This window comes from Dendrobates tinctorius, unplaced genomic scaffold (genome assembly GCF_039654945.1).
Source record: "Dendrobates tinctorius isolate UK_male_01 unplaced genomic scaffold, ASM3965494v1 ptg000126l, whole genome shotgun sequence".
NCBI classification, from domain to species: Eukaryota; Metazoa; Chordata; class Amphibia; order Anura; family Dendrobatidae; genus Dendrobates; species Dendrobates tinctorius.
This window is the reverse complement of record NW_027361794.1, coordinates 28,250,833-28,322,921: the sequence shown is the minus strand read 5'-3', so window position 1 is coordinate 28,322,921 and position 72,089 is coordinate 28,250,833. Positions and strand designations below refer to the sequence as shown.

The window sequence follows — 72,089 nt, the reverse complement described above, 5'->3', positions numbered from 1 at the left end:
TATAAGGGAACTCTGCACACTATGCCTTGCTTGTGTATCTTGTACCTTGCTGCCAAGCTGGAAGGACCTGCAACCTGCTTGCTTCTTCTAATCTTCGGGATACCCCACCCGCTTTGATCTATGTACCACGAAAGGACTCTGTTGCTTTACTCCGGCTCTGCACCCACCTCGGCTACGGTCTGCCCTCCATTAGGAGCCTTCCAGGCCCAGGGCCCTGGAGCCTGCATTGCTGGACTCATACTCACACCCTCGGTCTGTACTACTATATCTGCCTACTCTAAAGACTGTCTTATTGCCTGCTTATCTGTAACATTGCAGTTTGCATCTGTTATCCGGAAGTTCATATCTCTATCAATAGATATTTACATCTTGAACTGTGATATACCGTGTTTGTCTTCATTTCTGACCCACATCATCGGGCTTCATAGAACTTTAGTATAAAATTATAACAATGGGCGTTTTGTAGAATAAATTCAAGGTGAGAATATTATATGGGAGATTTATAGGATAAATTCAAGGTGAGAATATTATATGGGAGTTTTATAGGATAAATTCAAGGTGAGAATATTATATGGGAGTTTTATAGGATAAATTCAAGGTGAGAATATTATATGGGAGTTTTATAGGATAAATTCTAGGTGAGAATATTATATGGGAGTTTTATAGAATAAACCAAATACAAACAGAAAATAAATGACCCAAAACAAATATTTATCAGTAAAAATAACTCATCTTAATTAGGTAAAGTATGAAAGAATTGCACCATTTTCCGATACCCGTCGCATCCCCATTTTTCATGATCTTGGGTTGGGTGAAGGCTTATTTTTTGTGTGCCGAGCTGACGTTTTTAATACCATTTTGGTGCAGATACGATCTTTTGATCATCCGTTCTTGCATTTTAATGCAATGTTGCAGTGACCAAAAAAACCTATGTGGCGTTTTGTTTTAGTTTCAATGGGGCGAAAAGGGGGTAATTTGAACTTATATATTTATTTTTTTATTTTTTACCACATTGTATCTTAATTAACCAGATGACTATTTTTAGCAGACGAAGAATAATAGAAAATAGGCTTAGGGGTGATCTTATTACAATGTATAAATATATGCAGGGACAATACAAAGACCTTTCTACTGATCTTTTTACTCTTAGACCTGTGACGGGGACTAGGGGGCATGCTCTACGTCTGGAGGAAAGAAGGTTTAAGCATACTCACTGTCATGATTTGTAGTTTTGTCCTGTCCTGTATTTTGTATAATATGTCATTTTAATTTTCTCTGGTTGTATTCGCTGTAAATTAACCATGTCTCCTTCCCCCAATACTTTGCAATGTCTTGTGATGTACCTGGACCATAATTTAATTTAGGCTTATGTCAACAGCTAGTGGGATTTTGGCTATTGTTTTCCTAAGCAGAAGATGCAGGAAAACGATGAAGAAATACATCAGGATAAGAATTTGCCAACAAACAGCAACCTTGTACGCCTTCAGAGTCCTCCTGGATGGAGAAAGAAAAATGTTGTGAAGAAGAAACGGAGAGTGGTGGTCATGGGGGATTCCCTGTTGAGAGGAACAGAGGCCGCTATCTGCAGACCGGATATAACTTCAAGAGAAATGTGCTGTCTTCCAGGTGCAAGAATTAAAGATGTGTCTGACAGGATATCAGGACTCTTCAGACCTACAGATGACTACCCATTCCTGCTACTACATGTGGGGACAAATGACACCGCAAGAAACGACCTGGAAACCATCTGCAGAGACTTTGAAGACTTAGGCAAGAAAGTGAAAGAACTGGGAGCGCAGGTGGTCTTCTCTTCCATCCTCCCAGTGGATGGCCATGGAACAAGGAGGTGGAATAAGATTCTGCAGGTGAACAACTGGCTACGTCGATGGTGCCGTCAGCAATGATTTGGATTTCTGGATCACGGATTGAACTACTTATACGATGGACTACTTGCTAGAGATGGGGTGCACCTTACGAAGACTGGAAAGCATGTATTTGGAAGTCGCCTTGCTACACTTGTAAGGAGAGCTTTAAACTAGAACAACATGGGAAGGGAAGCAAAAGACCAGAAAAAGCCATACACCTGACAAATGCTATTGAGAACTCTGCTATTAGAAGTGGAAAGGAAGAACAAAGACAAAAGAATCTAATTAATAAAAATATTGGAGAAAGAGAAACCAATTACAAACTAAAATGTTTCTATACTAATGCACAAAGCATGGGCAACAAACAAGGAGAATTGGAACTACTAACACCGGAAAAGAAATATGATGTCATTGGAATCACTGAAACTTGGTGGGATAATACACATGATTGGAATACAAGACTAGAAGGATACAACTTATTTGCAAGAAACAGACTTGATAAACGAGGAGGGGGTGTCGCATTGTATGTTAGAAACGCGTATATCTGCACAGAGATTGAAGCTTCAGAGACTGGGAGTTCTGTAGAAACTGTTTGGGTAAGAATACAAGGACAGAACAATGGAAAGGACACCATTGTAGGCATTTACTACAGGCCGCCTGTGCAAGCTGAAGATATGGATGAACTCTTTATGCATCAAATGGCCAAGTTCTCCAAAAAATATGACATAGTTGTCATGGGAGATTTCAACTATCCAGACATTTGTTGGGAATCTCTCTCAGGCAAAACTATCAGGTCAAGGAAATTCTTATCCTCTCTTGCTGACAACTTTATCTTCCAAAAGGTAAGGGAGAAAACAAGGGGAACTGCTACATTGGATCTAATCATTATAAACAGGGAGGAAATGGTTGAGGAGGTAAAAGTGGCTGGGACCCTAGGAGGTAGCGACCATGCTATTTTAGAATTTTGGATAACTAGAGGAGGAAGACCTGTGAAGACTCAGACGTCAAGGTTAGATTTCAGAAAGGCAGATTTTAAGGGATTCAGAAAGAGAATTGGAGGGATCCAATGGCTGGATATCCTTAAAGACAAAAATGTCCAGGAAGGATGGGAAATCTTGAAAAATGAAATTCTCAAAGCACAGTTGTTAACAATTCCGAAAAGAGGGAAGAATAGGAAGCATTTAAGGAAACCAGGATGGATGAACACAGAACTTAAGCACATGCTAAAAAGGAAGAAAAAAATGTTTATAAAATGGAAAGAGGGAGGCATATCTAAAGAAGAATATAATGCTGTCTGCAGAACCTGCAGGGCACAAATCAGATTATCTAAAGCTGAAAATGAATTGAGGCTTGCAAGAGATGTCAAAAGCAATAATAAAGGATTTTGGGGATATGTCAAAAGTAAAAGAAAAGTCAAAGATGCTATAGAATTTTTACAGGATGAAAATGATGAAATGGTAAGACAGGATGTTGAGAAGGCTGAACTTCTATTTTGCATCTGTTTTCTCTCAGAAAGGAAATGTAACATCAACTGTTCTTCACTGTCCTATTAAGGGAATAGAAGAATCCAGGATATCTATAAACAGAAAGATAGTGAGGAAACACTTAGCTAACCTAAATGAATTCAAGTCTCCAGGTCCAGATGAATTACACCCCAGAGTACTGAAGGAGATAGCAGAAGAAATTTTTGAACTCCTCTCCATAATCTTTGAAAATTCTTGGAGAACAGGAGAAGTGCCAGAAGACTGGAGAAGAGCAAATGTTGTTCCTATTTTCAAAAAGGGAAGAAGGTGGACCCAGGCAACTATAGGCCGGTGAGTCTGACTTATATACCAGGAAAGATCTTTGAACAAATTATTAAACAACATGTATGTCAATACCTGGATAAGAATGAAGTGATTAAACAGAGTCAGCATGGGTTTGTAACTAATAAGTCATGTCAGACTAACTTAATTTCCTTCTATGACGGTATCACTGATTGGGTGGATCAAGGAAATGCTGTAGATATAGTATATCTTGACTTCAGCAAAGCATTTGACAAAGTCTCTCATACAATCCTTATTGAAAAAATGACTAAGTATGGAATGGACAAGGCAACTGTTAGGTGGATTCATAACTGGCTTAGTGATCGGACCCAAAGAGTGGTCGTAAATGGCTGCACATCCAGTTGGAAGAATGTCTCAAGTGGGGGACCACAGGGCTCTGTCCTGGGCCCTGTATTGTTCAACATCTTTATCAACGATTTAGATGAAGGAATTGAGGGTAAACTGATTAAATTTGCTGATGACACAAAGCTAGGAGGGATAGCTAATACTAGAGAAGAGAGAGAGGATTCAAAAAGATTTAAATAAACTGGAGAAGTGGGCAGCAACTAACAGAATGGTTTTTAACAGGGAGAAATGCAAAGTACTACATCTGGGCAATAAAAATGAAAAAAGCATATATAGAATGGGAGGAATAGGGCTAAGTGACAGCACATGTGAAAAAGACTTGGGTATACTAATAGATCACAGACTGAATATGAGTCAACAGTGTGATGCAGCAGCAAAAAAGGCAAATGCAATTCTAGGATGTATTAACAGAAGCATACAGTCTAGATCACATGAAGTCATTATTTCCCTCTACTCCTCTTTGGTCAGACCTCATCTGGAATATTGTGTCCAGTTTTGGGCACCACATTTTAAAAAAGACATCAGCAAACTGGAGCAAGTTCAGAAAAGAGCGACCAGAATGGTGACCGGTCTGCAAACCCTGTCTTATGAGGAAAGGTTGCAGGATTTGGGAATGTTTAGTTTTCAAAAGAGAAGACTGAGAGGAGACTTAATAGCTGTCTACAAATATCTAAAGGGCTGTCACATTGTAGAAGGATCAACTTTATTCTCATTTGCACAAGGAAAGACTAGAAGCAATGGGATGAAACTGAATGGGAGGAGACACAGATTAGATATTAGAAAAAACTTTTTGACAGAGTGATCAATGAGTGGAACAGGCTGCCACGAGAAGTGGTGAGTTCTCCTTCAATGGAAGTCTTCAAACAGAGGCTGGACAGACATCTGACTGGGATGATTTAGCGAATCCTGCTTTGAGCAGGGGGTTGGACCAGATGGCACAGGAGGTCCCTTCCAACTCTACGATTCTATGATGATTCTATGATTCTATGATAACCTACAATACACATCCTATAGACTAAGTGGAGCCTTTACATTTCTAGAATCTTCTGATGGACCAAACCATTGAATAGTAGGTGTGACCCCTACCCCCCCTTCAGATGGGCTGATCCCAGGAGCCCTGACAATACATTCTTGTTTTTAGATCAGTGTGATTTGAGTGCGGACGAGGAAGGAGTCATGAACTGAGTTGAGGCCAGCGCGTGACGTCCGTGGGATTGTGTGGAATCCTGTGGACTATTGCAAGGATTATTGTTATCGTATCTGGCACATGGACTATCGTGAGGTGCCCGGATTTGTTTTTCTTGTGCGGACTTATTGTGGACTTCTCATGGACTCTAAGAACATTACGGATATTTGGATGTTGTATGCTTCCTGTCTTAATAAATCTCGTTGGATCGTCCCTCGGCCTGTTGTCCCTTCTCGCTCTGTCGTATACCCCGTCACAAACTGGTTGGCAGCGCTGTGATCAGAGCAGAAGGAATGGAGGACAACGGCCCATCAAAATCTGGAAACAGCACCGCAGAGTGCAAGAACTGGACTGCGGTGAACCTACAAACAAAGGCCTGTGAACTGGGAGTCAGCTACAAGGGACTCTCCAAGGAGCAGCTGATTGAGGCTTTGGAAGGAGTTCGCCTGCAAGATGACACTGAGAAAGGATCCCCACAGCAAACGGAGGAAAGACTGCAGCCGGAGGTAAATACCCAAAAAAGTCAGTGGGTTGTGTGGTACGAGGAGGAGTTGGCATTGCTGGGAGAAGAGGCTACCATAGAAGATAAGAGGGAGGCCATTCATAGAGCTCAAGAGAGGGCATTGCTGGAGAGGCAGCTCGCTGTGGAAGCAGCTAGAAGCTCCAGTCAGACTGTAACCCCAGCACCCACCATGAGGGAACTCCCCAGTGTGTCCCACAAAGACTTCAAGCTGTTTAATGAGGCTTCAGGTGACATTGAGGGCTTCTTCCAAGACTTTGAGCATCAGTGACGATTAATGGAAGTCCCGGAAAGGGAGCGAGTCCGACATCTGGTGGGGCTCTTAGGGGGTGGAGCTGCCGCAGCCTATAGAGCTATGGACCCTCGGTGGAACTGTGAGTATGCGGAGATTAAACAGACCATTCTGGAACATTATGCTGTGACCCCAGACACTTACAGGACCCAGTTCCGTACTTTAGCCTGTGATGAGGAAGTGTCCTTCAAGATGTATGCCCACAGACTCAAACAAGTATGTCATCGCTGGCTGGAGGGAGAGGAGGCCTTAACTTGGGAGACCTTCCTCCAAGTCATCCTAAAAGAGCAGTTTTACTTCAAGTGCCCCGCTGAGATCCGGGAATGGGTGCGTGAAAGGAGACCAGCCACTGTGGAGGAAGCTGCAGCTCTAGCTGATGAGGCTCTCACCATCAAGCCTCAGTAGAAAAAGCAACTACTCAGTGAGAAAAAAACTACCAGCCCCCCAACGTTGGCGGCCCCTGGTCCTTCGGCCTCCAATATTCACCACCCCACTAGACCATCAACTCATGGTGACCTTCGCGTGACTATGCCTCGCATTACTCCCGCTCCACCTTCGGGACTACGACGTGGAGGAAGAATCCCAGAGCGCAGATGTTATAGATGTGGGCAGCCTGGGCATCTGCAATTTCAATGTCCCGGTGTTCGGAGGCAGGACAGCTACAGGCGCCTTTGCCTGTTCATTATCTACAGACACCCTCACCAGGAGAAGGGCTGAATTCAGTCCCTGCAGATGTTCTTCTAGGAAATGATGTGGGAAATCTTCATTGCCACTTTGTCGGTGCTTTAACCAGAAGTCAAGCCGAGAGAGCAGCAAATGTGGACATGTACAACCCAACCATGGAAATGAGGCCAACAGAACTGCCGTCACAGCCGGTGAGTGATTCTTCGTGTGAGGACAATGTGAGTGTTACTTGGGATAAAGTTCAGTTTAGACAAGAGGTAGATACTGACCCCACCCTAGCTAGTTTCAGAACTCGAGCTGAGATAGGGCAGTTGGGGGAGAACGGGGGAGAACGGGGAAAGAATTATCAGAGAAAATGGACTTCTGTATTGAGTTACCAATGCTGACTCCCTAGATAAGCCCTGGACTTATAACCAACAGCTGATTGTTCTTCAGAAATACATAATTCCCCTATTACACCTTGCTCATGACATTCCTACTGCTGGCCATCAAGGCAAAACCCGCACTGAGAGACGATTGACTGAATCTTTCTGTTGGCCTGGGATTTCCCAAGCCGTAGCGCATTTCTGCCGAACTTGCGACATATGTCAGCATAGAGGGCGACCCGGAGATCACCCAAAGGCACCCCTGCAACCGCTCCCTATAATAGAAGAACCCTTTCAAAGAGTGGCTGTCAATATCATTGGACCTCTGGTTAAACCAAGTAAATCAGGAAAGCAGTACATTCTCACTGTTGTGGACTATGCCACTCGATAATCAGAAGCTGTGGCCTTGTCAAGTATTTCTGCAGCCAAGGTGGCCGAGGCCCTGGTTACCATTTTCACCAGAGTAGGATTCCCCAGTGAGATCTTGTCAGACCAAGGCTCCCAGTTTATGTCAGAGCTGGTCCAGTGTCTGTGGCGCACCTGTGGAGTACGAGCGATCCGAACGACCCCGTATCATCCCCAAACAAATGGACTTTTGTGAACGATTCAGTGGCACTCTGAAGAATATGCTGAGGGCCTTCACTGACAGAAATTCAGACTGGGAGGGGTACCTACCCCATCTCTTGTTTGCCTATCGGGAAGTTCCCCAGGAGTCCACCGGGTTTTCCCCCTTTGAACTACTCTATGGAAGAAAGGTCCGAGGACCCTTAACCCTGCTAAAAGAATATTTGGAGGGACAAGTTGAAGATACAGGAGCCCCTGTTGTCCCTTATGTCCTAAAGCTGCGAGAAACCCTGGCTCAACTCGCTAGTTTAGCCCAGAGTCATGTGCGTATGGCTCAAACCAGACAGAAGACCTGGTATGACTGTAAAGCACGCTATCGGGAGTTTGTAGAAGGACAACAGGTCTTAATGATTGTTCCTCACCGGCAGAATAATCTGCAGACAACATGGGAGGGTCCCTTCCGGGTTCTCAGAAAACTAAATGATACCAATTATCTTCTTGCTTTAGATGATCAGGGGCTAAGGCAAAGAACTGTCCATGTGAATATGATTAAGGAGTACCATGACCGGAACCTTCCAATGATAGCAAGCTGTCGGCTAGCTTCAGAGGACGGTCAAGAGGATGAGGACTCCCTAACTGATCTCGTGGAAGCAGCGAGAGCCTCATCCACTGTGGAACAGGTTCCTCTGGGAGATCACCTGGATTCCTTGCAGAAAAGCCAGATGCTGGGAGTGCTTCAACAGAGATGGGCTGCTTTCTCATCCCAACCAGGTCGAACCACCATCACCCAACATCATGTGGACACTCAGGGTATCGTCCCATACAACAGGCTCCTTACCGGGTACCTGAATCTGTTCGAAACACCATACAGCACGAACTGGAGGAGATGTTACAGCTTGGGGTCATCCAGGCCTCCCATAGCCCTTGGGCCTCTGCTGTGGTGTTAGTACCCAAGAAGGATGGGAGTACTCGATTTTGTGTGGACTATCGACGACTAAACGACCATACCGTCAGCGATCCTTACCCAATGCCTCGTATTGACAAACTTCTAGACCGACAGGCTGGGTCCCGATATGTCACTACCTTTGATCTCAGTAAGGGATACTGGCAAATCCCTCTCACGGAGGAAGGGAGAGAACGGTCCGCTTTTATAACCCTCTTTGGTCTGTATGAATTTCTAAGCATGCCTTTTGGAATGAAGAATGCCCCGGCAACCTTCCAGAGAATGGTGGACCAGATCCTCCGGGGATGTGGTGACTTTGCTTGTGCCTACTTGGATGATATCGCCATCTTCAACCAGACATGGGAGGAACATCTGAATCAAGTAGCTATTATTCTTGACCTGATTCTTGCAGCCGGCCTAACCATTCGACACGATAAATGCCAGTTGGGGATGGGTGAAGTCCAGTACCTAGAGCATAGAGTAGGAGGAGGGAAGCTCTGTTCTGAACCTGCCAAAATCCAGGCTATTAGAGACTGGCCTGTACCCCAAACTAAGAAACAAGTTATGGCTTTTTTCGGCACTGCCAGTTATTACCGAAAATTTGTTGCTCATTTCAGCACTGTGGCCAAGCCTCTTACGGACCTGACCAAGAAAATGATGCCCCGGCTGGTGATCTGGGCTCCAGCCTGTGATGAGCCTTTTAACTGGCTAAAAGACGCCCTGGTCTGCGACCCTGTTCTGGCTGCTCCAGATTACAAGAGGAGATTCATCGTGCAGACGGATGCCTCTGCTTATGGACTGGGAGCTGTCCTCAGCCAGGTGAATGCAGCTGGGGACTAACACCCCATCGCCTACATTAGCCAGAAACTGCTGGACCGAGAAGTGGCCTATGCAACTGTTGAAAAAGAATGTCTGGCTGTAGTGTGGGCCCTTAGGAAACTAAGGCCGTATCTGTATGGACGAGAATTCACTGTCATTACTGATCACAATCCCCTCACCTGGCTGAACCGAGTCTCTGGGGACAATGGACGCATACTACGATGGAGCCTGGCTCTGCAGCCCTATAACTTTACCATACAGTATAGAAGAGGCAGCCAACACCAGAATGCCGATGGACTGTCCAGGCAGGAGGAGCCCTGAGTCTGGTCAGCCATGCCTGTGTGTACTTAACAAGCGACCTGTAGAGGTCCCTAGTACGTGCACAAATTGGGAGGGGAAGGGATTGTCATGATTTGTAGTTTTGCCTTGTCCTGTATTTTGTATAATATGTCATTTAAATTTTCTCTGGTTGTATTTGCTGTAAATTAACCATAGAATCATAGAATCGTAGAGTTGGAAGGGACCTCCTGGGCCATCTGGTCCAACCCCCTGCTCAAAGCAGGATTCCCTAAATCATCCCAGTCAGATGTCTGTCCAGCCTCTGTTTGAAGACTTCCATTGAAGGAGAACTCACAACTTCTCGTGGCAGCCTGTTCCACTCATTGATCACTCTAACTGTGAAAAAGTAAACCATGTCTCCTTCCCCCAATACTTTGCAATGTCTTGGATTGTACCTGGACCATAATCTAATTTAGGCTTATGTCAACAGGTAGTGGGATTTTGGCTATTGTTTTCCTAAGCAGAAGATAACCTACAATACACATCCTGTAGACTAAGTGGAGCCTTTACATTTCTAGAATCTTCTGATGGACCAAACCATTGAATAGTAGGTGTGACCTCTACCCCCCTTCAGATGGGCTGATCCCAGTAGCCCTGACAATACATTCTTGTTTTAAGATCAGTGTGATTTGAGTGCGGACAAGGAAGGAGTCATGAACGGAGTTGAGGCCAGCGCGTGACATCCGTGGGATTGTGTGGAATCCTGTGGACTATTGCAAGGATTATTGTTATCGCATCCGGCACAAGGACTATCGTGAGGTGCCCGGATTTGTTTTTCTTGTGCGGACTTATTGTGGACTTCTCATGGACTCTAAGAACATTACGGATATTTGGATGTTGTATGCTTCCTGTCTTAATAAATCTCGTTGGATCGTCCTTCGGCATGTTGTCCCTTGTCGTTCTGTCGAATACCCCGTCACACTCACAGACGCGGATTCTTTACTGTAAGAGCAGTGAGACTATGGAACTCTGCCATATGATGTTGTAATGAGTGATTCCCTACTAAAATTTAAGAAGGGACTGGATGCCTTTCTTGAAAAGTATAATATTACAGGGTATATACACTAGTTTCCTTAATATTGCGTTGATCCAGGGAGCTAGTCTGATTGCCGTATGTGGAGTCGGGAAGGAATTTTTTTCCCCAATGTGAAGCTTACTGTTTGCCACATGGGTTTTTTTTTGTCTTCCTCTGGATCAACATGTTAGGGCAAGTTAGGATAGGATATGGGGTGAACTAGATGGACTTAAAGTCTTCCTTCAACTTTAATAACTATGTTACTATGTAATCTGTATGTTGACTTTCAAAGTTAAGTGTTGATTTCTAGTTGGTCAAGAAAACAGACTTTTGTTTGTGTCAGCTAGTAATATTGACTTTTATTGTGCGCTTATTCTTGATCACTGGTGATGTTTGCTGATATGCTAATTATACATTGTGTTATGGAGCCAGTTTGTTGACTTCTAAAGCAGAGAGGGAAAAACTATGCAAATAGTTTAAATAATCAAGTAATGCTATAATAATCTCATCTCCATTCTTACCCTTTATGTAAATACTGAATGAGGGACATTTGTTAAGTCTAAAAATAGGTTACATGCCTCTGTCTAAAGAGAGAGAGAAACAGCCCGAGAGATTCTGCCAAGACATCCATACATCCCAAAAGGACCCGAGACAGGACAGCAGCCATTTTACATCATGGCTCCATTACGAGGGACACGGATATATAATTGTATAGGAAACAACCTAGGGGTTTTCAGCCTCGGTTGGAAGAATACAGATCTGCTCAGCTGACCATCACTGAACCATGGATACGTTTGGAGAAGCCAGATTGTGATCATTGGATCAACTGGCCTTGTATGGACTGTCATCTTCCTACACTTGTCATTACCTCCTCTCTGTGTGTGCCACAGGTGAGGTAGTGACCCTGGAAGATCTGTAGTCACAGCTGCTATTATCCCGGTGAGTCAGTGGAGGGTGAGACTCTGTAATGTGCCCCATCTTGGGTCCTGTGCTGGGACTGTTCTATGTGTTATCTGCCTGTTTTGTGGTACAATAAAGCATTGCCCACACTGTTTTACGCTCACCCTGTGTTGTCTGAGTAGCATTTTGCCCATGTTAAAAGGAGAGCGGCAGTTCGGCGGGACGATCCCTGGTCCATGCATTTTCGGATAGTGGGCGGTGCTCATAGCAACCCGGCAGTGACAACCATAGACTTCTGCTGGAGACCTCTGGTTGTCATGCCAACCCATCGTTGACCCATGATCATGTGATGGGGTAACTGATGAGCGGGATTTCCGGCACGCTTACTGAAAGTGCCAGAAAAGATGTGGGCTCAGCGCTGGAGCCGACATCAAAGGGAGGGGTTAAAGGGGATTGTTTTTACAGAGACAGAAGCTGTAATCAATCATGTATACATACAGATAATTACAGAAATACACAGATTCTAATGGTAAATAGTATAGAGTTACCACAAGAAAATATAATTTGTGTAAACCATGTGTAGATATAAAAATTCAGGCAAATGTAGCGCCATCTAGTGGCTATGTGCAAAAGTGCTATCATAGAGTAACATGTATCCTGAGAGTGTCACTATCAAGGTTGAAATGAGATTAAAGGGAAGGTGCCGTGATTTTTGATTTATCGTAAAAATGAAGATTATCTAAAAAGATGTTTTCACCTAAGCTTGACTCTGTTCTGTTTATGTTTTTTTATACTGTTTTAGTGCAGCCACTGGGCGCTGCCATTTTACCTTGCAGGTCTGTAATGGCTGCTGAACGACACTTTCCATCCTCAAATACGGCAGTCCCTGGGCATAGGAGACAGCGATCGGATGCCGACCCTATCTCTAACATTGCAGCCGCATCAGCTGTGAACTGGGTACGCCTCTGTGGGCTGCTCAATTCACAGCTGTAGTTGTGGCCAGACGCCATTTTATTAGAGGCCAGTGCTATCCGCTGAGCTCCATTTACACTCTATCACAAGCCCTATTATTTCGGATGCTGTACTGTTCACTTCCAGCATAACAGGTCTTAGATGGTCACATTGCGCCTACCGAAGGAGCTGCAGGAGATCAGGACAGGATACCGGACGAGCTCCTGGAGGCTTGATGAGCTGCTGCCTGCTGTAGACCCGACGAGCTGCTGCCTGCTGTAGACCCGACAAGCTGCTGCCTGCTGGAGACCAGACGAGCTGCTGCCTGCTGTAGACCCGACGAGCTGCTGCCTGCTGGAGACCCGACGAGCTGCTGCCTGCTGGAGACCCGACGAGCTGCTGCCTGCTGGAGACCCGACGAGCTGCTGCCTGCTGGAGACCCGACGAGCTGATGCCTGCTGGAGACCCGATGAGCTGCTGGAGACAAGACAACCTGCTGTATACCAGGTGTGCTGCAGCAACGACAGGAGTGGGGTGGTGACATCATCCATTGGTAACTATCAGGGCTGCAGAGGTGAAGGGCCAGGAATACTGTTTTTTGTACAGAAGCAAAAATATGAGAAGTGGTTGATGATATGTGTCAGGGGGGAAGAAGCATATGGTGGTGGTGGATGGCATATACAGAGGTGAGCTGGCATATGGTGGTGGTGGATGGCATATACAGAGGTGAGCTGGCATATGGAGGTTGTGCGTGGCATATACAGGGGGAGCTGGCATATGGAGGTTGTGCATGGCATATACAGGGGGAGCTGGCATATGGAGGTTGTGCGTGGCATATGCCGGGTGAGCTGGCATATGGAGGTTGTGTGTGGCATATACAGGGGTGATCTGGCATATGGAGGTTGTGTGTGGCATATACAGGGGTGAGCTGGCATATGGAGGTTGTGTGTGGCATATACAGGGTGATCTGGCATATGGAGGTTGTGCATGGCATATACAGGGGGAGCTGGCATATGGAGGTTGTGCGTGGCATATGCCGGGTGAGCTGGCATATGGAGGTTGTGTGTGGCATATACAGGGGTGAGCTGGCATATGGAGGTTGTGCGTGGCATATACAGGGGGAGCTGGCATATGGAGGTTGTGCATGGCATATACAGGGGGAGCTGGCATAAGGAGGTTGTGCATGGCATATACAGGGGGAGCTGGCATATGGAGGTTGTGCGTGACATATACAGGGGTGAGCTGGCATATGGAGGTTGTGTGTGGCATATACAGGGGTGATCTGGCATATGGAGGTTGTGTGTGGCATATACAGGGGTGAGCTGGCATATGGAGGTTGTGTGTGGCATATACAGGGTGATCTGGCATATGGAGGTTGTGCATGGCATATACAGGGGGAGCTGGCATATGGAGGTTGTGCGTGGCATATGCCGGGTGAGCTGGCATATGGAGGTTGTGTGTGGCATATACAGGGGTGAGCTGGCATATGGAGGTTGTGCATGGCATATACAGGGGTGAGCTGGCATATGGAGGTTGTGCGTGGCATATACAGGGGGAGCTGGCATAAGGAGGTTGTGCATGGCATATACAGGGGGAGCTGGCATATGGAGGTTGTGCGTGGCATATACAGGGGGAGCTGGCATATGGAGGTTGTGTGTGGCATATACAGGGGTGATCTGGCATATGGAGGTTGTGCCTGGCATATACAGGGGTGAGCTGGCATATGGAGGTTGTGCATGGCATATACAGGGGTGATCTGGCATATGGAGGTTGTGCGTGGCATATACAGGGGTGAGCTGGCATATGGAGGTTATGCGTATCATATACAGGGGGAGCTGGCATATGGAGGTTGTGTGTGGCATATACAGGGGGAGCTGGCATATGGAGGTTGTGCGTGGCATATACAGGGGTGATCTGGCAAATGGAAGTTATGCGTATCATATACAGGGGGAGCTGGCATATGGAGGTTGTGTGTGGCATATACAGGGGGAGCTGGCATATGGAGGTTGTGCGTGGCATATACAGGGGTGAGCTGGCATATGGAGGTTATGCGTATCATATACAGGGGGAGCTGGCATATGGAGGTTGTGTGTGGCATATACAGGGGGAGCTGGCATATGGAGGTTGTGCGTGGCATATACAGGGGTGATCTGGCAAATGGAAGTTATGCGTATCATATACAGGGGGAGCTGGCATAAGGAGGTTGTGCATGGCATATACAGGGTGATCTGGCATATGGAGGTTATGCGTATCATATACAGGGGGAGCTGGCATATGGAGGTTGTGCGTGGCATATACGGGGGGAGCTGGCATATGGAGGTTGTGCGTGGCATATACAGGGTGAGCTGGCATATGGAGGTTGTGCATGGCATATACAGGGGAGCTGGCATATGGAGGTTATGCGTATCATATACAGGGGGAGCTGGCATATGGAGGTTGTGTGTGGCATATACAGGGGTGAGATGGCATATGGAGGTTGTGTATGGCATATACAGGGGGGAGCTGGCATATGGAGGTTATGCATGGCATATACAGGGGGAGCTGGCATATGGAGGTTGTGTGTGGCATATACAGAGGTGATCTGGCATATGGAGGTTGTGTGTGGCATATACAGGGGTGATCTGGCATATGGAGGTTGTGTGTGGCATATACAGGGGTGAGCTGGCATATGGAGGTTGTGCGTGGCATATACAGGGGTGAGCTGGCATATGGAGGTTGTGCGTGGCATATACAGGGGTGAGCTGGCATATGGAGGTTGTGCGTATCATATACAGGGGGAGCTGGCATAAGGAGGTTGTGCATGGCATATACAGGGGGAGCTGGCATATGGAGGTTGTGCGTGGCATATACAGGGGGAGCTGGCATATGGAGGTTGTGTGTGGCATATACAGGGGTGATCTGGCATATGGAGGTTGTGCGTGGCATATACAGGGGTGAGCTGGCATATGGAGGTTGTGTGTGGCATATACAGGGGTGATCTGGCATATGGAGGTTGTGCGTGGCATATACAGGGGTGAGCTGGCATATGGAGGTTGTGCATGGCATATACAGGGGTGAGCTGGCATATGGAGGTTGTGTGTGGCATATACAGGGGTGAGCTGGCATATGGAGGTTGTGTGTGGCATATACAGGGGTGATCTGGCATATGGAGGTTGTGCGTGGCATATACAGGGGTGAGCTGGCATATGGAGGTTATGCGTATCATATACAGGGGGAGCTGGCATATGGAGGTTGTGCGTGTCATATACAGGGGTGAGCTGGCATGTGTAGGTTGTGCGTGGCATATACAGGGGTGATCTGGCAAATGGAAGTTATGCGTATCATATACAGGGGGAGCTGGCATAAGGAGGTTGTGCATGGCATATACAGGGTGATCTGGCATATGGAGGTTATGCGTATCATATACAGGGGGAGCTGGCATATGGAGGTTGTGCGTGGCATATACGGGGGGAGCTGGCATATGGAGGTTGTGCGTGGCATATACAGGGTGAGCTGGCATATGGAGGTTGTGCATGGCATATACAGGGGAGCTGGCATATGGAGGTTATGCGTATCATATACAGGGGTGATCTGGCATATGGAGGTTGTGTGTGGCATATACAGGGGTGAGATGGCATATGGAGGTTGTGTATGGCATATACAGGGGGGAGCTGGCATATGGAGGTTATGCATGGCATATACAGGGGGAGCTGGCATATGGAGGTTGTGTGTGGCATATACAGAGGTGATCTGGCATATGGAGGTTGTGTGTGGCATATACAGGGGTGATCTGGCATATGGAGGTTGTGTGTGGCATATACAGGGGTGAGATGGCATATGGAGGTTGTGTGTGGCATATACAGGGGTGAGATGGCATATGGAGGTTGTGCGTGGCATATACAGGGGTGAGTTGGCATATGGAGGTTGTGCGTGGCATATACAGGGGGAGCTGGCATATGGAGGTTGTGCGTGGCATATACAGGGGTGATCTGGCATATGGAGGTTGTGTGTGGCATATACAGGGGTGAGATGGCATATGGAGGTTGTGCATGGCATATACAGGGGGAGCTGGCATATGCAGGTTGTGCATGGCATATACAGGGGTGAGCTGACATATGGAGGTTGTGCGTGGCATATGCAGGGGTGAGCTGGCATATGGTGGTTGTGTGTGGCATATACAGGGGTGATCTGGCATATGGAGGTTGTGTGTGGCATATACAGGGGTGAGCTGGCATATGGAGGCTGTGTATGGCATATACAGGGTGAGCTGGCATATGGTGGTTGTGTGTGGCATATACAGGGGTGAGCTGCATATGGAGGTTGTGTGTGGCATATACAGGGGGAGCTGGCATATGGAGGTTATGCGTATCATATACAGGGGTGAGCTGGCATATGGAGGTTGTGTATGGCATATACAGGGTGAGCTGGCATGTGGAGGTGGTATGTGGCATATACAGGGGGAGCTGGCATATGGAGGTTGTGCGTGGCATATACAGGGGTGAGCTGGCATATGGAGGCTGTGTATGGCATATACAGGGTGAGCTGGCATATGGAGGTTGTGCGTGGCATATGGAGGTTGTGTGTGGCATATACAGGGGGAGCTGGCATATGGAGGTTATGCGTATCATATACAGGGGGAGCTGGCATATGGTGGTTGTGTGTGGCATATACAGGGTGAGCTGGCATATGGAGGTTGTGTGTGGCATATACAGGGGTGAGCTGGCATGTGGAGGTGGTATGTGGCATATACAGGGGGAGCTGGCATATGGAGGTTGTGCGTGGCATATACAGGGGGAGCTGGCATATGGAGGTTGTGTGTGGCATATACAGGGGGAGCTGGCATATGGAGGTTATGCATGGCATATACAGGGGGAGCTGGCATATGGTGGTTGTGTGTGGTATATACAGGGTGAGCTGGCATATGGAGGTTGTGTGTGGCATATACAGGGGTGAGCTGGCATGTGGAGGTTGTGTATGGCATATACAGGGGTGAGCTTGCTTATGGAGGTTGTGTATGGCATATACAGGGGTGAGCTGGCATATGGAGGTTGTGCGTGGCATATACGGGGTGAGATGGCATATGGAGGTTGTGTATGGCATATACAGGGGTGAGCTTGCTTATGGAGGTTGTGTATGGCATATACAGGGGTGAGCTGGCATATGGAGGTTGTGCGTGGCATATACAGGGGTGATCTGGCATATGGAGGTTGTGTGTGGCATATACAGGGGTGAGCTGGCATATGGAGGTTGTGTATGGCATATACAGGGGTGAGATGGCATATGGAGGTTGTGTATGGCATATACAGGGGTGAGCTTGCTTATGGAGGTTGTGTATGGCATATACAGGGGTGAGCTGGCATATGGAGGTTGTGCGTGGCATATGCAGGGGTGAGCTGGCATATGGAGGTTGTGTGTGGCATATACAGGGGTGAGATGGCATATGGAGGTTGTGCGTGGCATATACAGGGGTGAGCTGGCATATGGAGGTTGTGTATGGCATATACAGGGGTGAGCTGGCATATGGAGGTTGTGTGTGGCATATACAGGGGGAGCTGGCATATGGAGGTTGTGTGTGGCATATACAGGGTGAGCTGGCATATGGAGGTTGTGTGTGGCATATACAGGGTGAGCTGGCATGTGGAGGTGGTATGTGGCATATACAGGGGTGAGCTGGCATGTGGAGGTGGTATGTGGCATATACAGGGGGAGCTGGCATATGGAGGTTGTGCGTGGCATATACAGGGGTGAGCTGGCATATGGAGGCTGTGTATGGCATATACAGGGTGAGCTGGCATATGGAGGTTGTGCGTGGCATATACAGGGGGAGCTGGCATATGGAGGTTGTGTGTGGCATATACAGGGGGAGCTGGCATATGGAGGTTATGCGTATCATATACAGGGGGAGCTGGCATATGGTGGTTGTGTGTGGCATATACAGGGTGAGCTGGCATATGGAGGTTGTGTGTGGCATATACAGGGGTGAGCTGGCATGTGGAGGTGGTATGTGGCATATACAGGGGGAGCTGGCATATGGAGGTTGTGCGTGGCATATACAGGGGGAGCTGGCATATGGAGGTTGTGTGTGGCATATACAGGGGGGAGCTGGCATATGGAGGTTGTGTGTGGCATATACAGGGGGAGCTGGCATATGGAGGTTATGCGTATCATATACAGGGGGAGCTGGCATATGGTGGTTGTGTGTGGCATATACAGGGTGAGCTGGCATATGGAGGTTATGCGTATCATATACAGGGGTGAGCTGGCATATGGAGGTTGTGTGTGGCATATACAGGGGTGAGATGGCATATGGAGGTTGTGTATGGCATATACAGGGGTGAGCTGGCATATGGAGGTTGTGCGTGGCATATACGGGGTGAGCTGGCATATGGAGGTTGTGCGTGGCATATACAGGGGTGATCTGGCATATGGAGGTTGTGTGTGGCATATACAGGGGTGAGATGGCATATGGAGGTTGTGTATGGCATATACAGGGGTGAGCTTGCTTATGGAGGTTGTGTATGGCATATACAGGGGGAGCTGGCATATGGAGGTTGTGCGTGGCATATACGGGGTGAGCTGGCATATGGAGGTTGTGTGTGGCATATACAGGGGTGAGATGGCATATGGAGGTTGTGTGGCATATACAGGGGTGAGCTTGCTTATGGAGGTTGTGTATGGCATATACAGGGGGAGCTGGCATATGGAGGTTGTGTGTGGCATATACAGGGGGAGCTGGCATATGGAGGTTATGCGTATCATATACAGGGGGAGCTGGCATATGGTGGTTGTGTGTGGCATATACAGGGTGAGCTGGCATATGGAGGTTATGCGTATCATATACAGGGGTGAGCTGGCATATGGAGGTTGTGCGTGGCATATACGGGGTGAGCTCGCATATGGAGGTTGTGCGTGGCATATACAGGGGTGAGCTGGCATATGGAGGTTGTGTATGGCATATACAGGGGGAGCTGGCATATGGAGGTTGTGCGTGGCATATACGGGGTGAGCTGGCATATGGAGGTTGTGCGTGGCATATACAGGGGTGAGCTGACATATGGAGGTTGTGTGTGGCATATACAGGGGTGAGCTGGCATATGGAGGTTGTGCATGGCATATACAGGGGTGAGCTGGCATATGGAGGTTGTGTGTGGCATATACAGGGGTGAGCTGGCATATGGAGGTTGTGCATGGCATATACAGGGGGAGCTGGCATATGGAGGTTGTGCGTGGCATATACAGGGGTGAGCTGGCATATGGAGGTTGTGCGTGGCATATACAGGGGTGAGCTGGCATATGGAGGTTGTGTGTGGCATATACAGGGGGAGCTGGCATATGGAGGTTGTGTGTGGCATATACAGGGGGAGCTGGCATATGGAGGTTATGCGTATCATATACAGGGGGAGCTGGCATATGGTGGTTGTGTGTGGCATATACAGGGTGAGCTGGCATATGGAGGTTATGCGTGGCATATACAGGGGTGATCTGGCATATGGAGGTTGTGTGTGGCATATACAGGGGTGAGATGGCATATGGAGGTTGTGCGTGGCATATACAGGGGTGATCTGGCATATGGAGGTTGTGTGTGGCATATACAGGGGTGAGATGGCATATGGAGGTTGTGTATGGCATATACAGGGGTGAGCTTGCTTATGGAGGTTGTGCATGGCATATACAGGGGTGAGCTGACATATGGAGGTTGTGCGTGGCATATGCAGGGGTGAGCTGGTATATGGAGGTTGTGCGTGGCATATACAGGGGTGAGCTGGCATATGGAGGTTGTGCGTGGCATTTACAGGGGTGAGCTGGCATATGGAGGTTGTGTGTGGCATATACAGGGGTGAGCTGGCATATGGAGGTTGTGCGTGGCATTTACAGGGGTGAGCTGGCATATGGAGGTTGTGCATGGCATATACAGGGGTGAGCAGGCATATGGAGGTTGTGCGTGGCATATACAGGGGTGAGCAGGCATATGGAGGTTGTGCATGGCATATACAGGGGTGAGCTGGCATATGGAGGTTGTGTGTGGCATATACAGGGGGAGCTGGCATATGGAGGTTGTGCATGGCATATACGGGGTGAGCTGGCATATGGAGGTTGTGTGTGGCATATGCAGGGGTGAGCTGGCATATGGAGGTTGTGTGTGGCATATACGGGGTGAGCTGGCATATGGAGGTTGTGTGTGGCATATGCAGGGGTGAGCTGGCATATGGAGGTTGTGTGTGGCATATACAGGGGGAGCTGGCATATGGAGGCTGTGTGTGGCATATACAGGGGGAGCTGGCATATGGAGGTTGTGCATGGCATATACAGGGGTGAGCTGGCATATGGAGGTTGTGCGTGGCATATACAGGGGGAGCTGGCATATGGAGGTTGTGCATGGCATATACGGGGTGAGCTGGCATATGGAGGTTGTGTGTGGCATATACGGGGTGAGCTGGCATATGGAGGTTGTGCGTGGCATATACAGGGGTGAGCTGGCATATGGAGGTTGTGCATGGCATATACAGGGGTGAGCTGGCATATGGAGGTTGTGCGTGGCATATACAGGGGTGAGCTGGCATATGGAGGTTGTGCATGGCATATACAGGGGTGAGCTGGCATATGGAGGCTGTGTGTGGCATATACAGGGTGGTCTGGCATATGGAGGTTGTGCATGGCATATACGGGGTGAGCTGGCAAATGGAGGTTGTGCGGGGCATATACAGGGGGAGCTGGCATATGGAGGTTGTGTGTGGCATATACAGGGGTGAGCTGGCATATGGAGGTTGTGTGTGGCATATACGGGGTGAGCTGGTATATGGAGGCTGTGTGTGGCATATACAGGGTGGTCTGGCATATGGAGGTTGTGCATGACATATACGGGGTGAGCTGGCAAATGGAGGTTGTGCATGGGACACTGCTCAGTGCGTGTGATGACAGGATCTGCTAGTAATACCGCCAGTCAGCCCTTTATTGTTCTCACTCGTACAATATGCCTTCCATGGCCTTCATTGAGTATGATTCCCTCAAAAATTCCCCCTCCCACACACAGTACAATTCCCCCACAGTGAACTCCTCACACAATGTGCCCCTACAATACCCAACACGTGCACAGTAGGATGACTCTACAGTGTCCCTAACACAGTATGATGCTGCAACCGTGTCCACAACATAGTATCATGACCCCACAACCACTAACACAGTATGATGCTGCAACCGTGTCCACAACATAATATCATGCCTCCACAACCACTAACGCAGTATGATGTGACCATTGCACACCCCATTCATTATGATACTGCAACAGCCCCTCCAACGCAGTATGTTGTCCCCACAGTGCCCCCAACACCGTATGATGCCAACAGTCTTCCCCCACATACATTATGAGGCCCCTACACTGTAAGAATCTTCTACATCCCCCCACACAGTATGATGCCTCCACAGCCCCACAAAACAGTATGATGGCCCCCACAGTACCCCATACACAATGTGATGGCCCCCAAAGTCTTACACACCGTATGATGGTCCCAGCTGCCTCCAATATAAAGTATGATTCCCCCACAGTTCCCTACACAGTTTGATTACCCACACAGTCCCCTCACACAAAATTGAGGACCCCACACATAGCATGATGTCCCCATAACTATGTACACAGTATGGTGATCCCCACAATTCCATCCACAGCACACACAGTATCATTGCTCCTACTCAGCATGCTGGCTCCATTCCAAAAGAATTGACTGACAAAATTGTTTAAAAATGTTCTCACCCAGCCCAATTCCTCCAATGCCCTTCACCCGTCTGTGCAGGCGCGATCTAGTCTCATCATTGTGCCTTCTGTGCTGACACTCAGATCTACAGACTGAATACAGTTCTACCATTGAATTCCACTGTATTGGCCTCGGATGCAGATACTGGTGAAATTTAGCCACCAGCACAGGGAGGGCAATGTTGCTTGACACCCCCCCCCACACACTCACGGGTCCCATCATGGCTGCATGGTTTGCCGCTGTTAGCTTGAAGCAGGTGGCATACTGCTATCATTTAGACACTTTTGTTCATGAATGATAACTTTGTGATCCAGGCAAAGAACTGAGTGATGGAGGCCACAACTGTTCATCGTGATATTTCAGAGTCCTGTTCTCTGGATCTATGGGGATCCAATCTGTCTGACTCCCACCAATCACAATGACCAATCCTGTGGAAAATGTGAAGCTAAAGACTGTTTATAGATGGACGGTAGATTGCTGCGAGGTCAGGTGGATCTTCTGCATTGTCTCTAGTGGGTCATCCAGTTGTTAGAAGTAGTGAAGGTAGAAATGACCATTGTCAACCAATAGAAACTTTACAGCATACTAGACTTCTATTGGGGAAAAATAAAAGTCTAGGTGTTATGCGTCTCCATTGCTTTTCTGTACAGGTTAAAAGAAAGTATACCAATGCTTATACATCAAACGTGATGATAACACAGCCTGAACTCCAATGCAGGTTCACATTGAAGAGCAGTTTTATAGTTACACATAGCTAGAATTTACAGGAAACATTGGAGATTTATTGAGGCTTTTGTTCCATTTTTCGCACATAAAAAAATCACCAAGATTGTACCGTTTCGTGCAGCACTTAAAATTTGGTGCAAAGAACAATAATGCAGCCCAAAAAAAACCTGACTTCAAGCTTCAATTCATCTCATTAATATTATTATTATTATACATTTTTATAGCACGATTTATTCCATGTCACTTTACAAATATGGACAAGTACAATCAACATGAGCAAAACAAGGTACACACAAGTACAGAAGGCAAGAGGACCCTGCCGGCAAGGGCTCCCCGTCTACAGGACACGGGTGAGGGTACACTAGGAGAGGGTAGAGCTAGTCGTGTGGCGGTTCACTAGACTAAGGATCACCGCAGGTTGTAGGCTTGTCGGAAGAGGTTGGTCTTCAGGTTCTTTTTGAAGGTTTCTGTGGTAGGGGAAAGTCTGATGTGTTGAGGTAGAGAGTTCCAGAGTATGGGGGAAGCACAGGAGAAGTCTTGTATGCGGTTGTGTGTAGAAGAGATAAGAGGAGAGTAGAGAAGGAGATCTTGAGAGGATCGAAGGTTGCGTGTGGGTAAGTACCGGGAGACCATGTCACAGATGTATGGAGGAGACAGGTTGTGGATGGCTTTGTATGTCATAGTTAGGGTTTTGAACTGGAGCCTCGACAATAGGAAACCAGTGAAGGGCTTGGCATAGAGGAGAGGCTAAAGAATAACAGGGAGATAGATGGATTAGTTTGGCAGCAGAGTGTAGGATGGATTAGAGTGGTGCAAGAGTGCTAGAGGGGAGGTCAGAGAGTAGGAGGTAGCAGTAGTCAAGGTGGGAGATGGTAAGGGCATGCGCTAGTGCTTTTGTGTCTTCGTAGTCAAGGAATGTACGGATCCGGGAAATATTTTTGCGTTTGTGTCAGCAGGAGGAGGCAAGGGCTTGGATATGTGGCTTGAAAGAGAGGGCAGAGTTGAGGATCACCCCAAGGCATTGAGCATGCGGGACTGGGGAAAGTTTATCTCATGATAAATTCCCTCTTGTAAGTCACTTTGTAAGGCTGGTTTCACACTTGCGTTTTTTTGCGCTGCGTTTTTGCGCATGCGGTTTTTCCCCTATACTTAACATGGGTGCGCATAGTCATGCGTTCGTACGCATTTGTATGCGCATGCGTTTTTTTGTAGTGTGCGCCCGGGCACACAAAATGCATCCTGTGGCATTTTTTGTGCGTCCGACCTGTCTCAAAAAAATGCATGCACTCGCAATGCGCACAAAATTCACCCAAAAACACATTATAGTCTATGGGTGCTCTGACGTGCGCATGGTCGTGCGCACGCAGCGCAAAAAAACGCAAGTGTGAAAGTAGCATAAGGGTGTTATTTTATCATGTGCGGTTCCATGACAATTGTGTACAAGATAATTGTGTACGGACAATTGTGTACAGAAAATTGTGTACAGGCCAATTGTGTCCAAGGACAATTGTGTACAAGGACAATTGTGTACAGGGCAATTGTGTACAAGGACAATTGTGTACAGACAATTGTGTACAAGGACAATTGTGTACAAGGACAATTGTGTACAGGGCAATTGTGTCCAAGGACAATTGTGTACGGACAATTGTGTACAGGGCAATTGTGTACAAGGACAATTGTGTACAGGGCAATTGTGTACAAGGACAATTGTGTACGGACAATTGTGTACGGACGATTATTTACAGACAAGTATAGGGAAAACAAAAAATTAAACGTCCAAAAAAAGAAAATACTATATTCATCATTGATTTTAACGTAAGATTGCTTATTGAATAACAGTTTCAAAGCTTCTTCTATTCTTATTCTACAAATATTGCTGGTCTTGTCTATCGTGCCTGCATGTTGCTGATCGCTCGTAGATACCGCAGCTTGTCTCCTTGATTGTGATAATCAGCCACTTTCACACGCAGTCGTTCAGCTAGCTGGACATACTTGCTTCGTGGATGCTCAACATTCAGTACCTCAGCATTCTGGGCTGTAAGTCTATGAATTGCCATGTCACTAATGAGTCCGTTGAACAGTTTCCACACGGTAGGATGAGCACAAAGAAAGAGTGCTTGTAAGGCGTTATGAAACCCCTCGCAGCAATTCGTGGTCTTGGGGGCAGAGGCCAAAGCGTCAGCATAATGATTCCAGACCTCTGGAGTAAACCTTGCGTTTCGAAAGCGTCCATCTACTCCTGGCCCCCTAACGTAGGTATGCTCAAAGTAGGAGAGGAGCTGATTGGTAGCATCATCATCAGGGAAGATTTGGGCTAGTTCGTCATACTTTGCACTTACTTCGGCTGGTGGGACAAACGCCAAGGAGGCCAAAGATTTTACCTTGAGATTGAACTCTCCATCCTCAGCCTCAAATTCAGCCTTTAGGCCCAGCTCATTGACCTTTCGAATAATGGACTGGCTCAGATGAAAGAAGCAGCCAGAAATCGCTGCAGCTGGAAACTCATCTTGGAAAGCTGACATTGCTGCCATCTCAAAGTCAAGAAGAATTTTCTGGGGATTTGCACCTGGCATCAACCCTTTGAGCGCCGTGATCATTCGACGATAGGTTGGACCAGTCTTGTTTGGCAGCAGGCAGTAGATCAGGGGAGGATAGGAGTTGCCGACTTTTGCATGGAGAGAATACAGCTGAAAGAACATGGTTGGCACCACCTTGAACGTTCCATCGCCAAACCATGTGTCTCCTCTTTCGAAATAAGGCAACAGTTCATTGCTACCAATGACAAGAATCCTTTGGGGGTCATCTCTTGCAGAGTCATATAAAATGATGTCGCTGTATTCCTGGGGGATAGCAAAATTGATGCTTTGAGGAGGAGCCAGCATGGTGTTTGCTCGCTGCCTGACCCGACGTGTATTTCGCTCAACGTCACTTCGCTTGGGCATTCGAGACAACACGTCATCAGACCTGTCTCGAAGAACCTGTCCAACAATGCTTCTAGTAGATGCTTGAGAGCTGATTGCTTCTTGCCTCAGAGCAGCCATTGTAGCTCTGGCTTCAGCTTGAACTGGATCTGCAGAGTGACTGTGCTCAGTCGGCTGTTTAACAATCGCGGCTCCAGATGTGTGCATGCGTGCGGGACACTTGAATTTGTTGACTTGCCTGCACCGCCATTCTTTGATGCTGTCATCACGTGTCCTGTGCAGGATATACTCGTGTCCCCCAAGCCTAAGGACATCTTTGTCTTTTTCAGACTTGCTCATAGTAAAAGTCATGGTGAAAGTTGCAAGGGGTGAGTAATGAAACCGAAAGTAAGCGTCAGTGTGAAAGTGGCCTGTACAATTATCTTTGTCTTTTTCAGACTTGCTCATAGTAAAAGTCATGGTGAAAGTTGCAAGGGGTGAGTAATGAAAGTGAAAGTAAGCGTCATTGTGAAAGTGGCCTGTACAAGTGGCCTGTACACAACAAGTAAAAGTCATGGTGAAAGTTGCAAGGGGTGAGTACTGAAACCGAAAGTAAGCGTCAGTGTGAAAGTGGCCTGTACAAGTGGCCTGTACACAAATAATTGCCTTGTACACAATTGTCCGTACACAATTGCCTCTTGTACACGGTTCCATGACCTTGTACACAATTGCCCGTACACAATTGCCTTGTACACAATTGCCTTGTACACAATTGTCCGTACACAATTGCCTTGTACACAATTGTCCGTACACAATTGTCCGTACACAATTGCCTTGTACACAATTGCCCGTACACAATTGCCTTGTACACAATTGCCTTGTACACAATTGCCTTGTACACAATTGCCTTGTACACAATCGCCTTGTACACAATCGCCTTGTACACAATTGCCCGTACACAATTGTCCGTACACAATTGCCTTGTACACAATTGCCCGTACACAATTGCCTTGTACACAATTGTCCGTACACAATTGCCTTGTACACAATTGCCCGTACACAATTGCCTTGTACACAATTGCCTTGTACACAATTGCCTTGTACACAATTGTCCGTACACAATTGCCTTGTACACAATTGCCTTGTACACAATCGCCTTGTACACAATCGCCTTGTACACAATTGCCTTGTACACAATCGCCTTGTACACAATTGCCTTGTACACAATTGTCATTGTACACAATTGGCCTGTACACAATTGTCTGTACACAATAGTCCGTACACAATTATCTTGTACACAATTGTCCTGTCACCCCATGTTACTGCTAGACAAGATTAGAGGGAAGCATGTGGATAAGGGAGAGGATCCAGCTATGGTCACACTGGACGCAGAAAAAGTGTTCGATAATGTGAGGTGGCCATGGCTGGGTCAAGTGTTGGATAAAATAAATCTGGTGGGTCCGTTTAGACAATTTTTGGCGGTACTACATCAGAAATGAGACAGTCAAAAATGCCCTATTTGCAGATGACATAATTCTGTTCATGAACAACCCAGAGGAAGATCTCCCTATGTTGCTGCTTGAAGTTTGGAAAATTCTCGGCTTTCGTTTAAACAAGTCTAAATGTGAGATTCTGTTCATGAGGACTGAGGTAAAACGTGGCCAGGAGAGTAATATAATGGGTATCCAGAAAGCAACAACATCTATAAAGTACTTGGGAATTTACTTGGGGAGAACACCAAAACAAATTTATGATCTCAATTATAAGCCTATCATAGACAAAATAGAGAAGGCGTTGGAGAGGTGGGGAAATCTACCCCTCTTGCTGCTAGATCGCTGCCACCTAATCAAGATGACAAGCTCTGCGAGATTACTGTACCCAGTGCAAACTATCCCAATGTTAATTCGTCACGCAGATGTTCTCAGATTAAACAGGGCCTTTTCTAAATTCATCTGGAGGGGTAAAAGGGCGAGATTGGCTACAGGAACTCTAATGCACACAAAGGAGGGAGGGGGCGCGGGATTGCCAAATATTAGGGGATATAATTTATCGTGTTTAATGAGGAATGTAATAGAATAGATTAAAAAAACGGGGCGATATACTGACTACAAATTGGAAACGGAATTTTGTGGCTTGTGGGACCTGATGGCGCTGCTACATACGCCGCTGTCACACATACCGCCAAACATTAAATATACGGTAATATGTAAAGATACCATTGCTACATGGAAGGCAGTAAGAAAAAAACTAAAAATGTCGTGGAGAGTGTCGAAACACCTGAACCCTTGGGCATCTCCTGCCTTTAGATTAGGAAGAGAAAATAAATTATACACAGTGGTTGGGGAAAGGAATAGAGACGTTAGGGGACTTACTACATCTACAAGAAGGCCGCTGGTTGATGGGATTGGAAGTGATAGACAAATTTGAGCTGCCGAGATTTCATTTGATGCTATATAGTCAATTAAAGCATTATGTATTAGACCTCCTTCAGGATGTGAGGAAGGAAATCGATTCAGAAATATGGTAGGACTTGGTTACCAAAGACATTTAGAAATATCTATCACCTCACTATATGGGATGCTGAGGGACATAGTACGCCCTTCAGGGAAGGGCAAAATATTTCACAAATGGGAATGAAGAACTTGAGCATAAGATTCTGCTGGGCTGGGAATTGGTAAGAAAGCATATCATCAATGAACAATGGAGAGATAGTCAGTTCAGAATAATGCATAAAACAATAGGTGGCTTCAATATACCTCCGACTCCGCAGAATCCTGATAGGCAGACAAGCTGCCCAAAATGTACAATGGCCAAATAGACACAGAACATGGATTGTGGTCATGTCCCAGGACACAAGAACTCTGGGTAAAAGTCCAGGATATGTATCTGAAGACCTGTGGGATATGGGTAGAAGTAGATCCATTGTGTTGGTTGTTTGATGACTTCCATTGAAGGAGAACTCACCACTTCTCATGGCAGCTTGCTCCACTCATTGATCACTCTGTCAAAAAGTTTTTTCTAATATCTAATCTGTCTCCTCCCATTCAGTTTCATCCCATTGCTTCTAGTCTTTCCTTGTGCAAATGAGAATAAAGTTGATCCTTCTACAATGTGACAGCCCTTTAGATATTTGTAGACAGCTAATAAGTCTCCTCTCAGTCTTCTCTTTTGAAAACTAAACATTCCGAAATCCTGCAACCTTTCCTCATAAGACAGGGTTTGCAGACCAGTCACCATTCTGGTCGCTCTTTTCTGAACTTGCTCCAGTTTGTTGATGTCTTTTTTAAAATGTGGTGCCCAAAACTGGACACAATATTCCAGATGAGGTCTGACCAAAGAGGAGTAGTGGGCAATAATGACTTCACGTGATCTAGACTGTATGCTTCTGTTAATACATCCTAGAATTGCATTTGCCTTTTTTGCTGCTGCATCACACTGTTGACTCATATTCAGTCTGTGATCTATTAGTATACCCAAGTCTTTTTCACATGTGCTGTTGCTTAGCCCTATTCCTCCCATTCTGTATATGCTTTTTTTCATTTTTATTGCCCAGATGTAGTACTTTGCATTTCTCCCTGTTAAAAACCATTGTGTTAGTTGCTGCCCACTTCTCCAGTTTATTTATATCTTTTTGAATCCTCTCTCTCTTCTCTAGTATTAGCTATCCCTCCTAGCTTTGTGTCATCAGCAAATTTAATCAGTTTACCCTCAATTCCTTCATCTAAATCATTGATAATGATGTTGAACAATACAGGGCCCAGGACAGAGCCCTGTGGTACCCCACTTGAGACATTCTTCCAACTGGATGTGCAGCCATTTACGACCACTCTTTGGGTCCGATCACTAAGCCAGTTAAGAATCCACCTAACAGTTGCCTTGTCCATTCCATACTTAGTTATTTTTTCAGTAAGGATTGTATGAGAGACTTTGTCAAATGCTTTGCTGAAGTCAAGATATACTATATCTACAGCATTTCCTTGATCCACCCAATCAGTGATTCTGTCATAGAAGGAAATTAAGTTAGTCTGACATGACTTATTAGTTACAAACCCATGCTGACTCTGTTTAAGGTGCAGGCTTTATTTTCAAGTGTAGGGGTGTGAAGTATGAGGTCCTGCAGCAGCTGAGGTGTGCAGTATGAAATTCTGCAGAACAGTATGAGGTTCTGCCCCCCCAGGTTTGATCCTGGCTACGCCCATAGTGTGAATGTAGCTTGAGGATCTAGGCTTTATCTTAGCTGAGATAAGTCATAGTGTGTGTGTGTGTGTGTATATATATATATATATATATATATATATATATATATATATATATATATATATATATATATATATACAGTACAGACCAAAAGTTTGTAGATTGTAGATTCACTGTGAAGGCATCAAAACTATGAATTGACACATGTGGAATTATATAATTAACAAAAAAGTGTGAAACAACTGAAAATATGTCTTATATTCTAGGTTCTTCAAAGTAGCCACCTTTTGCTTTGATTTCTGCTTTGCACACTCTTGGCATTCTCTTGATGAGCTTCAAGAGGTAGTCACCGGAAATGGTGTTCACTTCACAGGTGTGCCCTGTCAGGTTTAATAAGTGGGATTTCTTGCCTTATAAATGAGGTTGGGACCATCAGTTGTGTTGTGCAGAAGACTGGTGGATATATAGATGATAGTCCTACTGAATAGACTGTTAGTATTTGTATTATGGCAAGAAAAAAAAAAGCTGAGTAAAGAAAAACGAGTGGCCATCATTACTTTAAGAAATGAAGGTCAGTCAGTCCGAAAAATTGGGAAAAATTTGAAAGTGTCCCCAAGTGCATTGGCAAAAACCATCAAGCGCTACAAAGAAACTGGCTCACATGAGGACCGCCCCAGGAAAGGAAGACCAAGAGTCACCTCTGCTGCGGAGGATAAGTTCATCCGAGTCACCAGCCTCAGAAATCGCAGGTTAACAGCAGCTCAGATTAGAGACAGGTCAATGCCACACAGAGTTCTAGCAGCAGACACATCTCTACAACAACTGTTAAGAGGAGACTTTGTGCAGCAGGCCTTCATGGTAAAATAGCTGCTAGGAAACCACTACTAAGGACAGGCAACAAGCAGAAGAGACTTGTTTGGGCTAAAAAACACAAGGAATGGACATTAGACCAGTGGAAATCTGTGCTTTGGTCTGATGAGTCCAAATTTGAGATCTTTGGATCCAACCACCGTGTTTTTGTGCGACGAAGAAAAGGTGAACGGATGGACTCTACGTGCCTGGTTCCCACTGTGAAGCATGGAGGAGGATGTGTGGGGGTGCTTTGCTGGTGACACAGCTTTGCTGGTGGCTACCACAGCATCTTGCAGCGGCATGCTATTCCATCCGGTTTGTGTTTAGTTGGACCATCGTTTATTTTTCAACAGGACAATGACCTCAAACACACCTCCAGGCTGTGTAAGGGCTATTTGACGAAGGAGAGTGATGGGGTGCTACGCCAGATGACCTGGCCTCCGCAGTCACCAGACCTGAACCCAATCGAGATGGTTTGGGGTGAGCTGGACCGCAGAGAGAAGGCAAAAGGGCCAACAAGTGCTAAGCATTTCTGGGAACTCGTTCAAGACTGTTGGAAGACCATTTCCAGTGACTACCTCTTGAAGCTCATCAAGAGAATGCCAAGAGTGTGCAAAGCAGTAATCAAAGTAAAAGGTGGCTACTTTGAAGAATCTAGAATATAAGACATATTTTCAGTTGTTTCACACTTTTTTGTTAATTATATAATTCCACATGTGGTAATTCATAGTTTTGATGCCTTTAGAGTGAATCTACAATTTTCATAGTCATGAAAATATAGAAAACTCTTTGAATGAGAAGGTGTGTTCAAACTTTGGTCTGTACTGTATATATGTAATCGATATTATACAGTGTATGACATATTTACAATTTATTACAGTTTTTTGTGTTCTAAAGTTGTATTCCAATAAATAGATATTATGTTCTTTCTAAATATCTTGATTATTGGATCATAGAAATGATTAAATGTCTGATTGTCTGATGTTCACATTGTACTACAATAAATTTTTCACCTAAATATAAGCAATATATGTGGGAGATGGAGTCAGTGTAAGGGAAATTGAGGAGTTGGAGTCGCAGGTTTGGTTTACCGACTCCACAGCCCTGTTAGCAGGTTTAAATATGTTCCTTGTAACAATTCAATGCAACGTTTATAACTTGTAATATGCAACTTCATTACAAAATCAATAAAAATGATGCTTCAAAAAAAAAAAAAAAGATACAATGCTGTATGTCTTCACAATGCCAAAAGTAAAAAAAGTTTTTAAAAATATAAAAAAATATAAAAGTTCAAATCACCCCCTTTCGCCCCTTTTAAAATAAAACAATAAAAAAAATCAAACATACACATATTTGTTATAGCCATGTTCAGAATCGCCCGATCTATCACTATAAAAAAGAATTAACCCGGTCGCTAAATGGTGCAATTAGAAAAAATGTCAAAACGCCAGAATGACTTCTTTCATTAAAATGCAATAAAGGATGACAAAAAAAATCGTAGCTGCACCAAAATGGTATCCATTAATAACGTCAGCTCGGCCCGCAAAAAATAAGCCCTCACCCAAACTGAGATCATGAAAAAATGGAGACACGACGGGTATCGGAAAATGGTGCAATTCTTTTATACTTTACCTAATAAAGAGGAGTTATTTTTACTGATACAGCGGGTATGGAAAGTATTCAGACCCCTTTATATTTTTCACTGTTTGTTTCATTGCAGCCGATTGGTAAATTCAAATTCATACTATCTATTCCTGACACTGGAGGGGTTTATAAACTTACGAAGTATATAGTTTGAGGTCTGGGATCTGCCAATATATGGCTAGTTTTCTGACTGTTTCGGATAATACATGATTTTAGGGTTTTTTTCCTTTTGTCTCGTTCGAATATAGGTCAATATTAAATAGTCTCCTGATGAGTCGACTTTGGTGAGGACGATGAAACCCGTAGAAATGAGAGGCTTGGAGAATGAGTGTGTATACGTCACCTCACCCGATATACTGAGAAGTGGGGTATGTTTTTTCTATTAGTCATCTTCTGACTAAGCTTCAGGGGGTGAATTATGGGTATAGTTTTACATTTGGAATTAATAAAGTTTAGTTTTATCCTTTTGTCAGCAAACATGAGGAATGACAAGAGACAACCCATTTAAGAAAATTCAATTTTGGGTAAAACTATTCCAACACTATGAACATAAAAAAGGCTTCTCCCCTATGTGACATCTCTGATGTTTATTAACAGCTGATTTCCAAGTAAAATATTTCCCATATTAAGAAAATGAAAAAGGTTTCTCCTCTGTGTGACTGCTCTGATGGTGATCAAGAAGTGCTTTCTAGTTAAAACATTTCCCACATTAACATGTAAAAGGCTTCTCCTCTGTGTGAGTTCTCTGGTGCTTAACACAATTTGATGTCTTGCTAAAACATTTCCCACATTCTGAACATGAAAAAGGTTTCTCCCCTGTGTGAGTTCTCTGGTGCTTAACGCAATCTGTTTTATTGTTAAAACATTTCCCACATTCTGAACAGGAAAAAGGCTTCTCCCCTGTGTGAGTTCTTTGGTGGATAACAAAATGTGATTTCTGTGCAAAACATTTCCCACATTCTGAACAGGAAAAAGGCTTTTCCCCTGTGTGAGTTCTCTGGTGAGTAACAAAACGCGATTTCCATGTAAAATACTTCCCACATTCTGAACAGGAAAAAGGCTTGTCCTCTGTGTGGGTTCTCTGGTGGTTAACAAAATGTGATTTCCATGTAAAACATTTCCCACATTCTGAACAGGAAAAAGGCTTCTCCCCTGTGTGAGTTCTCTGGTGGTTAACAAAATGTGATTTCCATGTAAAATACTTCCCACATTCTGAACATGAAAATGGCTTCTTTGCTTTAGGAGCAGTTTGTTTTTTAATGTCTCTTTGGTGACATTGATTTTCCTTAGTAGTCAGTAATGAATCAGAAGATGGGACCTGTTTCAAAGGATCAGATGACAGATCTTTGCTGTGAATGGATGATGATATATCTGGTGTAATGGCAATCACTTCAGTTGTATCTTGTAGAATCTCAAGATCATCAGATTTAAAAGTTGAAGATGTCAGCTGTCCCTCTGATCTCCTGGTACAGTCATCTGCTAAGACAAAAAAACAATTTTTTTTATAAAATATCCTTGAGCTTTATATTTTTGAATGTCTCTATTTAAACTGTCCATAAAAATGGCAAGCTATGTAAAAAAAACTTTAATTATTTACCAAGACAATGACAGTTCACAGTCTAATAGAAAACCTTGTTGGATGAACCAGTAGTGTGTGGTGTTCAACTGTTTGTTCATTCTGCCTCCCAAATATCAAATAAAAAGAAACCAATCAATGTTATGTAGATGAAAATAATACCTATTCTCATCTCACAAAAAACAAGTCCCCACTCAGGTCCATCATCTGTCAATGGAAATACAGAGGTTCCCACACTATTAGTGGCTCAAAGGCTGTTGAAAAGCAACAGAGTTTCTATAAACCAATCCAGCAAAATCCGCTCTCACTTCGGAGTCTTGCAGTGTGCGCAAACAACATTTAGGATCCCTGTATTTAGCAATATTATAGTGAGAAGAATCCACTTAATTTGCGGTGTGTGTCTCCTGGAGCACAATCTGGGCACTATGTGCTGGGTAATAAAATGGCAAATGTGTAATTTTCACTCTCCAACATCCACTGCGTGTTAATTTCCGGAAAGTGGCTGTGGAGTCAAAATATTCACTCCTCCTAAGGATTATAACCCTCAGTGAATTAATAACATGGAATCACTTTATGGGGATTTCTACTCTTCTGGTTTTCTGTGATTTAGTTATATTAGGGCTTCTGTATATGGTGTGTCCAATCTCATCTGGGATCTGTTCCTGCTGTCCAGCTGGAGTAATCTGCTCCCTACTTCAGCCAATTGGAAAGTACCACACCCTACTAAAGCGCAAAGCACATGGCCGGAATCTGCCAAATACAGCGTTGTTCTCCTCTGGTTCAGTCCTCTGTGCTCAGCTTGCGCATTTGCTTCCTGTTGTGACCGTGGCCCGTTTACTGACTACACTTGTGTCTTCTGATTCTGTATTCTGTCCTTCTGGTTCTGACCCAGCTACCTGACTATTCTTCTTGCCATCGAACACCACAGACTAGCAGGTAACATCATGGTCCAAGCCTAGGGGTCCCAGTGTAAGTCCAGATCCATGTAATGGTGTTAGATGAGCAAGGCAATCCTTGGGATATGGAAAGCAGAGAATGTTCATGGTGGACATCTTTTGAGCTGCCAGGTGACCATGAACAGTGCTCCCAATACATTCAAAGAAAAAAAGGGGGGTTTCCAGCTTCCAAATGTACAAAAAGTTTATTAAAGGCATAAGAACAGAGATAAACGGACATGCCCCATAATGGCGGAAAGCAGAGCAATGCGTTTCATACAATATGTTCTTTTTGCGCTTGAAAAAGAACATTGTTTGAAAGGCGTTGCTCTGCTTTCTGCCATTATGGGGCATGTCCGTTCATCTCTGTTCTTATGCCTTTAATACATTTTTTGTACATTTGGAAGCTGGAAACCCCCCTTTTTTTTCTTTGGATGTATCTCACGTTTGGCTTGACTGAAATCCGAGCTTCCATGCACCACTATTAGCCGGGACAGGTGAGCTGGTTACTGTTTTTTCATTATACTCCCAATACATTGTGTCTGCAAACTATTCCAGCTAGATCTGCATTCAAATAGCTAAATGGCGCTCCTTCCCTTCTGAACACTGCCATGTGCCCAGACAGTAGTGTACAACCGTATGTAGGGTATAGTGCGAAGCTGGAAAATAATTTGTAAGATCCATTTGTTTTCTATTACCCTTTGTGAAGAATTCCAAACTTACCACCACATAAAGTGACACACATCAGATAATAATAATGGGGCCTGATTAGGAACTACTGAAATGATCAAACTCCACAGTCTCCATCAGTAATAAATGAGTAACTAGTGGTGAAACCTCTCTGGGGTAATTAGAGTATGGGGCTCGGAGACTTCACAATCTATACTAGCCTAAGCTTCAATATTTTCTGTCAGATAAGTTTCAAGAAGAAATATTAGGCATTTAAAGAGAACTGTGTATTAGGCCGGTTTCACACATCCTGATATTTCCGGTACTGTTTTTTCTGATCCATGTGCATAATACTTGTGGCACATGTGTGACAACCCTGTGCAGCATCAGTACCACATGGACGGCCGGCAGGGAAGAAGCGCTACAGTAAGTGCTGTTCCCCTGCGGCGGGTGCTGAAAACGCTCTCATCATTCTCCCCTGATCTGCCGGCAGGGAGAATGATGAGCGTTATATTAAAGTCAGAATGATGACAGCAGGTGGGGGCTTTTGGGACTATTACTCCCATCAACCTACACCTGCTGCTAAGAACAGTGACAGCAGGAGCGGATGATTGGAGTATTCCTCACCCGTCGTCTGCACTATAACTAAATAAATGAATGAAAAAAACGGCGTGGGTTCCCCTTATTTTCTATAACCTGTCTGGCAAAACTCACAACTGGGGGCTGCAACCCTCAGCTGTCAACTTCTGCAAGGCTGGTTATCAAGAACAGAGGGGTCCTCACACTGTTTTTTTAATATTTAAATAAATAATTTAAAAAAACGGAGTGGAGTCCCCCATTTTTGAAAACCAGCCATGCTACAGCTGACAACTGGGGGGCTGGTATTCTCAGGCTTGTAAGGGGCCATGGATACTGACCCCCCCAGCCTAAAAATAGCAGCCCACAGCTGCCCAGAAAAGGCACATCTATTAGATGCGCCAATTCTGGGCGCTTTGCCCGGCTCTTACCACTTAGGTGTTAGTTGAGTATAACTGTGTTTGTTATTTTTGAAAAAGGAAAACTGTTTTGTTTTATTTCTAATAAAATACTTTATTCTGACTGTGTGTTTATTTACCATGTAACTATGGGGTTAGTAATGAATAGACACCTTTCCATTACTAAGCCATGGGCTTGATGTCACCTGACAATACAAAGGTGACATCAACCCTACAAATATGAACTCCACGTGCCACCACTACAGGGCAAGTGAGAAGAGCCGGGCAAAGCATCGAAATTGGAGCATCTAATAGATGTGCCTTTTCTGGGCAGCTGCGGGCTGGTTATTGTTTAATCTGTAGTTGTAGTTTTCAGTTAATGAGATTCTCATGCTCTGGGGCGGGGCTGTGGGTTGCGTTGTGGGTGGGGCCTTATGTGGTGCTCTGCGTACATATTAATCTGTATTTGCTTATGACATTGATCCTTCAGTGACCTGCCCCCTATTTTACATAAAAAAATTACATACAGAAAAATGTCAGCGCAGTACCATCTATAAGTAAGAGATAGAGGCTACTGGACAGGCGCCGTCAGTGTCATGTGTAATTTTTTTTTTCTAAGCCTCACAATAGCCACAATATTATAGGCATTATCAACAATAATATCAATACTATTATATGCATTATGTAAAAATGGGGGGCAGGTCAGTGAGGGATCAGCGACCTGTCATAAGCCAATACAGATGAATATGTAATCAGCGCACCACATAAAGCCCCGCCCATGGGCCACCACAGCCCCGCCCCAGAGCACGAGAATCTTATTAACTGAAAACTACAAATACAGATTAAACAACAACCACAAGACAGATTTCATCACCAGGTATCATTGTAATCAGTATAACGGCGCCGACCTGATAGTGTCTGTAGGTTACTGAGCACAATCCTGCTGACAGGATCCCTTTTATATTTAGATCTTAGGCATTTGGAAGAGGCAATGGAGAGATTTTTTTCCAAGACTATCAAGAAGTTATAGACTCACATTAGGCAGGAAGGCCGATCCCACCACAATCAAACTATCATACAGAAGGAACAGGTTAAAAAAAAAGACAGAATAAAAAAATATGCTACATCCCCAACAACAACGTATGTATGAGGAGAGAACACTAAACTGGAGTTGCACTCATTTATAGTGGACCATTGGAGCCACTATGAGTCCTGACCAGAAGATTAGAGAAAGTATTAGTGCCTCCATTTCAGGAGACATTGTGCAGTAATCTGAATTTCTTAGGTTGGAAAACATAATGTAATTTATGACGTGGAGTGAATCCATGAAACCAGGGCTGGAGCCATGCCAACACATCTCCTGCAGGCGTGAATAAATGTATATTACAGCCATCAGCCACGCACAGTTTAGAGATATATCATGGCACAGGTGGAATGTTTGTCCTGTAGATTATCACAATCCTCCTTGAAGTTAGTTAGAATCATAGAATCGTGCATTTTCTCACCTCTATCAAAAAGCAGCAGTCACAGCCACCAATGTGCATCACATCTATTGGTCTGCCTTCTATTGGTGAGTGATCTGTTATATATATTGTACATGCCATTAGTTTATCCATGTATGTTTTAGAGCAGGTGTTTTTCTATTTGGTTTTTATCATTGCTTATTTTCTTTAGTCCTATAGCGCAGGTCAATCTGTTTATTTTTGATATCCCCAAAATCCTTTATTATTGCTTTTGACATCTCTTGCAAGCCTCAATTCATTGTCAGCTTTAGCTAATCTGATTTGTGCCCTGCAGGTTCTGCAGACAGCATTATATTCTTCTTTAGATATGCCTCCCTCTTTCCATTTTATAAACATTTTTTTCTTCCTTTTTAGCATGTGCTTAAGTTCTGTGTTCATCCATCCTGGTTTCCTTAAATGCTTCCTATTCTTCCCTCTTTTCGGAATTGTTAACAATTGTGCTTTGAGAAATTCATTTTTCAAGATTTCCCATCCTTCCTGGACATTTTTGTCTTTAAGGATATCCAGCCCTTGGATCCCTCCAATTCTCTTTCTGAATCCCTTAAAATCTACCTTTCTGAAATCTAACCTTGACGTCTGAGTCTTCACAGGTCTTCCTCCTCTAGTTATCCAAAATTCTAAAATAGCAATAGTTGGTTTTAAAAGAAATTGAAATTTCAGGCTAAAGGGAAACTCACACTTGCCATATTTTTTGGACCATAAGACACACCTAGGTTTTAGAGGAGGAAATTAGGAAAAACAAATTGAAGCAAAAAATGTGGTCAATTCTGTACTTAATATCCCCTATCCTGGTATATATGGTCCCTTCACCCCCATCCTGATACAAATGTCCCCCTCATCCCTACCCTGGTATGCATGGCAACCTCATCCCTATCCTGGCATGCATGGATCCCTCATCCCTATCTTGGTATGCATGGCCCCATCACTATCCTGGTATGCATGGCCCCATCCCCATCCTCGTATGATTGGCCCCCATCCTGGCATGCATGGCCCCATCATCCCTATCCTGGTATGCAGGGCCCCATCTTGTCCTGGTATGCAGGGCCCCATCTCATCCTGGTATGCAGGGCCCCATCTCGTCCTAGTATGCATTCCACCTCATATCTATCCTGGTATGCCTGGCCCCCATCTTGTCCTAGTATGCATGGCCCCATCATCCCTATCCTGGTATGTAGGGCCCCATCTCGTCCTAGTATGCATGGTCCCATCTCTATCCTGGTATGCAGGGCCCCATCTTGTCCTAGTATGCATGGTCCCATCCCTATCCTGGTATGCAGGATCCCCATCTTGTCCTAGTATGCATGGTCCCATCCCTATCCTGGTATGCAGGATGCCCTATCTCATCCTAGTATGCATGGTACCATCATCCCTATCCTGGTAAGCATGGCCCCATCCTTATCCTAGTATGCATGGTCCCATGTTGTCCTGGTATGCATGGCCCTGTAGGAGGAAGGAACGGAACAATGAAGGCAAGTGTCTCTGGGCCGTAACCATTGGGTATGCCACTGGTGTGGCAGGGGGACGGAGAACCTGACCGGGACAGACCTGTGACCTCTGTTTCAAAGGTCGAGTCTGATATAAAAAGTGGGGTGCGCCGGAACCTGGGGCTTCTGGCGGGAAGACAGGAGGTGCAGCAGAGGAAGATTTGCTCCCTCCCTGCGGGTAACACTACTGACGACAGACTGCGCTTGAGTGCGCACCCCCCCACCATCCAGCAACAGCACCAGTGACTGCTTACCGCTGCCGGACACCGACCCTACGCAACCGCAGGCAGGAAGGGCTGACCGTACTCTGCAACGCTTGACAGCAAACAGTGTAGAGTGCATGGCTCCCGTCGGAGACTTTGACTTTACATCCACGGCTACGGCCTTAATACCAGAACCTTCCGCCTCATCCGCTGAAACAACAGCCACCGATACCCGGACATAGAGCAGCCCACCAAAAGGTCCCGGACTCTTCTTCACCGCTAAGAGACAGTGCCTCCGGTACATCCAGGATCGCTTCCTCAAAGTAACGCGCCATCTGCGGGGCCATCGTGGAATCTTCCAACCACCTCCCTTCGGATGACAGAGTCTGATAAGTTGAACCCTACGTTTTTTCCTTTCCCGCCGTTAGCAATTCTTTTTTTGTTGTTATCATTGTTGACAGCTGAAGTCAAGCTGTCACTGCATAATATTGAACTTCCACATATTTGTCTGCGCAATACTTCTGTGCATCTTGTATATATTAACTCCCTGCATGGAGAAAGCGTTATCTTTTTCTCTGGTTATAAAAAGACACCCGTTAACACTTGCTCTGCCCCCTGCTAGTCACTGCATCCAACGCACCTGCTAGTAACCTACAATTGGTGTAGTTGGCAGTATGCAGTCTATCAGCATGGTGGTGGCAGACCAAGGAGTTGGGGACAGCCCAAGGTCTAGCATATCATTGGTGGCCATACTGAATAATCTGCCAAAGTACACCGGTAGTAACACCATGCTGCGGAGCTGGACCAAGCGGATACGGGCCATGATGAGAATGCACCCGATGACCCCTGCTTTAGAGGCTGAGGTGGCCATTATGACCTTAGATGGGGAAGCCCGAAACTCGGTAATGTTACGGACCCCTAGGTAACACGATACCTTCGGCAAAGTTCTGCAGCTCCTAGAGGAGACTCATGGGGACCCGACTGATGTAGAGGAACTGAGGACTCACCTATTCAGCCGTATGCAGAGGGAAGGTGAAACAGTGACCCAACATATGAATGCTCTGCAAGAACTTAATACTGCCACTGTTAGAAAGAACAGTGTGGGAGTGGGCCCCATAGACGTAACTTTGCGAGACCTCTTAGTGACTGGACTGCGGGATACCCTGACGAAGCAGGCCTTGTGGGAGCGCGTACGGGTGAATCTTCGCCAGACGTTTTCCAAAATAGGGAGTGAGGCGTGCACACGGGAGCAGAAGCAGGGGTGGCAGTCCCAGTGGGGAAGGCTCAGTGCACTAAAACATCTGTGAGTGCGGTGGCCAAGCCCCAATGGGTTGAAGAGATGAGAAAAGAACTGCAGGACATAAAAGGAGAGTTGGCGGAAGTTAAGAAAAAGGCTGAAGCTGCTGTGACTCGCTCTGGGGCAGAGCCCTGCCATGATTCCAGAATGTACCAACAACAGCGACCCCTCACCTGTTATGAATATGGGGAAACAGGACAAATGTCCAAGGCGAGGAAGAAACCAACCTCGCCGCCCGTTAAACTAGAGGGCTCTGAGCCGGGGGGACTCCGCTTGGAGCCAGAACAGATACGGGGGAGTAGTGGAAGTCCCACAAATTTAGTGTCTACGTGCCCGTTGATCTGGGCAGAATTCGAGGGGCGTGCTGTGCAATGTTTGGTGGATACAGGGTCCCAAGTGACCACCATGCCTGAGGCCTATTTCCGGCAACACTTCCCTGAAGCTATGAGACCTGAATGGGGAACCGTGATAAAATTGATGGTTGCCAATCAGTTGCCAATCCCGGTTGCAGGGGTAGCTTGGATGCAGGTTTCTCTCTGTGGCAAAGACCTAGGATGGAGGGGTGTGGTGCTGACTCAAGGGGAGGAGAGCCATGAACATACAGTCACGTTAGGGATGAATGTGCTAAAAGAGTTCGGAAGTCTCCTTTTCAATGAGCCCTCCCAAAAAATCCTGAAGCAATGGAGCTCCCACACCCCCCTCAGAGGAAAATCATCCAACAGCTGGTGCGGGTAGCCCAAGCCCAGAAGTCGTGCCGAGAGGGAGAAGTGCTGGGGAAAGTGATTGCACCCTCGTCAGTGAAGCTCGTGTTACTACCCAGACAAACATTAATCTCTCTGCCTGTCCGGGGTCGCATTCCCTTGGAAGGGGTGGAGATACAGATCGAGCCTTCTTTCTCGGAGCAGTTACCCTCGGGATTCTTGTTAGCCTGCTCTTTGGCTACAGTAAAAGGCGGGGCTGTTCCCATTCGGTGTGTAAACCTAGAAGATCGAGATATCACCTTGTGGCCCCGAAGTGAAGTGGCCAAGGAAATGGGTTTGCCTAAAGACATTCTGCTCTCCCAGATACTGCAACTGGAAGCTTGTTGGGGGGACTCCTGGACAGTGACAGTGATTTCAACCATGGCTACAGAGCCGGAACCTACCCTAGAGGGGCAAGTAATCCTGGAGCAGATGCGGGCCGAGCTCTCAGAGCTCACTCCGTCTCAGGTGCAGCAAGTAAAAAACTTCTTGGGACGATATAGAGAGGTGTTTGCCCGTCATGAGGATGATTTCGGTTGTACCATGGCCATTACTCACGAAATTCCAACTGGAGACTCCGCACCCATTGGGGAACGTTACCAGCAAATTCCCCCACAACTGTATCAGGAGGTGAAGACGATGTTGGGACAGATGTTGCAAAAGGTTGTCAACCGAGAGAGTCAAAGCTCATGGGCAGCTCCAATCTTTCTGGTGAGGAAAAAGGACAGCACTCTGCATTTCTGTGTGGATTATCGGAAGCTTAATGCCTGTACCATAAGGGATTCGTATCCGCTTCCCTGCATTAAAGAGTCCCTGTCTGCTCTAGGAAGAGCAAAGTAATTCTCCACGCTCGACCTGGCCAGCGGATACTGGCAGGTGCCCATGCCAGATCAGGATCGGGCGAAGACAGCTTTCATACTACCCATGGGGTTATTTCAGTTCAATCGGATGCCCTTCGGCTTGGCCAATGCCCCCGGGACTTTCCAACGGCTGATGAAGAGATGCCTGGGCGACCTGAACTTTGAAGCCACCTTGATCTACCTGGACGACATCATTGTGTATGCGGCTTCATTTGAAGAGCATCTATGACGCAGAGAGCAGATACTCAGTCGTCTCCAGAAACACGGATTAAAAGTAAAGCCGCAGAAATGCCATCTATTTCGTACCCAGATTGAGTACTTGGGGCATGTAGTCTCAGCAGAAGGCGTGAGGCCATCACGGGAAAAGATCGCAGTCATACAGGACTGGCCTACTCCAGAAATGGTGAAGGATGTTCATGCATTCTTTGGCTTGACAGAATACTACCGTCGATTTGTGAAGAACTTTGCCCACTGAGCCCAGCCACTGCTGGATTTATTGAAAGGGGCGCTGTCCAGTGCAAAGAGTTGGAAGATCCACTGGCAAGAACCGCAAGAGAAGACTTTCAAGATCTCAAGAAGGCATTAACCAAGGCCCCTGTCTTGGCTTACGCGGATTTTACTCAACCGTTTATTCTCCACACTGACGGGAGTTTGCACGGACAGGGAGCTGTGTCTCAGGCGCAGGGCGGAAGAGAGAGGGTGATCGCATACGCTAGTCGGTCCCTTCACGATTCTGAACATAATCCTGACAACTACAGCTCCTTTAAGTTGGAGCTGCTCGCGTTGGTGTGGGCTATGATGGAGAGGTTTGCGGAATATTTGTCTAAGTCATAGTACGCATGGACTTCAACCCGTTGGCACATCTAGAAAATGCCAAATTATGGGCATGAGAACAGTGATGGGTGGCCAGAATGGCCAATTTAGGTATAAAATCGCCTACAAGAGAGGAGTGGAGAACAGCCATGCCGACTTTCTTTCCAGGATCCGCCATGCTGCCCTCGGACTGAGCAGAGATGAGGAGTTGGAAAATGAAGAGATTCCATGTTTCATGGAGCCCGCCAAGACTGTAGTGGCGACGCAGGAACAGCTGTGAGCAAAGACAACGGAAGGCATTTTGGGTCAATCTAGGGATGAATGGGTTCAGTTACAGCAGAAAAATACGGAGCTCACCCTACTGCGACGGTGTGTAACTCAAGGAAGATTTCCCAGTACGGCCCAGAGGGGCGCTCTGTCCCCCGGAACCCTCTGGATCCTTCGCCAGTGGGAGTGCCCACAGATGAAGAATGGGCTATTTGTCATGATCTGCTGTTTGTGTGATCAGGTAGTTCAGAGGTTAATCTGGACAGCCTCACTCAGACTCTGGGAGGCTTTTTATAGCCTCATTGTGGGCTCACTCCTTGTCGCTTATACTCAGACCCTTGGCTGAGTGTGTGACCCTAGTGTGCTTTGTGACTGTGATACTTTGTGCTTGCTTGGTTTTGATCCGGTTCTGTCCCTGTTACGAGTTCTGCCTGTTCCTTTTGTACTGCTCTGATATTCCCGTGTATGACTCTTTTGCTTTGGACCTGACTATTTTCTGACTCCCCCCTTGTACTGCGTTGCCATCTCTGTGCATGATTCATTGCTTACGTTTTGACTATTCTCTGCTTGTCCCCCTGGTACCACGCCGCCCCCTCTGTGAATGACCCTCCGTTTGTCTGATCTGAGTTTCCCTAGCCTGTACTCCAGGATTCCTGTTATAGAACTCTATTGCCATCTCCAGCAGCAGGACGCTAAGCCACGCCCCCTGTGGTCACATGATCGTAGGTCCTGGTGCTGCTAAACTACTTTCAGTGTCGCAGGTCCTGGTGTCAGAATTTTCCCTGCAGTATTGGACCCCGGGTCCCCCCGTAGTCTGGGTGAGTTATCCTGTTCAGCCGCAGCAGTCCGCCGGCGCTGACAGGATCCTGATACTATTATATCGGAAGATACAGCTCCAGACGGAGCTGGCTGCCACATGGCAAGCAGTAACACCTGAAACCCTACTTCCTGAAATTGCCCGTGAAACACATGAAGGAGGAACACATTTTGGCCCGGAGAAAACTTTCCGGTGGTTACAATGATTCATCTACCACCCTCGACTGCAGACAGAGGTTGAGAAGGCCTGCAGGAAATGCCGGCAGTGTGAACTGGCGAAGCCGCCTGAGCAAAGGGCTCCCATCCAAACCATAGCGACATCCGCCCCCTGGAACTCCTGATGATAGATTATCACACCATTGGCCCAGTTCACCAGGGTGACCACTTCACACAGTTTGCCGTGGTGACTCCCACTCGTGACCAAACCGCAGAGTCCGGCGCTTACTCCATCTGTAAGAATTTTATTCAGATCTACGGCTGTCACAAACGGATTCATTCGGATCGAGGTGTCTGCTTCTTGGGGAAGGTAATGGAGCAGTTGCATCACCTGTATGGCATCGACATGTCTCAGACCACTCCGTACCACCCGCAGCTTGTGAGAGATTCAATCGGACTCTGATTCAAATGCTTCGAACCCTAGAGGAAGACCGAAAAGCCTGTTGGCCTGAATATGTCTCCGAACTGGTTTGGGTGTACAATAATTGTGTACATCGAGTTACTGGCTACACCCTGCTGTTCAGTCGTGAAGGAAAAGAGATCAGCGAGCTGGAACTGGATCCTGAAGAAAAATATCCAGCCCAGGAGAGGGGGTCTCTTCTTGGTCCTAGATCACCGGCATTGTTTACAGACACTGCATCGGCTGGTGCAAACAAGAGCTAGAACACTCAGTCAGGCCCCTTGCCAGGCAGCTGAGCTTCAAGTAGGAGATCGAGTACTGGTGAGAGAGAAACGTCCTCAAAACAAACTGGAACACCGTTGGGAGAAGGAACCTTATCGGAAGTGACGAGTCAGTTCTGAGGGAACTGTTTACGAAATCCAGAGACCCTGTTTACGAAGTCTAGAGACCCAATTTGACCAGAGGAGATTCCCGAGGCCCTGGAGCCGACTCCAGCAGTTCTAGAAGAAAAAGAGGAAGAGAACGTCCTCACACCAAGCGACGGCCCTCCAGAAGAGTACATCTCTGGATCCCCCATCATACAGCCAGATTCCACCTCTCCAGAGAGCTCCACTACTCTTCCCAGCTTACGACGCTCCGAATGGTCAACAGCTGGCAAACCCCCCCGAACGTTATGAGCAAGACCAATTCGTATGGCAGAAGCGAATCCAGAGAAGGTAAAAGTTTTCTAACGCTCTCCGCAAATCTTCACCCGTAGAATGGCGAGCAAAAAGAGTGGGGGGATGTAGGAGGAAGGACCGGAACAATAAAGGCAACAGTGTCTCTGGGCCGGTACCATTGGGATTGCCACTAGTGTTGAAGGGGGACAGAGAACCTGAGCGGGACAGACCTGTGACCTTTGCTGCAAAGGGCGGGTCTGATATAAAAAGGGGGGTGCGCGGGAACCTGGGGTCTCTAGCCGGAAGACAGGAGGTGCAGGGAAGGTTTGCTCCCTACCTGTGGGTAACACTACTGACGGCAGACTGCGCTTGAGTGCGCACCCCCAACATCCATCAACAGCACCAGTGACCGCTTACTGCTGCGGGACGTTGACCCTACGCGACCACAGGCAGGAAGCGCTGAACGTACTGTGCAACGCTTGACAGCTGACAGTGCACGGCTCCCGTCGGAGACTTTGACTTTACAGCCGCGGCTGCTGCCTTGATACCGGAACTCTCCGCCTCATCCGTTGAAACAACAGCCACCGGTACCCGGACCTACAGCAGCCCACCAAAAAGTCCCAGACTCTTCTTCACCGCTAAAAGACAGTGCCTCCGGTACATCCAGGACCGCTTCCTCAATGTGACGCGCTGTCTGCGGCGCCATCGTGGGATCTTCCAACCACCTCCTTCCAGATGAGTCTGATAAGTTGAACCCTACGTATTTGTCCACGCAATACTTCTGTGCATCTTGTATATATTAACTCCCTGCGTGGAGAAAGCCTTGTTATCTTTTTCTTTGGTTATATAAAGACACCCGTTAACACTTGCTCTGCCTCCTGCTCGTCACTGCATCCAACGCACCTGCTGGTAACCTACAGCCCCATCTCGTCCTGGTATGCAGGGCCCCATACTTATAAGTGGCCCCCACCCCCATTCCTATCCTGGTATGCATGGCCCCATCAGAAAACATTAAAAAAACAAACCATTACACTTACCTACCCCGCGCTCCCTCGCAGCGTCCTGCTCCAGTGCCAGCAAATGCTTTATGCTTGTAAGCAGCGCTGAGAACAGTGAGTATTCATGAATATTTCTCTTAAGTAGCGGCACACGTGACCGCCAGTAGCAGCAGGAAGCTGGCGGCTGACACTGAAGAACAATGAATACTCACTTCCCTTTGAGTGCACAGTCCTGGCATCTGTGCTCTGCTTATGAGCAGCGCGTGACGTCCCTGCCATGCGCTGATTACAAGCATATAGCAGTTGCTGGCACCGGAGCAGGATGCTGCGAGGGAGCGCGGGGTAGGTAAGTGTAATGATTTGTTTTTTTAATGTTTTCTGATGGGGCCATGCATACCAGGATGGGGATGGGGGTGTGGGCCAATTATAAGGATGGGGCCTTGCATACCAAGACCGGGGTTGGGGGGTAATCAGATCAAGATACTATTATTAAAGAGCAATTAATATTCATTGCCCTTAAAGCCCATTGGCGTGGAATGCAGTGAATATTCATTTCTCTTTAGCAGCGGGAACAGGAGTTAGCCACAGCCACCTGCTCTAGCTTCCTGTGATCCGCTGCTCCGCCGATACCGTTCCCCCGCCTCGCCACCACAGCCAGAGCCGGTACATCCGGATAATAAGACACACCTCCCATTTTCTTCAAGCATCTTATAGTCCGAAAATTACGGTAGTTTAATTGAAACGTGAGGATAAAGGGAAATTAGTTATTATACAGAAATTCACACTTGGCCTCACTGCAAATTTAATGTTGTCGCTGATAAAAGCAAAGTTTGACTAGAAAGACTGGACCTGGTCTTGAAGGGACCATGAGACATTCAGCAGCACAGAAGGGAGAGAAGATTCATCCGATAAGATCTCAGGGATCTAGGAAGCCAACAGCATCATTACCCTCCGCTTTCTCTTATGGGCCATCATGATATTTTTCTTCAAGTGATTTTGTATCTTGTCAGCACATTCTACGTCATTTGACTTCCAGGGAGTAGGTGGATCTACCAGGTTGTAAGTTCTATAGAAAAGGGCTTTCAATACCCAAAGTCATTTGAACAGTTTTGGGTGGAGGAAAATGTTGTGGTCTAGAGGCAAAATGGTGATCATGGTAATACGGCCGGCCTACACCACCGATATAGTAGCCACAGCAGGTGACTGAGAGGAATCTGCGACTTCTCTGCATTCAGTGGTTACTACTCACCTGGGTAGTCATATGTAGGAATCTCCTCTTTACACCACTCATCACCCCTCACATATGTCTCTGTAGTATTAATATGAGTCAGATCTTCACCCTGAAACAAATATTGTAAGAGTCACAGACAGATGGAGAAGTCCCATCTATGATCAGCTCTAATCCTGCCATCCCCACCGTTCTTATTACACAAGTATAAAACATATAATACTGGGGGATAAAACAAGACTGAGCACAAGACCTTCACAGTCGTCTACACATCATAGGTGTCAAGGTATGCCTAGGTTACTTTAGGCAAAAACCCCGGGACCCCTGCGATGTCCCTCAGACTAGGGGAACCCTGTCTGTCCCTCTACCCAGGGTTTACACTGAAGGGGTGCCTGTCTGAGCCTCCACCCTGTCCCTGTCTCCTGTCCAGCCCTAAGCTGAACCCACCTCCCTCCACCCAGTGAGGGGACCAGACACCAGACCCCACAAATACGTATGGACAGGGGTAAAAGAAACACCACACAGTTAATACACAAGGGAATACAATAATGTGCAAGGGCAACCATATATATATATAACAGATTGGAGAAAGAACCACTGAGGGATATACTGCACCAGATATCAGACGCTCCAACACCACCACTGCTGACCGGTATTGCTAGCACTAGGCAAAAGCTATAGTCGGCGACGCCCATAGTCAGGACGAACTATTTAAAGACCAAGGGCGTGGCCCAGCCCTCAGCCAGCATGACAACCTGGTTAACCCTATCCCGACTGGAACAGAATACCCAACAGGGTATTACCGCTGTCTGCCGGACACCCTGGTGTGAAGAGTGTCCGACATGACAGTACCCCGCCTTCTACGAGGGACCTCCAGAACCTCACCATGTCGAGGACCTGGCTTGTCCGGATGGCGACGATGGAACATAGTAACCAGTCGATCAGCATGAATGTCAGAGGCCGGCACCCATGTCCTCTCCTCAGGACCATAGCCACGCCAGTGGACCAGGTACTGTAGAGTGCGACGCACAACCCTATAGTCCACCACTTTGGACACCTCAAATTCCAACGCGCCATCCACCAAGACAGGAGGTGGTGGCCCGGGGGAACCATCCACCAAACCCACGACCTTCTTTAGCAATGCTTTGTGAAATACATTATGAATCTTATACACAGCCGGCAACTCCAAACGAAATGCCACGGGGTTGATCACTGCGGAGATTCTAAATGGGCCAATGAACCTGGGACCCAACTTAAGTGACGGTATCTTGAGCTTAATGTTCCTAGTAGATAACCACACCCAATCACCCACACACAGGTCCGGACCTGGCACACGTCTGCAGTCAGCCACCCGTTTGTACCTGGAACCCACCTTCAACAAGCGCTGCTTGACTCTCCTCCAAACAGACGACAATTGAGCTCCCAACTGGTCCTCCTCAGGGACGCCAACTGAGCACCCCTGACGCAAGGTGCAAAATTGAGGATGTTGACCATACACACAAAAAAAAGGAGATTCCCCAGACGATTCCTGGCAATGGTTGTTTATTGCGAATTCTGCCAGAGGAAGAAACGCTGACCACTCTTCCTGATTGTCGGAAATAAAGCAGCGCAAGTATTGCTCCAGGTTTTGGTTCATCCACTCAGTCTGTCCATTCGACTGAGGGTGGAAAGCCGATGAATGAGATAATTTGATTCCAAGGCGAGAACAAAAAGCTCTCCAAAACTTTGCCACGAACTGCGTACCTCAATCAGACACAATGTCAGACGGGACACCATGAAGTCTGACCACCTCGCGAATTAATATCTGAGCAAGAGTCTTAGCATTGGGCAAAGACGGTAAAGCAACGAAATGTGACATTTTGGAGAACCTATCAACAATTACCAAAATGACCGAGTTCCCTGCCGAGGCGGGCAAGTCAGTAATAAAATCCATGGAAATCTCAGTCCATGGCTTACTGGGCACCCCGAGAGGCTGCAAGTTACCAGCGGGACGGGAACGAGGAGTCTTGGCCCGTGCGCACGTGGTACAGGCAGCCACATATGAGGCCACATCCTGCCGGATTTTAGGCCACCAAAAACGACGCGATACCAGTTCCAGAGTGCTCTTAACCCCTGGATGACCTGCCAGTACAGTGTCGTGATGTTCGCCCAACACTCTAGAGCGTAGATGTAGCGGCACAAAAGATGTATTAGCAGGCAACCCCGGCGGTACCACCTCCTGAGCCTCCGCAATCTCTGCCTCAATCTCTGTCGTGATGGCAGATACCACCACACCCTTTTGGAGAATAGGCACCGGCTCTTCACATAACTCTCCACCAGGAAAACACCTCGATAAAGCGTCTGCCTTAACATTCTTCGACCCAGGTCGATAGGTAACAATGAAGTTGAACCGGGTGAAGAATAATGCCCAGCGAGCCTGTCTGGAGGACAGGCGCTTAGCAGATTCTAAATAAAGCAAATTCTTATGGTCGGTTATCACAGTAATCTGATGAACAGCCCCCTCCAAGAAGTGTCGCCACTCCTCAAATGCCAATTTGATGGCCAATAGTTCCCTGTTGCCAATATCATAATTACGCTCCGCAGGCGACAGCTTCTTGGAGAAGAAGGCACACGGATGCAACTTGGCCCAAGAAGGGCCCTGAGACAGTACAGCCCCCACTCCAACCTCCGACGCATCCACCTCCACGACAAATGGTAAGGAGACATCGGGCTGCACCAGAATGGGCGCTGAGGCAAAACTATTCTTGAGGAATTCAAACGCCTGTACCACAGGCTCAGACCAGTCAGAAAAGTCGGTACCCTTCTTAGTCATGTCAGTTAGTGGTTTGGCAATCATAGAGAAGTTCTTAATAAATTTCCTATAGTAATTGGAGAAGCCAAGAAATCGCTGAAGCGCCTTAAGATTATCAGGCCGATCCCAATGTAGTACCGCCTCCACCTTTGCGGTGTCCATCTTAAAACCTGAGGCGGAGATTATATAACCCAAGAACGGTAGCTCCTGTACGAAAAACACACATTTTTCAAGCTTGACATAGAGCCTGTTCTCTCTGAGCAACTGCAGAACCTGTCTAACATGCTCTATATGTGTATCATGGTCGCGAGATGAAATGAGGATGTCGTCAAGATAAATTATAACGAACCTCCCCAACAACTGAGAGAAGACATCATTAATGAAGTGTTGAAAGACCGCCGGTGCCATAGTCAACCCAAACGGCATTACCAAACTCTCAAAGTATTGAATGCTGTCTTCCACTCATCCCCCTGACGGACTCTTATAAGATTGTACGCCCCCCTGAGGTCCAGTTTGGAGAACCACCTGGCACCAACCACTTGGTTGAATAAATCGGGTATAAGTGGCATAGGGTAAGGATCACGGACCGTAATCTGGTTGAGTTCTCTGAAATCCAGACACGGGCGTAAACCGCCATCCTTCTTTTTAACAAAGAAGCCAGCAGCCAGAGGAGAAGAGGAAGGTCTAATATGACCCTTGCTCAGGCTATCCGCAATATATTCCTTGAGAGCTAGCCTCTCGGGACCTGAGATATTAAACATTCTAGCTTTAGGTAACTTGGCCCCTGGTTTCAACCTAATAGCACAGTCATAGGGGCGATGCGGTGGTAGTTCCGAACAACCCTTCTCAGAAAATACATCCGCATAATCCAGCAACGGCTCCGGAATATTGGGGGTCAAAGCGGAAATACATGTAGCCAGGCACCTCTCCTGACACTCCCTGCTCCACTGAATTATGTCCTGGGTCTTCCAATCAATAACAGGATTATGCATTGACAACCATGGAAAGCCCAGAACCATCTGAGCCGGTAAGTTATTAAGCACCTTACAAGGTACCTGCTCTGAGTGTAATACTCCGATGTGGAGTTGTATATCCAACACACACTCTGTGATCTCCCCTTGAGACAACGGGGAAGCATTGATGGTAACCACCCGGATGGGGTTCGGCAATTTCTCCACCGGAAATCCCGCTGTATGCGCGAACCTCTCATCAATGAGATTGGCAGCTGAGCCACTATCAATAAATACTGTAATAGAGAGCATTTGCCCCCCCAAGTACCACCCTAGCAGGGAGCATACACTGGGAAACCATGACGGAGGATACACAAAGGCTCAGACAAGACTCCTCCAAACCCTCTGAGCCTATCAGTTTTCCGCCGGCGCGCCCTTCTTAGGTACCAGAAGGCAAGCGTTAATAAAATGTCCTCCTTTGCCACAAAAAAAACAGAGCCCCTGCCTTCTGTGCCAAGGACGTTTAGGCTTGTTACTCGGTGACTGTGCTATACCAGCGATCTGCATGGGTTCCACGGATTCACCCGCGGCAACCTCACCGACCACTCCCCCACCTCCCGGAGGCAACGAAACCAGCGCCCCCTGACGGAGACGTCGGTCTATGCGTACTACAAGTGCCATCGCAGCCTCCAGAGAGGCGGGAGTCTCGTACATTAGGAGAGTCTGTTTAACCCTTCCAGAAACCCCATGCAAAAATTGACTTCTAAGCGCAGGGTCATTCCACTGCGTGTCCACCGCCCAGCGCCGGAATTCCGTGCAGTAATCCTCAGCTGGTCGATCACCCTGTAGCAGTGAGCGTATCTTAGACTCTGCTAAGTTTAATCTATCCGGATCGTCATAGATCAAACCCAGAGCAGAGAAAAAAAAATCTACAGATTCAAATGCCGGTGAGTCTGAAGGGAGTGAAAAGGCCCAGGCCTGTGGGTCACCACTCAGCAAAGAAATCACCAAGCCCACGCGTTGAGCCTCATTACCTGAGGAATGTGGACGCATACGGAAATACAATTTGCATGATTCACGAAACACCGTGAACTTACCACGATCACCAGCAAATCGTTCAGGAAGGGGAAACTTGGGCTCAGCTGCCCTGGCTGCAGCCTCAGCAGGTACTGCAGGAGCTGACAGGCCTTGTTGCTGGACCGCCCCCCTGAGTTCAGTGACCTGTATGGATAGAGCCTCCAGCTGCTTGGTTAGGGAAAGTATAGGATCCATAGTAAGTAACCCCTATATTCCCTATCTATACCTTTTTTTTTTTTTTTTTCTCTCACTTTATTATTTGGGCCGACTATAATGTCAAGGTATGCCTAGGTTACTTTAGGCAAAAACCCCGGGACCCCTGCGATGTCCCTCAGACTAGGGGAACCCTGTCTGTCCCTCTACCCAGGGTTTACACTGAAGGTGTGCCTGCCTGAGCCTCCACCCTGTCCCTGTCTCCTGTCCAGCCCTAAGCTGAACCCACCTCCCTCCACCCAGTGAGGGGACCAGACACCAGACCCCACAAATACGTATGGACAGGGGTAAAAGAAACACCACACAGTTAATACACAAGGGAATACAATAATGTGCAAGGGCAACCAAATATATATATAACAGATTGGAGAAAGAACCACTGAGGGATATACTGCACCAGATATCAGACGCTCCAACACCACCACTGCTGACCGGTATTGCTAGCACTAGGCAAAAGCTATAGTCGGCGACGCCCATAGTCAGGACGAACTATTTAAAGACCAAGGGCATGGCCCAGCCCTCAGCCAGCATGACAACCTGATTAACCCTATCCCGACTGGAACAGAATACCCAACAGGGTATTACCGCTGTCTGCCGGACACCCTGGTGTGAACAGTGTCCGACATGACAATAGGGGAGATCTCCTGACACCTTCTCTCCATCTACCTGATGATCCTGAGGAGCTCTGGGATCTTCTTGTTTACAGTCCTGTGGAAGAAGAGGACGGGGACATCTCTCTGGTGTTGTCCTCTTACTGGATAGATCTGGAGGAAACACATACAGGGACTGAATTCATTCTCTACATACAGATAATTATAGGCCGTGTGTATTTAGTCCTGTCTATTACCTGGAGATGTGAGGAGCTGGGGAACCTCCATTATGACGTCCTTGTACAGATCTCTGTGTCCTTCTAAATACTCCCACTCCTCCATGGAGAAATAGACAGCGACATCCTGACACCTTATAGGAACCTGACACATACAATGATACCGTCATCCCCCGATCCCTTCATAGTGTTACTGTATAATGTCCCAGCATTCCCAGCAGTGTCACCTCTCCAGTCAGCAGCTCAATCATCTTGTAGATGAGGTCTAGGATCTTCTGGTCATTGATGTCCTCAGGGATCAGGGGGTGAGGTGGAGGCCCCGTGATTGGGCTCAGGGGTCTTCCACATCCTTCAGACACAGGGTCCTGACAGCGATCACTAGAGGTCTTCTTCACCACTGTGTAATCCTGGTAAGGGAGGGACACATTAATAAATCTCACTACAGACATTTCCAGAGTCCTCACCTCTCCAGTTCTGTCCATCTGTTATTCCCATAGATAACAATGATGTAATGTGACGTCATCAGAATCTCTCACCTCTCCAGTGAGACGGAAGAGGATCTCTAGGGTGAGGTGCAACATCCTCTCCGCCATCTTGTCTCTGTCCATATCCATCCTTGATGGGTAAATCAGGAAAATTCTCTTCTGTAGAAGATCTTCACTGAGAGGATCCGATATTGTAGAGACCTGAATGAGAGGAAGATGATCCGATGTAACACCATAAGAATCCTGTGTAATAATACAATTACTGGAGATAATAAGGGAAACATAGGAGGAGATTTATTATCTTACAGGGTTTAGTTTTCTTCCCTGACATCTACTAATAAAACCTATATATTTAGGCCACAGACAACAAGCAGTTTCCTCCTCGGAGTCGGCAGCTGAACACGTTCCTCATAGACTCATCTTCCATAACGCTAATTCTCGTCTCATTACCGACACTGGAATCGGCATTAGCAATACTGCAGGAGATATTCATTACACGCGACATGAGAAATAACTCCTTCATGATGAGGACGACATCTTCATCTTCTACTGCGGCTCTAGAGACAGATTTGGCCAGAGTCGGTCACTGCCTCCATCCCCACCGGCCGTCTATATGAAGCTTTCCCGTCTTCCCCGCACTGGAATCTTCTCTCACGTTAGATCTCAGCTCTGAGTCACACACAGAAGTTTGAGGCTTTTAGAAAAGATTTTTTGTTTCTACAAACACAACGGACAGAAATGATCTGATCCCAAAGTCTCCATGTACAGTGATTTATGGGGTTTATTTCTGGCCTTAGACTTTCCCATATTACAAGATCGATGTGAAGACTTTTCTGCCCAATGATGATATAACTATTCTCGGAGTGACGCCTTTATAACCAGATAATAGTATGTTTGCAGCTTGCAGAGCACAGCGGCTCCTTCTTCAGGCTCCTGTAACAATCCAGTCTCTCTCAGCACTGACAGCTTCTATGGCTGCTCTGAAGATAAAACTATTTTTTGTGGTAAAATGTAATTATTTTTTCCTCATCGCCCAATGGTATAAAATTCTGGGAGAAAGATGAGTAATTGAGAGGTGGGGGGTGTAACATGGCGCCTCTTATTGGGGGCTCTGATAATGTGACCCCCTAACACCATAAGAGCAGACTCTGCCCGGTCAGACGGCGCTCCTTCCCTCCTGAGGAGTGTCCGGCCCCTTATGGGGTATCGGCACTCAGGGGAAATTGTGGAACAAGTGGTTTCTGTTTTCTCCTCTTCTCCCGTGTGATAATTACAGACTTGGGGACGGAGCGACATTTTAGTGGGAACATTTCATTCCTCCGCTCAATGTTACACAATTCTGTGACCCCCTGAGGGTTAATAATCCTCCCTGCCCCCTAGATGAGCCCCCCAGAGGTGGAGGGGGTAACATGGGGCCACTTGTGGGGTCTCTGCTGTTCTGTTGTCAGCGCTCTTCACACGTCACACGGCGTCCGCCGTCTATCCCCCCACAATGGCGCCCCTTCCCTCCCGAGCCTGTGGGGTATCGGCACTCAGGAGACACGGCGCACTGTGCGGCCTCAGCGCTCCTGTCACCTTTAGGACAATGATACATTGGGGGGAAAGTCACATTTCTGTGAGGAAAACAGTAAAATTGTCATTTCTTCCTTCCACATTGCTGAAATTCCTGTCACACTGTCCGAATTCAGAGATTGTCCTGTCAGAAAGGAGAAGACAGGGAGCGAAAGGGTTAATAGGACTCACAGGAGGAACCAGCCCAGAAAGCAGAAGGTGCAGGAGCGTCCGCCACATATATGACTGCTCTGTGCACACAGGACCTGTGATGAGGTCACAGGAGGGGAGGAGTCAGGGGTCACATGATCAGGGGCCTCAGTGTGTGCAGGACTCTGCTGTGCTGTTTGTCATGGTGCTGGATGAGGGGAAGTTTCTGTGTGGGGTCAGGAGGGGTTTACAGGGTGGATGTAGCAGAGCCGTGTGTACGAGGTGTACGGAGCGGAGCCGCGTGTGTACGAGGTGTACGGAGCGGAGCCGCGTGTGTACGAGGTGTACGGAGCGGAGCCGCGTGTGTACGAGGTGTACGGAGCGGAGCCGCGTGTGTACGAGGTGTACGGAGCGGAGCCGCGTGTGTACGAGGTGTACGGAGCGGAGCCGCGTGTGTACGAGGTGTACGGAGCGGAGCCGCGTGTGTACGAGGTGTACGGAGCGGAGCCGCGTGTGTACGAGGTGTACGGAGCGGAGCCGCGTGTGTACGAGGTGTACGGAGCGGAGCCGCGTGTGTACGAGGTGAGCGGAGCCGCGTGTGTACGAGGTGAGCGGAGCCGCGTGTGTACGAGGTGAGCGGAGCCGCGTGTGTACGAGGTGTACGGAGCGGAGCCGCGTGTGTACGAGGTGAGCGGAGCCGCGTGTGTACGAGGTGTACGGAGCGGAGCCGCGTGTGTACGAGGTGTACGGAGCGGAGCCGCGTGTGTACGAGGTGTACGGAGCGGAGCCGCGTGTGTACGGGGTGTACGGAGCTGAGCCGCGTGTGTACGGGGTGTACGGAGCTGAGCCGCGTGTGTACGGGGTGTACGGAGCGGAGCCGCGTGTGTACGGGGTGTACGGAGCGAAGCCGCGTGTGTACGAGGTGTACGGAGCGGAGCCGCGTGTGTACGGGGTGTACGGAGCTGAGCCGCGTGTGTACGGGGTGTACGGAGCTGAGCCGCGTGTGTACGAGGTGTACGGAGCTGAGCCGCGTGTGTACGAGGTGTACGGAGCGGAGCCGCGTGTGTACGAGGTGTACGGAGCGGAGCCGCGTGTGTACGAGGTGTACGGAGCGGAGCCGCGTGTGTACGAGGTGTACGGAGCGGAGCCGCGTGTGTACGAGGTGTACGGAGCGGAGCCGCGTGTGTACGAGGTGTACGGAGCGGAGCCGCGTGTGTACGGGGTGTACGGAGCGGAGCCGCGAGTGTACGAGGTGTACGGAGCGGAGCCGCGTGTGTACGAGGTGTTCGGAGCGGAGCCGTGTGTATACAGGGTGTACGGAGCGGAGCCCTGTGTGTACGAGGTGTACGGAGCGGAGCCGTGTGTGTACGAGGTGTACGGAGCGGAGCCGCGTGTGTACGAGGTGTAAGGAGCAGAGCCGTGTGTGTACGAGGTGTACGGAGCAGAGCCGTGTGTATACAGGGTGTACGGAGCGGAGCCCTGTGTGTACGAGGTGTACGGAGCGGAGCCGTGTGTGTACGAGGTGTACGGAGCGGAGCCGTGTGTGTACGAGGTGTACGGAGCGGAGCCGTGTGTGTACGAGGTGTAAGGAGCAGAGCCGTGTGTGTACGAGGTGTACGGAGCAGAGCCGTGTGTATACATGGTGTACGGAGCGGAGCCCTGTGTGTACGAGGTGTACGGAGCGGAGCCGTGTGTGTACGAGGTGTAAGGAGCAGAGCCGTGTGTGTACGAGGTGTAAGGAGCAGAGCCGTGTGTGTACGAGGTGTACGGAGCAGAGCCGCGTGTGTACGAGGTGTAAGGAGCAGAGCCGCGTGTGTACGAGGTGTACGGAGCAGAGCCGTGTGTATACAGGGTGTACGGAGCGGAGCCCTGTGTGTACGAGGTGTACGGAGCGGAGCCGTGTGTGTACGAGGTGTACGGAGCGGAGCCGTGTGTGTACAAGGTGTACGGAGCGGAGCCGTGTGTGTACGAGGTGTAAGGAGCAGAGCCGTGTGTGTACGAGGTGTACGGAGCAGAGCCGTGTGTATACATGGTGTACGGAGCGGAGCCCTGTGTGTACGAGGTGTACGGAGCGGAGCCGTGTGTGTACGAGGTGTAAGGAGCAGAGCCGTGTGTGTACGAGGTGTACGGAGAGGAGCCGTGTGTGTACGGGGTGTACGCAGCGGAGCCGTGTGTGTATGAGCTGTACGGAGCGGAGCCCTGTATGTACGAGGTGTACGGAACGGAGCCCTGTGTGTACGAGGTGTACGGAGCGGAGCTGTGTGTGTACGAGGTGTACGGAGCGGAGCACTGTGTGTACGAGGTGTGCGGACCGGAGCCGTGTGTACGAGGTGTACAGAGCAGAGCCGTGTGTGTACGTGGTGTACGGAGCGAAGCTGTGTGTGTAGGTAAGCGTGGCCGATGGTGCAGTGGGTCCACATCCACCAGTGTTACACCAAGTAACTGTGCACACCTCACAACTTTTGAAGCACAGAAAGAGGCACAGAGCATGCGACGCGCATAGCAGCAAACTTTGGCCTCACCCTAATCCACCGCCATTTACCACTGCTTTCTCCCCCGGCAGGAGGAGTTATCAGAGGGACGCTGGTAGTGAGGGAAATTCAGCAGACGCCTGAGACTGCAGGGTGTAGACCCAAATCCGGGACTGTCCGCTGTATCCGGGACAGTTGGGACTAGAGATGAGCAGATGGATTCATAGGTCTCTGGTCCAGCGTGCGTGGGACCTGGGGATTATTTTTTGTGCCGTCATTCACAGTCGGAGCCTCCAGAACGTTCTCCTCTTTATGTAGCGTCACTATACGACATCCAGCTTATTTGTGTCTGTAAGGCCGTGTTCACACACTGCAGAAATACGGTGTTTTTTGTTTTCTGCAGGATCCGCACCATCTACAATAACGATCTTCTCCCCCTTATTTGATGCGTTCTTGGTGCAGATGTGAAGCCGCGGTTTTAATGCGCTTTTTAGAGGACAGAAAAGCTTTGATTCTGCACTTAATAAAGTTTCTGCAGTTTTTTACCCGCGATTTTATTAGAGAGAAAAGCCCCAAATCCGCACAGATCAGCCGCGTCCTCGGGCGCACAGCGGGCGCCTTTTATGGTAAAGTAGTTTTTATTAAGGATTTATTTACATAAATGAGGTAAAGAAAAAGGGGAGACAGATTATAAATACCCAGTAATACAGACGAGAACAAAACAACAGCAATAAAGAGAAATGTAAAGTCATGAAAGATAGAGGCAGAATAAAGGGGAGAAAGGGTTAAGGAGGAGAACGGGGAAGGAAAAATAGGATTTTTAACCCCTTCGAGACCTTACCCTTTTTCATTTTTGCATTTCTGTTTTTCGCCCCCCCTTCTTCCCACAGCCATAACTTTTTTATGTTTCCGTCAGTATGGCCATGTTAGGCTAGTTTCACACTTGCTTTTTTTTGCAGCGCGTTTTTCCCGCAAAAAAACGCATTAAAAAAACGCATACAAATGCATACAAACGCTGCGTTTTTTTCAAGCATTTTTATGCGCATGCAGGAAAAAAACGCAGCGTTTTTGCGCGTTTGTATGCGTTTTTTGTGCGTTAGCGTTTTTTTACAGATTTTGGAAAAACCCCACAAAAATGAAAAAACAACCATTCAACAACACACAAGACCAATGGGACTTCATTGTGGGTGTGGTATGTTAATATATAGACCCTGTCTACAGTATTCTTCACATTTGCTTGATTCTTCTCGTGACCATGGATCTGCGCTGGAAGAGTTTTCACTTCAACTTGGATTTGGACATCGCGATGGCTCAGGCGTATGCAGTTGCTTGCCATGAACAAAGGAAGAGAGAGAGGCAGCGAAGACGGCGGCGTATGTGGATACATCCGATTGTTGAACTCCGGGAGAGCCGTGGGGCATACCACACCCTCTACAGCGAGCTACAGGCAAACCCGGAGAAATTTACAGATTATATCAGGATGTCCCACGAAAGTTTCATGGATTTGCTTGCTCGTGTCCAACAATCCATCCGGAGACAGGACACACAGCTCCGTCGTGCGATTCCTCCTGAGGAACGGCTACTGGTGACATTACGGTATGTTTTAAAAACCAAGGGGTGCGGTCTGATGTTTTTTTTTTAAATTTAGTATTCAAAACCTTGGGTAATTAGTTTTCGTGAATGTACTAATATTTTATTTTATAGTTTTTTAAAATAATATTCATAAATATTAATTTTACTTCTTTGTCTGTTCACAGATTCCTGGCGACTGGAGAAACCCTATCTTCACTACACTTCCAGTACCGTATTGGAATCTCTACCTTGTCTGGAATTGTTGCTGACACCTGCCGGGCTCTCTGGAATGTTCTTTGCCCAGAATTTATGCCCCTGCCCACCGCTGAAAAGTGGATGGAAATTGCTGACAAATTCTGGACAGTATGCAATTTTCCCAACTGTTTGGGAGCTGTTGATTGGAAACACATACGGATCATCAAACCCCAAAGAATGGGATCTGAGTACTATAATTACAAAAAGTAATTTTCAATAGTACTCATTGCGATTGCGGATGCCGGATGTATGTTTGTAGCAGTGGACATTGGAGCATTTGGCCGTGGTAATGACTCACAGGCTTTTAAAAACTCAGACATGGGCCGGAGGTTGTATGGCAACCAATTTAATTTCCCTATGCCACGGCCTCTTCCTCACACCGAAGCTCCGCCACTGCCCTTTGTAATGGTTGGCGATGAGGCTTTTCAAATGTGCGGAAACTTACTGAAACCCTACTCCAGCCGGGACTTGGACCACACCAAAAAAATATTTAATTACAGGCTGACCAGGGCCAGAAGAACTGTCGAGTGTGCTTTTGGGATTCTTGTTTCCAGATGGCGAATTCTGGGCACGGCCATTAATCTTAAACTTGAAACAGTCGATGAGGTGGTGAAGGCCTGTGTGGTTCTACATAACTTTGTGATGGCTAAAGAGCACCCGACCTTTGAACTGGACGATGATGCTCCTAACCCATTGCCTGAATTCACTCAGCACACTCTCAGGTCATCCGTTGAAGTTGGCCAAATGAGGGACCAATTTGCGGCCTACTTTATTTCTGATGTAGGACGGGTGCACTGGCAAGATGAAATGGTGTAATGTTTTTGTTTGTTTATGGTAATAAAAATCCTTATTTGATACCATTACTGAGTGCACTATATTTTTTAAACTCCAATTAAATAAAAAACTTCCCATGTATAACTGAATTTTTTTATGTTCACACACCTGGGCAGGTAAATACACATATGAGTTAAAATGCAGCATTGCTAGTCTGCGTGAAATATATTGGAACGAGCAAAGCTGCAGGCCATGAATCAGGAAACCATCTTTTTTCAAGAGAAAATTGTGCAACTAGTTTAAAACAAAGTATGTGATTTTCTCAAAACACAACCCTCAAAACCCAACCCCAATGAAAGTCCATGGGGAATACAAGTCAGCATTGAGTGGATGAATGTAATCTGCTCCATTACAAGTTATTACACTAGGCCTTGGAATGACTATACTAGGCCGTGGTATTTCAAATATGAGTATAGTAGGCCTTGGGCCTACTAGTATAGTCATATGTGAAATACCACGGCCTAGTATAGTCATAACAAGGCCTACTCGATTTTTGCCAACTAGGATCTTGTTTCACGAAAAACAAACGGGTGAAACTTGACAAGTTTCAACAGTTTGTTTTTCATGAAACCAGATTCTAGTTGGTAAAACTAGAGTTATTACACTAGGCCTTGGAATGACTATACTAGGCCGTGGTATTTCAAATATGAGTATAGTAGGCCTTGGGCCTACTAGTATAGTCATATGTGAAATACCACGGCCTAGTATAGTCATAACAAGGCCTACTCGATTTTTGCCAACTAGGATCTTGTTTCACGAAAAACAAACGGGTGAAACTTGACAAGTTTCAACAGTTTGTTTTTCATGAAACCAGATTCTAGTTGGTAAAACTAGAGTTATTACACTAGGCCTTGGAATGACTATACTAGGCCGTGGTATTTCAAATATGAGTATAGTAGGCCTTGGGCCTACTAGTATAGTCATATGTGAAATACCACGGCCTAGTATAGTCATAACAAGGCCTACTCGATTTTTGCCAACTAGGATCTTGTTTCACGAAAAACAAACGGGTGAAACTTGACAAGTTTCAACAGTTTGTTTTTCATGAAACCAGATTCTAGTTGGTAAAACTAGAGTTATTACACTAGGCCTTGGAATGACTATACTAGGCCGTGGTATTTCAAATATGAGTATAGTAGGCCTTGGGGCTAGTAGTATAGTAATATGTGAAATACCACGGCCTAGTATAGTCATACCAAGGCCTACTGTAATAACTCGATTTTTAACAACTAGCATCTTGTTTCACAAAAAACAAACTGGTGAAACTAGAAAGAAACTTATTTTTAAGACAAGTTTCAACAGTTTGTTTTTCATGAAACCAGATCCAAGTTGGTAAAACTCGAGTTATTACACTAGGCCTTGGTATGACTATACTAGTCCGTGTTATTTCACATATGACTATACTAGGCCTTGGGTTGGTTTTTAACATGTATTTACCCATCAGTGTGTGTTAGCGGCGCAAACAACATTAATGAAACTTAGTAATGGTGAACCACAAATGTAAATTTATTTTTTATCACAAAAATAAACCAAAAAATTATTTTTTCCGGCGTTTGGGGGCAGATGGTTTCAATTTGGGGGTGTGCAGGGAATATGCAACACTTGCAGTTGAAGACGGTGTTTGAGGGGAAGGGGCAACAAAACTTGTGGGGGAAGGTAGTCCAGCTAAGGGAATTAAACTAGGAACACTTGGAGGAGAGGAAATCTGTTCAGGTACATTAGTTGTAATGGCATGTCGCCGTAGGCTTGTGTGCCTGGACCGACTTTGGCCCAATGCCCGCCTTGATAGATTTCGCCTTGAACTAGGGGCAAATATGGAATGTAGGTCCCCCGTCTGCTGGTATGGCTGCTGCTGCTGAGGTGGCGGCTGCTGCTGCTGAGGTGGCGGCTGCTGCTGAGGTGGCGGCTGCTGCTGAGGTGGCTGCTGCTGCTGAGGTGGTTGCTGCTGCTGAGGTGGTTGCTGCTGCTGCTGAGGTGGCTGCTGCTGCTGCTGAGGTGGCTGCTGCTGCTGAGGTGGCTGCTGCTGAGGTGGCTGCTGCTGCTGAGGTGGCTGCTGCTGCTGCTCTTCGTTGTCAGTGCTCGTCCTTGCAGGAGGACTGGTGGCGGCAGTGATGGTCCAGGTTTGCAGAGTGGTGGTGGCAGGGCTACTACATGTTGTTGTAGCGGCAGGGCTGTTCCATGTTTGCCTAGTGGTGGCTGAGCTCCACGCATGCATGGGAGTGGCGGTGGTGCTCCAGACAGGAGCAGCGCTTGCCATGGTGGTGTCGGTGAAGTGACCAGCTGCACTCAGACTTGTGGTGGTGTAACGGTGGGTGTCCTGGCTTTGAATAGAGGTGTCCGTGCAGTGGTATGCAGCACAAGTCGGTAGTGAGGTGAAGCGAGTCAATGGTGGCACAGGTGGAAAGGACACCACTGACTGCTGACCGTACCGATTATGCTGCATAGCCTGCAAGAAAGCATTGTTGCAGGCCTGCAGCACATTCAGCTGTTGATCAGGACTAAGGTGTTCCGCCATGCCCTTTTCAATCTTACTAAAAAAATGGTGTGCTGGTCTGTTGAGGTCGGCCTCCAGACGGTCAAGGCGCTGTTCTACAGAATTGAAGCGGTGTTCAAAGTGGTTAAAACCATGTTCCATGAGTGCAAAACCGCTTTCAACTCTGTCGGACAGTGACTTGAGGCTGGAATTAAATGTCTCGCTCAAATGCATAAACTCGGGCAAGACATTCCTGTCCAAGGCCCTCTGCCGCTGGCGGGTAGTGCCCGCATAACCAGTGGCAGAGACCTGGGACAGGGGAACACCTGATGGCCCAGCTTCCTGGTCACCAGCTGTGTGTGTGGTTGACCTGCAAGGTGCTTCCTGGCTGTCGGATGGCTGGGACGGGTCAGAGGACGTCCGAGGAAGGACCGCTCCAGGGCTAGGTTGCAGGGTGCTGCTCCAGGTGTTGTGGAAGAAAGGAAAATCATTACTACCATGCCTGTACAAGAAGCATCAGCTGTGGATTAGAAAAACACAGATTAATAAAAATAAAAACCCAAAATTTATAATACTTACGATCTCGTGGCAAGGACCGGTCTTAGGAACTGCAACGCGTGATAGTGACGGTATCTAGTTCTGGTCCTTGACGCAGATCCACTGCGAACCTGGCCCTCAGCACGAACATCACTGTTGAAGCGGTCCTTGATCGAACGCCAACGTGTTCGGACTTTGTCCACTGTTGATAAAAAAAAAACAGTGCCGTCAAGGACAACAGTCACTGCGGCACAATGTAGCAATACAATACTCAAAGCAGTCACTGTAGACCCCGATGACACTGTTGGGTTTCCTGCTAGAATATGCCTAGCACGAAACCCAACAGTGCCGTCAAGGACAACAGTCACTGCGGCACAATGTAGCAATACAATACTCAAAGCAGTCACTGTAGACCCCGATGACACTGTTGGGTTTCCTGCTAGAATATGCCTAGCACGAAACCCAACAGTGCCGTAAAGGACAACAGTCACTGCGGCACAATGTAGCAATACAATACTCAAAGCAGTCACTGTAGACCCCGATGACACTGTTGGGTTTCCTGCTAGAATACACCTAGCACGAAACCCAACAGTGCCGTCAAGGACAACAGTCACTGCGGCACAATGTAGCAATACAATACTCAAAGCAGTCACTGTAGACCCCGATGACACTGTTGGGTTTCCTGCTAGAATACACCTAGCACGAAACCCAACAGTGCCGTCAAGGACAACAGTCACTGCGGCACAATGTAGCAATACAATACTCAAAGCAGTCACTGTAGACCCCGATGACACTGTTGGGTTTCCTGCTAGAATATGCCTAGCACGAAACCCAACAGTGCCGTCAAGGACAACAGTCACTGCGGCACAATACAGAGCAGGGAAATACTCACTAAACGCCTTTTTGGAGGATGCTGTGGCGCTGTCCCAGCCATCAATCAACGCTGCGGCCACCTCATTCCATAGCCGCCGGGTCACCACAATGTCCTTGTGCAGCCGGTCACGGCTGTCCCACAACGGCGAACGCTCCTGGACCAGGCTGATGAGCTGCTCATTATCCAGGTAGACGTCTTCATCCCGTTGTGGAACCTAGACAAAACACATTCATTAGAATAATCAAATTTAAATTGAATAAAAAGTTACAAAAAAAGAAACATAAAAAAGAGTAAAAATAGAAGATAAAAAATAAAGAACATTACAAATCATTTGATACTTACATTCCGTATCACCACCGGGACTTGGCTTCGCTGCTCCTGCTCTTCGCCCTCACTAGTCCCGTCCGCAGATGATGATGACGATGTCTTAAAAAAGTTGAAAAAAACGTAAGAGATTTGGAGAAGCAGCAGATATACTTACCAGATGCACGAAAATAATCACCTCACGGTCTGCTTGCGCCAATTCCTGCCGCGATGGGGAATACTCGGATTCTGAACACATACTGCATGTAAAAATAATAAAAATCATTAGTACATACATCATTTAAAAGGACAGGCATATAATGTAATATACTCACATTCTTCGCTGATATAATGGGTTCTTGGTTGACTGTCTGCTCTTCAATCTGTCAGTGTAGTAGTGGCAGAGTTTTGGCAGGCACCTCCTTTATATAGACTTTTTTTTTTGACTTTAGAAGATTATAACTAGGACAACAAGTGGACACCACCAAAAAAACGCAGCGCTAAAAAAAAGCATACATGCGCATGCCAGTGCGCACGTATGCGCATCCATAGGCTATAATGGCCATTTTTAGCGCAAAACGTGCGCATACGTGCGCATGCGCTTTTTTCCAGGGCCAAAAAATGCAACATGCTGCGTCTGGAAAATACCAACGCACACCCCAAAAAAACGCAGCGCATGAAAATCGCATACGTGCGCATGCCAGCGCGCAGGTATGCGCACCCATGTTAAATATAGGGGAAAAATCGCATGCGCACGTATGCGTTTTTTTCCAGCGCTAAAAAACGCAAATGTGAAACCAGCCTTAGGGCTTGTTTGTTGCGGGACAAGTTGTGCTTTGGAACGACATCATTGGTTTCACCATATCGTGTACTCAAAAATGGGAAAAAATTTCCAAGTGCGGTGAAATTGCAAAAAAGTGTAACTCCACAACTTTTTTTGGATTTTCTTTCTACCATATTCACCAAATGCTAAGACTGCCCTGCCATTATGATTCTCCAGGTCATTACAAGGTCATAGACACCAAACAGGTCTCAGTTCTTTTGTATTTAAGTGGTCAAAAAAATACATAATTTGTTGGAAAAAAAAAGTGTGCCATTTTCCAAGACCCGTAGCGTCTCCATTTTTCATGATCTTGGGTTGGGTGAGGGCTTATTGTTTGCGCACTGAGCTGATGTTTTTAATGATCCCATATTGGTGCAGATACGATCTTTTGATCATCCGTTATGGCATTTTAATTCAATGTTGCGGCGATCAAAACACCTTAATTCTGGCATTTTGACTCTTTTTCTCACTACACCGTGTAGTGATCGGGTTGTTCCTTGTTTTATTGATAGATCGGGCGATTCTGAACGCGGCGATACCAAATTTGTGTATGTTTGATTTTTCTATTTTATTTTGAATGGGGTGAAAGGGGGGTGATTTGAACTTTTATATTTTTTATTTTTTTATATTTTTAAAAACATTTTTTTTACTTTTGGCCTGCTTCATTAGTTTCCATGGGAGACTAGAAGCTGCCATAACTCGATCGGCTCTGCGATGATCAGATCACCTGTATGTAGCAGAATACCTCACTTGAGCTGACGTGTGCTGGGAAAGATGCAGGCTCACCGCCGGAGCCGACATCAAAGGGAGAGAAGTTACCTGCGCCGTACTAGTATGGTCATGAATGGGTTAAGGAACATGGGGAAAAGGGAAAGGGATCAAAAGGAAATGAAAAAGATTGGTCTGCACCGGATAGGCCGGGAAAGGGGTTACGGGACACATGTAATACCTTATATATAAAACATTTAAGAGGCGGGAGGGGAAGAGAAGGAATGGGAAAGGCGAGGAAAGAAAAAGGGGAGAAAGGAAGAACAGCTGTAACCAGGCGGAGAGACGAGAATCTAGAGGAATCCTGACTGTTACATCATGGAAGATACTGAGTGTTGGAGTCTGATAGCGCCGCAGTTCTCATGAAATCTGCGCTCTCTGTGGTCTGAAGACCCTGCGGACCTCTGGGTTTTGATGCGTTTTCCCTTTATAGGCTTCTTCTGAAAAAAACGTATTAAGAAAAAAAATGTATGAAGAGAAAACCGCCGTCACATTTATAAGCGCAGAATCAAAGCTTTTCTGTACTATTAAAAAAGTGTTAAACGCGGATTCATATCTGCCAAAAAAGCATCAAATATGGGGGAAAATGCAAAAAAGAAGAAACGCAGCAAACGCGCTATAATCAGGGAGGATTGTCAATGCGTCATCTGGGTCAGACATTTACAGAAGAAAGAACGCAGCATTTACGCTACGTGTGAACACGTCCTCCGTCCGCATCACAGCTTTATCACATTATTTTATGGGTTTTATAGAGAAAAATATCAATTACGCCATTTTGTTTTTCCCGTAATTTACCGATTCCTGTAAATAATCTGATCGCTGTGTTCTGCGGGTCATTACAGTTATATTGACACAACTATGTGTAGAAAAAAGAACACTTTCCTACTTTTTAAGTAAGAGCACGGTGAGGATAGAAAGGGAAACAATACTGAATTGTGTGGATAAAGCAAATCTTGTTAATGTTCATTCAAAAAGTGATTACAAAAATGAAGAAAAGTAAGTTCATAGCACACAGAAATAAGTATTAGATTAAAAGAAGAGAAAAGCATTCATTGGTTCTTACATGTGGTCTTGAGGCATGATGCGGTCCGTGCTGGAGATTCTCAAGATATAAGAGATCTCCCTGAACAGGAGTTAGGTCGGCTTATACACTATTTTGACCCATAGGCCGGGGTCACACTAACCGACGCAAAATACGGTCCGTAGTTTACATGCGTAATACGGATGAATGACCCCTAAATAGTGCTCCGTATGTCATCCGTACTCAAGGTGTGGTCGCGTATTTTGCGCATGTCTGCATCCGTATGTAATCCGTATGGCATCCGTATGCGGAGATTTTCTCACAGGCTTGCAAAATGGACATGTAACGGTTTTGAGGCCTGCAAACTATTGAAATCATTAGCCTACACCCTATTTATTGCCTCTGTAACAGGTGGCTGCCTCCATTCTGTCCATTTTTGACCTTGCCTTGTCTAGGTGTGTTGGTGTTGTATGGCCAACATGACAGTCTGAGTTTCAACACAACTGAGCAGGTTCTCTTCAACTGGCTTTTGTCACGCTGCTTTGGATAGCCATACCCAGTGATAGTGGATCCGCGGAGGAGGAGACGCATGTGGGTCCATCCACTTTTGAGGCAACGACTCACAAGTGGTCATTTTCACCGCCTCTATTCTTCTCTGTGGGAGCATCCAGCTAAATTCTACCAATACTGTCGCATGAGCCTTGCAACATTTGATCTACTCTTGGAGACAGTGCGCCCTGGGATAACCTTTCAGAACACAAGGATGCGCAAAGCTAGACTGCAGAGGAGCGACTTCTACTCACATTACGGTATGTACTATACAACCACCTTCTCTATGTTCATGAGGTGTTGGCCAAAGTATGTGTCTTTTCGGATTTGTTTGGTTTGTTTTGGCCTCATCTTAGTCCAGATATATTTAAACTTACACACCAGAATGTTATGTGTAATATGTACTGAATATCACGTAGTCATTATCCTTGAAAAAATATGTGTGTTAGTAGATATGAAACCCCAACATTTTGGTTATGTATGTAGCTGCTGTTTTTCTCATTTTTTGGTTCTAAATGTCACATTTCTGCTGTTCTTCAGCTTCCTGTCCACTGGCCTGTCTTATGCCGCCCTCCACCATGAGTTTCTCATTGGAAGATCTACCATTTCTGGCATAGTCAGGCCAACATGTAGTGAAATCTGGTAAAGACTACATCAAGTCGTCATGCCCGAGCCCAGGATGGAAGACTGGTTGAGGATCTCAAGGGACTTTGAGGAGGAATGCCAGTTTCCTAATTGTATTGGGGCCCTTGATGGGAAACATATCCGGGTGTGTAAGCAGCCGAACTCTGGCTCCCAATTCTTCAATTATAAACAATACTTTTCTGTTGTATTGTTGGCTCTGGCCGACCCTCAATACAAGTTTATAATTGTCGACAACGGGGCCTATGGAAGGACGGGAGACTCAAGAGTCTTCAATACTTCCATTATGGGTCGGCGGTTACGCACTAACCAGTTAGATCTACCCCCACCACGCCAGCTACCAGGCTCAACTCAAGAATCAGTCCCTTATGTCCTTTGGCATTCTTTGTGCCAAAGGGTGGGTCCTCCAGTCTGCCATTCAGCTGAGTGAACAAAATGTTAATGAAGCTATAAAAGCCTGTGTCGTTCTTCATAACTTCACCAGGATACATGATTGTTCCTCCTCTGCTGGTGTTGTGCGTGGGTCGGACATTGTGCGTAGGGCAAGACCACATGTCAACCCTCAACGTAGACCGCTCTCTGCTCTCAAAGTGCGAGATATTTTCACAAATTATTTTATGTCACCTGAGGGGGAAACTTCTTGGCAAGAGCATGCTGTGTCTATGTTATAATTTTGTGCTTTTTGTCTGTGTAAATATATATATTTCAAACCCTTATGGTTCGCTCACTGTGTAATTGCCTTGGTAAGGCTGGTTTCACATTTGCGTTTTTTAGCGCTGGAAAAAAACGCATACATGCGCATGCGATTTTTCCCCTATATTTAACATGGGTGCGCATACATGCGCGCTTGTAAGCGCATGTATGCGATTTTCATGCGCTGCGTTTTTTTGGGGTGTGCGTTGGTATTTTCCAGACGCTGCATGTTGCATTTTTTGGCCCTGGAAAAAAGCGCATGCGCACGTATGCGCACGTTTTGCGCTAAAAATGGCCATTATAGCCTATGGATGCGCATACGTGCGCACTGGCATGCGCAGGTATGCGATTTTTTAGCGCTGCGTTTTTTGGGTGGTGTCCACTTTTTATCCTAGTTAGAATCTTCTAAAGTCAAAAAAAAAAAGTCTATATAAAGGAGGTGCCTGCCAAAACTCTGCCACTACTACACTGACAGATTGAAGAGCAGACAGTCAACCAAGAACCCATTATATCAGCGAAGAATGTGAGTATATTACATTATATGCCTGTCCTTTTAAATTATGTATGTACTAATGATTTTTATTATTTTTACATGCAGTATGTCTTCAGAATCGGAGTATTCCCCATCGCGGCAGGAATTGGCGCAAGCAGACCGTGAGGTGATTATTTTCGTGCATCTGGTAAGTATATCTGCTGCTTCTCCAAATCTCTTACGTTTTTTTCAACTTTCTTAAGACATCGTCATCATCATCTGCGGACGGCACTAGTGAGGGCGAAGAGCAGGAGCAGCGAAGCCAAGTCCCGGTGGTGATACGGAATGTAAGTATCAAATGATTTGTAATGTTCTTTATTTTTTATCTTCTATTTTTACTCTTTTTTTTGTTTCTTTTTTTGTAACTTTTTATTCAATTTAAATTTGATTATTCTAATGAATGTGTTTTGTCTAGGTTCCACAACGGGATGAAGACGTCTACCTGGATAATGAGCAGCTCATCAGCCTGGTCCAGGAGCGTTCGCCGTTGTGGGACAGCCGTGACCGGCTGTACAAGGACAATGTGGTGACCCGGCGGCTATGGAATGAGGTGGCCGCAGCGTTGATGGATGGCTGGGACAGCGCCACAGCATCCTCCAAAAAGGCGTTTAGTGAGTATTTCCCTGCTCTGTATTGTGCCGCAGTGACTGTTGTCCTTGACGGCACTGTTGGGTTTCGTGCTAGGCGTATTCTAGCAGGAAACCCAACAGTGTCATCGGGGTCTACAGTGACTGCTTTGAGTATTGTATTGCTACATTGTGCCGCAGTGACTGTTGTCCTTGACGGCACTGTTGGGTTTCGTGCTAGGCGTATTCTAGCAGGAAACCCAACAGTGTCATCGGGGTCTACAGTGACTGCTTTGAGTATTGTATTGCTACATTGTGCCGCAGTGACTGTTGTCCTTGACGGCACTGTTGGGTTTCGTGCTAGGCGTATTCTAGCAGGAAACCCAACAGTGTCATCGGGGTCTACAGTGACTGCTTTGAGTATTGTATTGCTACATTGTGCCGCAGTGACGGTTGTCCTTGACGGCACTGTTAGGTTTCGTGCTAGGCGTATTCTAGCAGGAAACCCAACAGTGTCATCGGGGTCTACAGTGACTGCTTTGAGTATTGTATTGCTACATTGTGCCGCAGTGACTGTTGTCCTTGACGGCACTGTTGGGTTTCGTGCTAGGCGTATTCTAGCAGGAAACCCAACAGTGTCATCGGGGTCTACAGTGACTGCTTTGAGTATTGTATTGCTACATTGTGCCGCAGTGACTGTTGTCCTTGACGGCACTGTTTTTTTTTTTATCAACAGTGGACAAAGTCCGAACACGTTGGCGTTCGATCAAGGACCGCTTCAACAGTGATGTTCGTGCTGAGGGCCAGGTTCGCA

At 46.8% G+C, this 72,089-nt stretch overlaps 1 protein-coding gene across 1 annotated transcript; it reads right to left on the bottom strand.

The window, feature by feature from the left end:
* Positions 1–33,233: 33,233 nt before the first annotated feature.
* Positions 33,234–67,989, bottom strand: LOC141047211 (oocyte zinc finger protein XlCOF8.4-like). Its single transcript, XM_073542162.1, has 7 exons — positions 67,960–67,989; positions 54,713–54,862; positions 54,404–54,583; positions 54,198–54,321; positions 54,017–54,114; positions 48,341–48,431; positions 33,234–34,137 (listed from the first exon to the last, which is right to left on the bottom strand). The coding sequence occupies exons 1-7, from the start codon at positions 67,987–67,989 to the stop codon at positions 33,371–33,373; spliced, it is 1,440 nt and encodes a 479-aa protein (XP_073398263.1). The 3' UTR covers positions 33,234–33,370.
* Between the last annotated feature and the right edge of the window lie 4,100 nt (positions 67,990–72,089).

Bases quoted from the DNA above. Each gene is read 5' to 3' on its own strand.
- LOC141047211 (XM_073542162.1), bottom strand. From the start codon at position 67,989: ATGCGGACGGAGGACGTGTTCACACGTAGC. The intron at 54,584-54,712 runs GTGAGAGATTCT...CTCCCTTACCAG, and splicing joins TCTTCCGTCTCACTGGAGAG to GATTACACAGTGGTGAAGAA. The intron at 34,138-48,340 runs GTGAGTAGTAAC...TTGTCTTAGCAG, and splicing joins TCCTACATATGACTACCCAG to ATGACTGTACCAGGAGATCA.